This window comes from Prosopis cineraria, unplaced genomic scaffold (assembly GCF_029017545.1).
Source record: "Prosopis cineraria cultivar Desert tree isolate PC_DT_omini unplaced genomic scaffold, ASM2901754v1 PC7, whole genome shotgun sequence".
Lineage (NCBI taxonomy): Eukaryota > Viridiplantae > Streptophyta > Magnoliopsida > Fabales > Fabaceae > Prosopis > Prosopis cineraria.
The window spans coordinates 3,705,690-3,777,778 of record NW_026555338.1 but is presented as its reverse complement, the minus strand read 5'-3'; positions in this window follow the sequence as shown (position 1 = coordinate 3,777,778).

Sequence of the window (72,089 nt, the reverse complement as noted above, 5' to 3'; positions counted from 1 at the left end):
ACATACTAGACCTTTCAAAGAAGCATCCGTATAAACCCTATAAGGCAACCACGGATCAGGAATAATCAACACCAATGTCGAGGTTAACTTCTCCTTAAGCTTCATAAAGTCAACTTTACAGTTTTCATCCTAAATGAAAGGTTGATCCTTCCTCTTTAACTGAGTTAAAGGATAGCAATCTATGAAAAACCTTGAATAAATCTTTGATAATATCCAACAAGACCCAAAAAACTTCACACCTTAGTTATTAAACTTGACCGTTCCCATTGCAATACTACATCCACTTAGTGAAGATCTACTAAAATCCCCTCAGCTGACACCATATATTTGAGAAATCGCACTTCTTGCAGCTAAAATTCACATTTACTCAGCTTGGCATACAAGTGGTTATCTCTCAAAATCCTTAGCACACTCCTCAAATGCCTCGTGTGCTCTTCCTCATCCTTAGAATACATCAATATATCATCTGAGAACACGACAACAAATTGATCTAAGAAGGGATGGAATATGTGGTTTATGTAGTTCATGAAAAACGCAAGCATATTTGTAACCTCAAATGGCATTAACAAGAACTCAAAATGACCGTATCAACTACGAATGCTATCTTAGGCACATCCTTAGCTTTCACTCATAACTGATGGTTCCCAAATCATAGGTCAATTTTAGAAAACACTAACACTCCTACCAATTGATCCAGTAAATCGTCAATCCTTGAAAGCTAGTACTTGTTCTTTATTGTCACCTTTTTTAATTATCTACAATCAATGTACAACTACAGGTTACCATCCTTCTTCTTAACAAATAGGACTGATAAACTCCATAGAAACACAGGTGTATAAAGCCCTTCTTTAACAACTCTTCGAGTTGCTTCTTAAGTTTCCCAATTCTAAAGGAGCCATTCAATATGGTGCTTTTGATATGGGCTTGCCATCAAGTACCAAATCAATAGAAAACAATACTTCCCACTTTGATGGCAAACCCAAAATCTCATTCACAAATACCTCAGGAAACTCCTCCACAACTTGAATTTTATTAACATTACTGCTACTACTGTCTTCCATTGCGAAGAAAACTGCATAGGCCTGATAACCTTCAAAGACCAACCTTTCTACTTGTACTATTGGCTGACTGGCAGTTGTTGTGGAAATAACAGTAGGCATCACATGAACCAATAGTAATACCATCTTTCTGGCGCAATCCAAAGTGGCATTATTCCTCACCAACCAGTCCATCCTAATGATCATATCCAATCCTTACATAAGGATCAGGATCAGATCTACTGCAGAAGTCCTGCCTTCAAAGCATAACTCCACCCTTTCACATACCTTACTAGTTTTGTCCAGTAACCCAGATGGCATAAACACCTTAATTATATAAGGCAACTTATGCACAGGCCATTCTAACTTCTTCACACAATCATATGATATAAAGGAATGAGTAGCTCCAGAATCAAATAAAGTATCAACCTCTTGCTTGCAAATAGAAATTGTACCTGTGAACAAATTTGGTGCTGTTTAAGCCTCCTCCTGGGAAATTGTGTATACTCATTCCAGCATTGTTGATCGCTGCTCAAAAGCTCCTTCTCGACTCTTTAGATAATTCATTGCCAAATGATCTATATCATTGTAGATATAACACACCCATCACCTTCCACCATGAGTCCTCCCACAAATTGCACATACTGGTGAGCGTGCAACACTCGCATAAGACATAAGGGTAGTAGCAGTCTGACTCAACTACTGGGGAGCTCTATAATCTCTTGTTCTACCAATCCTCCTTCTTTAGCCAATAACTCCTTAGGACTACAATCCTCTACTGAAAACCCTTCTTCTTGAAGATCCAGAACCACTAGTACGAGAACTGATCCTCTTCGTTATTCCTCTAGTCAGGCCTAATAGAGTAGAAAACCATCCATTATTATCTCTTCTCTTCTCAAAATTTGCTTCTCGACCCCATCTTGTAGCTATACAAAGTCTATTATGTAATGTCCACATTGACATTACCAAAATTCACCACACAATCACAACAAATAATCATAATTAGGAGTAAGGATTGCTCATAAGCTCAAATTATATATATAAAGGTTAAAACTAATGATTTTTTAAAAAATTGTGAAATATTTAGGATCCCATAAAAATCCTTCAAATTTGTAGTTTAAGCTCAAACTTAATGATCTATAAAGGTATTGGAAGCATGGAAAAGTTTTGGAAAGCAAAATACTTGAAAAAAAGGCCAAAAATGTCATTTTTGAGTATTTTGGTCTATACGTCGCGACTCATGGTCTATGCGCCATGGCATGTGGCACAGAAAGATAAATTTGGCTGCTGTACCATGTGCTGTGGCTTGCGCGCAATGTGCCATGGCACACGTGTCTATGATAGCAAAATGCTGTCATGACAGCTTTTAGGACGAACTTCAAACGTGCACCATTTTGGCATTCGATGTCTGATTAGAGTGATTCAAGTGCCCACGCAAAGCTTATTTAATAAGAAAACTAATAGTACAAGTTTCATTACGAACCGACATCGTATGAGAATTTTACTTACTCGGATGCAAAAGTCAGTTTTTAAAGCAATTTTCAAGCATCCAAGTACCCAAAACTCAAAATTTATACCATTAACCCATTTTGAGGCTTGAACTAAGTCCAATGGACCAAAATAAACTTAATTAAGCATTCAAACACACAAAAACATATCAAACACAAAATTTGACCACTTAATGCCCATTTCACTTGTAACATTCTCACTCCACCAAACACACTTAACAAATAGAGCTCATGGTAATCGAGGGGTTAGCTCCGAAGAGTGATTACCAAGTTTGATTTTAAAAGAAAAGAATCCTAAGTTTTCTAAATAGAAAAGAGTTAAAAATTGATCAAAACCTTTCATATCAGAGTAAAAATAAGTTTTAAAAGCATGGGATACCTCAAAGGAGTGAAAGAAGTCAAAAACAGTCGAAAATAAATTTTGTACTGAAATACAGAGTAATGTGCCATGGTGGACGCACCCTATGCCGTGGCGTGTTACTCTCTGTGCCATGCACCACGGCGTGTTGCACGAAATTCCACTAGTTCTGCTATTATTTAACAGCAGAATTGGGGGAACTTTTGACTCTCCCCGATTCTCCGTTCGACGTCTAAATGATATGATCTAGGTATTTACGGAAAGCTCTTTTCCAGTACTAACTAATGGCACATGTTTTACTTTCAAAACAAATCACACCAGGAAGTTGGACACCCAAACACAAATTAACCACTTTTCAACACTTTTATACAAAATGGGTGTCCCAAACCCTCAACAAGTACCGAAAACTTTTTCTAACACTTGGACCATGTCCAATAGATCTAGGACTACTAGTACAACACGTCACAAGAATTGAAACATCAATATAACAAAAATTCATTCCTCAACCCCAATTTACCAAAAACAAAGGGAGAGGTAAATTAGCAATGCATTTCACTCAAATCATTCAAAACATACTCAAATCTTCATTTCTATACTTACATTAGTATTTTGGCCCTATAAACATATATATATATATATATCAACTTACACAAAAGCTAAGGGGTCAAAATAAAATTTTAACATTTTCAACAACCCAAAATAGTACAAGTGAGGTAATATGCATCCTAGAATTGGCAAGCCAAATACTATTACATTATTAAAGCTCAATTTGAGGCATACAATAGGAATATGCTAATTCCCTGCCTCTTTAGTCTTCTCCTTCTCAACACCAGAGCTAGAGCCTGAAGAGTATTAAATAAGAGGGGTGAGTCTAGCCACTTAGTGACCAAGGTTAACCCTACCTTATGCAGTTATATATCAATTATAAAGCAAAAACATATACAAGGAGATCAAATTTATAAAACATGTCTCCATATATCATATTTTATCATTTATCACTCTATAGCTTTTTTACTTACATAACTAGTTGTATTGTCTCCAAATTCTCAGATATGTGACAAGACCCATTCTCTTGTGACTTGCCACCACTTAGCACATGTGACACGTCATATATTTACTTAGGTAATGATCAACTAACCTTATATCCTCTTTATTTCTTCATATTAAAACCATGGGCTATAACACTGATTAGGGCTCCGTCCATGTGACTGAACTACCCAAGCTTACCAATCGTGAGGTATGACCCGGCCAAAGATCACAGGGCTCACTCTCAGACCATGGCTTCTCCTATTCTCGAATCCTTAGGTGTCTCATACCCTAGGTTATTCTCCTTATTGAACCGATGGAGAAAGCTAAGTTCTAGTGGGACAAGGCTATAGCCCCCATGCACTGGAAGGTAGCCTAATTACCAAATGGATTTTCTCTACTCCCAAACCCTTAGGCGAACTCCCACCGCTGATCATGCCATAATCATTACTCACTTGAGTTCACTTTTTCGCTTTCATTTACTCACTATTACAACAACCACATTGGGCTCACAACCTTACGCTACCCAAATATGCATTCTCATCATTTCTCAAAATTTATTTCCTTACTAACACACAAATATCTCTACTCATCATTGCATTCATTTTTCAAAATATAAGCATTTTTATAGTAAAATCCTTTGACTTTGCATTTTGCATTTCAAGCCAAAATAGCATTATGCTCAATCAAATTTTCATACACTCATTGAAAACTAATATATGTAATTTTACATAAAAATCAATCTCATGCATGTAACATGTACCATTCATATTCAAAAATCAATCAATACTCAATTAACATACAACTACCATAAACTCATAAATGTGGAAGAAAGGGGAAGATTAATGAGTATGATACTTACCTTAGGTGTTTGTAGCCTTCAAAATACTCTTAAAGTAGTCCCCAAGCAAACCTTAGCAGAGCTTTAGCATGCCTCTTCTTTCTCTCTTTTCTCTTCTTTTTTTTCTGTCTCATTTTGCGTATGATAAAGTGCATACAATGGCCATGCATCGCGGTAGATGCACAACGTGTTGCGGTGCATGCCACAGAGAGGTCCTCCCTTGCTTTGAGATGGCTGTGCACTGCGGCGGATGATTTACTCGCTACGGCGTGTGGCACAACAACTTTAACTCTTATTTTTCTTCTTCTTTCAATGCCCAAGTGGTCCGCCTTGATACTGGACCCACAACTAGGGCTAAAATAGCATCAAACATGATTATTAGACCTCTCTGGCCATACACCACTTCAATTTACTTAATTACCCTATTTAGGTTTAATTAATTAGGGAATTAAGACTCAGGATGTTACATCACCCAATATAGCCAAAATACAAAATCAACACCACATGCACTATTTGGCCTCTATTGCCACATAATACACCACATATACATTGTCACTATATATATAAAATAGTTCTTGCACTTGTATTAGTATTTTAGCCTATCACCACAAAAATTGCCACATATTCACATCATATACAATATTTGGCTAAAATATAAAATAATATAGTATGACACAAGTGCAACCAATCAAAATGATATCTATTCCTAGTTGGCAACATATAATATCATATCACAAGTTTATGTACACCACTCAAACTAAAATCGGGCATTACTATTCATAATGTAGTAAATCTGCTAGTCCTTACTCGATTCCTTCCCCTGCTCAAACTCAGCAATAGAACCTATAAAATGATAATCATGAGGTGAGATAAAAATCATATCACAAGTCTATGTACACCACTCAAACCAAAATCAGGCATTACTATTCATAATGTAGTAAATCTGTTAGTCCTTGGCCAATTCTTTCCCCTGCTCAAACTTAGCGGTAGAACCTGTAAAATGATAACCATGGGGTGAGATAAAAATCATATCACAAGTTTATGTACACCACTCAAACTAAAAGCAGGCATTACTACTCATGATGTAGTAAATCTGCTAATCCTTACCCAATTCCTTCCCTTGCTCCAACTCAGTGGTAGAACCTATAAAATGATAACCACGGGATGAGATAAAAATCTCAATAACTAAGATAATTTGTATTATTGATTAACATGCCAAGTTATAAACAAGCCTTAAAATAAGCATAATAAACACACCATATAAAATCACTACAAGTTACATACATGATCACTAACCATCCGGTCCTCCAATACTCTTGACCAAACCGGTAGACCATTTTATAAAAATAAACCATATTTATGGTCCCCAAGCTCACCATCCATAGTAGGACTACCCAGCAAAGGTGTCCTAAACCACTTCTGGACTACTAGTTCCCCCTATTACAAGTAATTGGGGTGTCGTTACTCTAACACCGCACCTTTTTTCGGGTACTAAGGAGGAATATGAGCTGCACCTAGTATCCTGAGGTACTAGCAGTGCCATATGAACTTAATCTTTACTAACTCCACTAGTGTAACCTCCCACCCACTAATATGCCACATTTCACTACATATCTCCACTTGACCATGTATAAACCACTTTCTAAATCAATATAATGAATATTACCACTTACTTCAAAAACATGATATTTTACAAATCAATACTCCACTCATTTTCTAAAATAGTTAACTTTTACAAAATTCATACATATATACATAACAAATCACGTAAGAACAACTTGAAAATAACTTATACATGATAATAAATAATGCAAATTATCTAATTACCTCAACCTTTTTATTACTAAAAGGTTTACCCATGGTACTAAATCTCTTCTTGTATCAAGGCAAGTTTTCCCACCCCACAATCTACATCAACAAGTACTATATATTGATTTTCAATTAACACAAGCACTATTAGTTATCCATAACATCCCAATTCTCCCACTTCTCACTCCTATTCTCAACAAATAGGCTCGTCAAGATTACAATTTTCTCATATAATGCCTTTTAAGTCTCCTTTTAACTCTATCACAACGTAACACTTGACATCTCAACTTGTCACATCTCAAAACCCTATGATCAAGCTAGGGCATGATTCAATTTTCACCAAACAACAATTTAACTTCATATTACCACTTATCCAAGGTTAAGAAACTTAAATCAATCCTTTAGAGTCAATAGAAACCTTTAAAACATAGTCTCATAGCTTAATCCATTTAGAGTAAATTCTCCCACTTCCAAATCCCATGGAAAATGAGATGAAAAGATAGAGGAGAAAGATAGGAAACTTACTCAAGAGTTTGAAGGCCTAATTTATCTTTAAAATCCTCCCAAAATGATGCCCTAGTAGTAACCAAAGCTTTCCCTTTCGTGTTCTAGGTCTCCCCCCACAAAAACTATCTTTTTTTTGATAATTTTCAAAATTTTAACTTATCTGTTGTGCTATGCGCCGCAGTGCATGCCACACAAGTTGTGGCTCATGACGCAGCGAGCAAGATGTCAATTTTGCCCCCCAATGCCACCTGACTTGATTCGACTTTTATCCTAACTCAATTTAGAGCCAAATATGACTCAAAAAAGCCAATTAGCAACACAAAAACATAATTAAATTAATTAATCATCTTTTTAACTAATTTACCCCTTAATTAGTCAATTTTTCTAGATTTGAAGTTTTTGAATGTTACATATTGCATATTTCTTCATAAGTAGGTTCTCCCAACAAGGCTATTTGCTTTTTATATCTAGACGCATCTTCTCAATCAACCTCCTAGCCTTCCACTTGCTGTCATCCCTCTCATATAGATAAGTAACAAATTTGGAGAATTGATTGAATTTCTTCATAAATGATTCCTCATCCATATCCCCTTATTGAAAGGCATAAAATTGAGTCTTCCTTTTCATCTCGGAATGCTGTGGGGGAAATGATAGTCAAAGACTTTCTACTTAAATTGCTCTCAACTAGCCAACTACCATCAAAAGGCCTCATAGAATGCCACTAATGCTTGGCATCTTCTATCAGCTGTACAGTGGCTAATATTACTTTTTGCTTAGAAGTATATGGAGTAACTTCAAAGATCATTTCTATTCTCTTAATCTAGTTCTCCACATCTCTTTCTTTCATACTACTATTGAAAGTAGGCGGATTCAACTACAAGAAAGTCATCCGAACCCTTTCTATAGGAATCTCCTAATCTTCCCCATTGGTCATTGGCCTACTCTTTGAGGCATGGGAGGTCATTAGCCTACTCAATTGTATTTTTGGATATTGCTTAGGCTCTACTCTTACTTCAGCCTCAAGGCTTATTTCTTGTTTTGGCCTCGGCTCCTCGTGACTCCTATTATGGTTCAAGGCATCACGGTTAGCTAGACTTCGCTGAATGTCTAACATCACTTCTAACATTCTTGCCATTATTGGGTCTTTTCCTTAGGGTTGCTCCAATAGGACCTTTAAATTTTGCTCATCTTGAGCATTCTGACCTCATGTATGTTGTGGACATCTACCACATCCCCTTATGAACACTATAGTGCTACCATAGCTCTATGTGCCTTTCTCTCTACTTAAGGAGCAAAGTTAGATGTTGGAGGCTGGAAAAGAGTAATAAATAGATAAAAGTTTCCAACTAATTTGATGCAATGCATAAAGGGATCAAAACCAAAGAAAACTGATACCAAACTACAAAGTCCTTTGTATAAGTTCAAATTTATCGATCTACACGCACAATACCAAACAATAACAATACAATATTAGAGTAATAGCCCTTTATTTGTTTTCAAAATACGGGATCTCAACTTCTTTAAAAAGCATATTCAAATAAGAGGGCTAATAAAAGCATAACATAAACACACGATTCTAGAAAAACGCAATTTTTCTAAAAAGGGGCCATGTGCCATGGCTCACACCACCATATGCCGTGGCATGTGGTACAGAGCCATGAGCTCGCCTTCTCTGTGCTATGCACCGTGGCTTGACACAAGATGTACTGCGGTGTAGACAGTTCACCTAATTAAACTTTTGTCGGGTGTCAATTCCACATCCGATGTCTAATTGGAGTGATTCAAGTGCCCACATGAAGCTTTTAACATATTCTATCTAATGAGACAAGTTTGGACACAATCCAATGATTTGATTTAAAATTAAACATCTGGGTGTAAAAAGTCACTATTTCTTTCAAAACTCACACCCTAAGTATTTAATTCTCATTCCTTATCCCATTATACCACTTTAGGCCTTAAACCAAGTCCAAGAGGACTATGTACACCAATTAACACAATATATCAATATATCTCATCAAATACTCATTTTGAACTCTCAACATATTATACACTCATGGGCCTATATGAGCACAACACAAACAATCACATTCACACATTAACTTGTTCCACTTTCAACCATTCAATTGTCACATATGGAGCTAAGCCTCTACATATGGTTGGGAATCATAAATATACTTGACTCACAGAAATGGGGCCAAGCCTTACTAATTGGTCAAATTTCTCATAAATACACAATTTCATCATATCAATTGACAAATAATACAAGTAAAACAAGTTACATGACATAATATAAACTTACTTTGATAGCATCTAAGCCTACCCACATATCCACCACTGTGGTGCACTCGATGAGATGTAACTCAAAGTATACAAGCAAGTTCTAACAACATAATCACATAGACACATTTACATACATTTAGGCATCCTAGTTGGCAACTTAAATCTCTGACAACATATTTATACATTCCTTACAAAATGAGGTAGTCATACCACTACTATAAAGGCTACTCTTTCCTTGCCTCCTTTCCTGACCTTCTTGTACTCTCTTCACCTGTATTCAAAAGTAACGGAGTGAGACATATGTCCTAGTAACTTGGATAAACCTCAATTATTATTAGTAAGCAAAATCAAAAACAAGACATAAAGCAACATTCCCCAATAAAACAATATATACATGCGGGGTGAACTTAATACCACATGACAATTCACGGGGCAAACTTCTGCCACACACCAATTTCACATCTGGCATCCAATTGGAGTGATCCAAAAGCCCACATGAAGCTTATAACATATTATATCTAATAGAATAAGTTTGGACCTGATCTAATGGTCTGATCTAAAAGTAAACATCCAAGTGTAAAAAGCTACTTTTTCTTTCAAAACTTGCACTATAAGTGTTCAATTCTCATTCCTTGTCCCCTTAGACCACTTCATGCCTTGAACTAAGTCTAAAAGGACCACATACACTTGATTAACACATCAAATCACATATATCACATCAATTACTCAATTTGACCTCTCAATGCCACATTACACAATTATGGACTTATATAAGGCATAAACATATAAGCATATAGACACATATATTTGTTCCACTTTCAATCATTTGACTTCTTCATATGGGGCAAGACCTCTCTATATGGTCGGGAATCACATATATACTTGGCTTTCACAAATGGGGCCAAACCTTACCATTTTGTCAAGTTCACACATATACACATAGTTTTTCATAATCAATTCGCATTCAACAAGTAGAATAAGCTATACAATAACATACATTTACTTGATTGACATTTAGGCCTTCCTATGTACCACTACCATGGTATACTCGGCAAGATGCAGCATCATATACACAAGCAAGTTTTTAACCACAAATCATATATACATATTCATATTCACATACAATTATGCATCCTAGTTAGCAACTCAAATTTCTAACATCTTTATACATTCATTATACACAATAGTAGTCATACAACTACTAAGTAAGGATACTCTTTCCTTACATATTTTTCTAGCCTTCTCGTGCTCTCTTTACCTGTATACAAAGGTAATTGAGTGAGACATACATCCCGGTAACTTGGATAGACCCTAAATACTAGTTAGCAAGTAAAAACATAAACAAGAGATAAAGTAGCATGTATTTCAATAAAAATAGTATAATATGCATCTACATAAATGCATACTCATCCATCCCTCATGCTAATGCTCATGCACTCCTGATTCTCTCTAACGGAGCAAGTCTATGATCGAACTAGGACTTCTAGCCTTACATGAAATAGGGCCCACCAAGCTCCTATCTCAGGTTAGGTATCCTCATCGTGTATAGGTAGTCTCTTGAGTCCTACCTAGTAGAGCATTCTTAACCCTTGGATTGTTAAGACTTCCTAACCTAATACATAGTAGGACTATGACCCCCTACCCTAGTCTAGGGTATACTAGTAGATCATTATCTTAGGTCCGTCATGGCAGAGTCAAGCTTTATGCTTAAGACCTTCAGGACTTCTTAACCTTACATAGAGTAAGGCCACGACCTCCTACCCTAGTCTAGGGTATACTGGCGGATGCAATGCACATGTCTATGCATATGTCTCATCTCATACATTACTCATCCACCGCCATGCATATTCCTTTCACTACTCTATCAGTTCACAAATCACAATGCATATAGTTATATAAAATACTTGTAAATAGTTTCATAAATAAATAAGTATAAGGGTTATTCCAGTTACCTTTTACCCTTACTACTAAGGGTTACCATCTGCACAGTTAACTCTCAAAGGTGTAGATTCCCACGAGCAATTATTTAATGCTCAATCTATATAAAAAACATTCCTTAATCAATTTCCCATCATTTAGCATAGACACAAATTTTTCTAAGTCAAATTCCTTAATACACAAGTAACTCAATAAGGGCCTTTTGAATTCACATAATCCATCCTCTATGGTCATTGGCCCTATAGACTATCCAAATGACCTATACATCCTCCTAACTCATTCATTTACTAATTTTTCCTTTTTAACCTAATTCTTTAGGCTAATTTGAGCCTAAATCCTTAAAGTTCAACCATTTAACTTCAAACTAGTCCCAAAACCTTAGTTTCACATTAGAAAGCCCTTTTTAAACATTTCCCTTAGATTATAACTCCTTAAAACTTCTTGATTCAATTTCTCTACTAATCAAATTTAGAGAAAATAAGGTAGATATGTAGTATAGGGTTGTACGATACTTAGCTGACAAGTCACTGGCTGAAGCAAATTTTTAATTATCGGATAATGCTTGCCCTAGTAGAGTTAAACCCTCTTCTCCTCTCCAACTGTGTTTTCTCTTCCTTTCTTTCTAATTTCACGAGTTGAAACTTAGCCTTTAAGCAAATTTTGTGTAATGCACCGCAGCATATGCAATGCTTGCCACAACACATAGCATGGTGAGGCATATCTACTTATGCTCACACACTTTGTCCTAAATTGCCATTCTACAATTCAATCCTATTAACACAACAATCAATCAATATCATATACTGATCCAACTCCTAAAACCATAATAAATTCACTAATTACTACTTTATCCTTGATTAGCAACTAGTTTCTTGGATTGAAATTCAGGATGTTACAAGTATTTTTCAAATCTTCCTTTTTATAAACATAAAGTAGACAATCTACACATTGAGTTTCATTTTCCAAAATATTTACTTTCTTTTTCAAAGCCTCATTTTTAGTTTTAAGAGATATATTTTTCTTTTCAGAAATAGCAAGCTTCTTTTTGGTTCGAGTAAGATTTTTCATAAGCAGAAAAGATTCAGTGTACAATTCCTCAAAAGAAATCTTCAATTCTTCAAAAGTAAATTCAAATTCAAAATCTGAGTCAGAGTCATTTACCTAATCAGTATTGCTCTTTGCCATTAAACATAGATTTTCTTCTTCTTTAGCAAATTCCTCATCACTATGACCTAATATTGAAGAAAGATAAGCTTTAAACTTCTTCTTGTCATATTTATATCTTTTACTCTCTTGTTTTAGGGGATAATTAGCTTTGATAGGGCCTGGCTTTTTGTACTTAAGCAGATAATCTCCTTGTCTTTCTTCTTTGAGAATTTTTTATTGAACTTCTTCTTCCTAAAGAATTTGCTAAATTTCTTGATAAACATGGCCATTTCTTCATTAGAGTCTTCACTATCACTAGTTTTAGAATTAAAATTTCCTTGTGATATTTTTAGTGCCAGTGATTTCTACTTGTTCTCAACATCTTCCTTCAGCATTGATAATCTTCCTTCGTGTTTAGCAAGGCTTCTAAATAATGCTGCCACTAATCTTATAGAATCACTTTTGCTTCCTCAATGGCAGTGATTTTCAATTGTCATTCAGTAGGAAGTCCTCTCATGATTTTTATGACTTGCTCCTTTTATGTGCAAGTCTTTCCAAGAGCTCTAAGCTCATTCAAGCTTTCTTGATGCTTTGTTCAAGCTTCATCTTGAAAAGCTCATACTCTTGAGTCACTGGACTCATTTTATTTTCTTTAACTCCTTATGTGCTTTCATGTGCTATCTCAAGAGCATCCAACATTTCTTTCGCTATCTCAAGATTATTGACATGAAAGTATTTTTGTTGATTCAAAGCACTTGTTATGATTAGTTTTGCCTTAGAGTTCAATAGCACTAGCTTCTCTTCCTTTTCAGTGAATTCACTTCTTATTTTTCTTACTTGTTGTCCTTCCACAATTTTCATAAGAACATAAAGACCATTCTCAATAATCTCTCATAGGTTAAGATCTGATGCCTCAAAGAACAATCTCATTTTGCTCTTCCAGAAGGTGTAGTTTTTACCATTGAACCCTAAAGGCCTATTGATCCCAGTACCTTCAAGAAGTACACTATTACCAAAACCAGCCATAAGATCCTCTTAGACTATTAAGTCCTTGATTAAGAGCCCAAGCTGTGATACCAAATGTTGGATAGGCTAGCACTCAAGAGAGGGGTGAATTGGGTCACACTAATCTTTTTTGTGTAGAAATTAGAAGTGAGAAGATAGATACAAGGAATGAAGGGATTTGACATAAGTGATTTATCCTGGTCCAATCCAACTCTTGGCCGATGTCTAGTCCTTAAGATCACACTTGAGATTTTTAATTAAGCTCACACACTTAAGTGGGTGCTTGCAACCTCTACAATTTCCAAGACTTAACTTGTCTTGGTTCAATCAACAAATTACAAATCCTTAAAAAACACATTTTTAAGATTTTAGATGAAGTGATGAACTTTCAAAGAAAAACTCTCTTAAGAGTAGATGGATTATAATTGAAAGCTTAGAAACATATGAGAGCTTTTTCACAAACTTTATCAAGAATGATAAATGAATGCTAAACTTTAATGCACAATTGAAAACTTTTTAGAATTCTTCTTAGTTTAGAAATAAGTTGTGGTTCTATTTTTTAATTGAGATGTCTATTTATAAATTTCTCAAAACACATTGCTTGTCTTAGTGAGATGTCCTACTAGCCTTGGTGAGTCCCTCTCCCTCTTGCCTCAGTAAGTTAACTCCTTTGCTTAAGCGAGTGTCACAATTTAGCCCTACTTAATTCAGGTTGAAACCTAAGGTCGTTACCCTATCTTAGGGATACTCTGACCCTAAATCAACTCCCTTAACACTCAGACTTATGTTTATCACTTAGGTCTCCTTTATGGGGATGTTATAGATTCCACCTCTCATTTCAAGCCTCCTTGATTTGGTTGTACTTCTCTAACCTTGACTTTTCCTTTGTTTATTAGACTTATTTGATGATTGAGTAAAATTCAAGTGTGAGGGAGGTCAAACTATTAGGAAAAGGTATAATTTTATTACTTTTAGTTTGTTTGTTTCATAAACATTACATTGCTTTATTTTATTAAACCCTTCATCAAAGTCTTAATGAAAGTCATGACTTCTATCTTCTCAGCCATACACTTCTTTTTAGGGCATTTGCACAAATTTTTTTCACTTGCACTTGTTTCATTTATTCATTTTGAGCTCACATTATCATATCCTGAGTCTAGGAATATATTAAGCACAATTCATGATTTAAGCATATGGGAAGAGATAAAAATATTGTAGTTTTGTTTTCTTTTGATTTTCAAAAAGTTTTGAATAAAAATATTGTTTTGTTTTTGTTGAAGCTGCTTTAATGATAGATTCATTTTGTTGAATCCTTGAAACTTGATTTGAAAATTGCTTTAGAGTTTGAATAGTTGAGAAATGAACTTGACCTTTACCTTTAGTAAATGGATATGAGTAACAATTCACCCTTGAACTTGTTTCTTTTCTTATTCAAGGCTATATCTTGCACTCGCTATTTGGAAGTGATATAGGCATTCATAAAAATTGAGCTCGAGATCAAAAGGCCAACCCTTGATACACTTTATCCTTTGCTTACCCCTTTGAGCTTTTTGATTATTTCTTTCAATGTTGCTTATACCCTTATTTCCAAGAAATTCATGTTACTCTATTCTATTTCTTAAGATACTTGTCATGTTTTAGATTCAAAAAGGTGAATTTCTATTAAGTCTTATCCTATTCTTTATGAAAGGAGCAAGGGTTACAACAAAAGAAAGTTAGAGCAACCTCGAAATAAAAGAAAAGAAAGAAAGAGAAAAACAAAAGAAAGCAAAAGCAAAAGCAAAACAAAAGAAATGTTGAGAAAAAGAAAGAGAGAAACAAAGTTACAAGAAAAGAAAAGAAAAGAAAATATGAAGAGAAGAGAAAAGCAACAGAAAGAATAGAAAGATTTGAAAGGAAGAAAGAAAATAAAGAGAATGAAAAAAAAGTTGCTTAGCTATATAACACCCTTTGTTTCCTAATGCTTATGAATTTGTTGTGATGATTTTCACCAAATTTGAACTACTTTATGCCTTGTATATTGAGAGATATTTTCAACTTGGAGATCATTTTTATTCCTATCTCTTGTTTTCTCACATACATTTCTAGTTTATTCATTCTTAAGCCACACTACAACCCAATTAAAGACCTCTCAATTCATAATGCAAGTGCTATCTAGTGGTATAGATATGAAAAAGTTAAAAGCCTATGGTAGGGTGATTGTTAAGTGAACTTGAGTGAAATTTATAAACCTTAAACACTTAAGAGTTGAGTTTAGACACTCTATCCTTTGAGAGGTTAATCATTGAAGTAAACTTTTGGTGAAGGCATGCTTTGTGAAGTACAAATTTCTATCTCTCTCTCTCTCTCTCTCTCATTTGATTTGTTAAGTGAAAAGGTGAAGATTTATTGACTCTTGAGTTAGCAATTTTAAACATTTTTTTGTTTTTACTTGTTTAAGTATGTTGTGGGATTCATTTTCATTTTTATTTTGCCTAAAGTGAAAAAGGTAAGTATGGAAAAATTGATTAGACACATTATTTACACATATTTATTTGCTTATTAGGACCATTTTAGACATATTAAGAATCTCCATATGCATCCATATCACATTCTTAGTGCAAATTTACCTAAGTATTGAATTACATGCATTAGCTCACCAAATTAAGGTTAAGCTAGAGATTTATTTCCTTTAATGAACTAAGATGATTGGTCAAATTAGTTTTTATTAATTCATTCTAGGTTCAAAGTTATTAGGAAAATACAACATTTTAAGGTTGTCTCTGTAAGGGTTTTCAATTAACTTTTGATTTTAGTTCAAGTGTGTGCTTGTCTACACTTGTGTCTTGTGTGGCTTTTATATTCATTTTTCCTATATCAATTTAATACCTTAGATGAATTAAATATTTCCTATATTAGTCTAATTAAATAAATGTCACATTATAATTATTTCATTTAATTGTGGCTTAGGTGAATTAATGTGACAAATGAAGACATAATTCAAAGCAATCAAAATGAGATTTTAAAAGGAAAAAGAGGCATGACTTGTGCAAAATTAAGGAGGTCCAAATTAAGTTTGGAATGGTGCATTGTATGGGATCAAATCTACAATGAAATTATCACCAATTTTCCCTCCAAAACACTAAGTAGTTCAACCACTTGAGGGAGTAGTTGAAGACCACAACCACTTTGCAAGTTTCCATCACTTTTCTCTCATTTTCTCTTAGCTAATTTTGTGTTCAAGCCTCTCCATTCAAATCTCTTAGTTATATTCCCACATCCAAACATTTTATCTCACTTTCTCATTTGTTCTTCAACTTTCCCATCCAATCAATCACCCACATCTCTCTCATTTCTCATCTAAATCACATGAAATCACACAAAATCACACTCATTCTTCTCCTTTTCTCTAATCTCATCTAAACCCTTGCATTCAATCAATGATTAAAGGCTTATATCATCATTGGAAGGAGATGAAGAGGTATGGCTCTTACTTGGAAGCTTTGAAGATAATGATTCTTGGCTAGATTTCTTAAGGGATCCTAGAGGCAAGATAGATGGAGGATGAATCATTGGGCTTCACATGGCTAATACTTTCTATTCTCTTAGTTTCTCTCATTTGATTTGATATTTAACACCTTAGTCTAGGGTTATTCTACCATTGGTTTGTAATTTTAGTCGGAAATTCATCTTGATGTAATGACAGATACTTGTTTAGTTGACTATATTCTTTTGAAATACTTGGTTTAATTAGTCCATCATTAGAATAGTATAGAGTCTTGAGTTTTTCTATTGATGATTCTCTTACTTTGCTCTTATATAGCCGTATGAGTAAAGTTAAGACATTAGAGAGAGCTTTTCATAGTCTTAGGGTTCACTCTAACCTTGATGTGCCACAGTTTCATAAGGGTTTGTTAACCTAAACACTTGGTCAATCTAAAATCAAATTAGGAAAATAATCTAAGGACATTAGTTGATAACTTAGGGAATTGAACTAGTTAGATCAAGTTTCTTAAGATAGTCTTCTTTATACAAAATTACCATATGGCCAAGAGGAGATTTCACACACAATAGCCATAAAGAGTGAGAAAGATAATGATTCTTCTACTATCTAAACTCTAGGGTTCCACTTCATTAAAGCATAAACACTTTACTCACTCATTAGTCTAGGGGTTAGCATTTTAGTTCATTAGTGGTAGCTAACCTCTTCAAACTTCATGATAATTTGTCTACTTAAATAGCTTCATAATTAAATTGAGACACTCATTAAGAAGATGATCTAAGGTTGACCCTATATTGTATTAGGGTTACAACTAGTATTATTTTGATATGTGTGCAATTAGCCTCATCATAAGTCCATTTTGAAAAATGAAACAATAAAATATATAGATCTATCTATTTAGAATTCAAAATATTATTTAGTCATGATACAATTATATAATATCTTCCTATATGTCCGCATTCTCTCTCATTTATCTTATTTAGTTAGTTATTCATTAAATAAAATCTATAAATTAGGATTTTTAATAAAATACAAGAAAATATTATATAATTCTAATCAATTTAAATATAAATTTTAAAATTAGTATTCAAATCGATATGTTTATCCTAATCAATTAAAATTTTTTAACAACTTTCAATTTTTTATTTATATTATTTAATTATGTTCTTTAGAGATTAATTTACAGTGTTTTTAAATTTTATTTTTATTATGATGAATTTTTTTAGTATAAAATTTATTATTTTTTAATCTTTATTTTCAAATGTATTTTCAATTTAATTTGTCTTATTTTATTTTTAAACATGATTTTTTTAAATTATAGTTTTATTTTTTAAAAAAATATTTTTTTACTATATTTTTTAAATAATGTGTTGAATCTTGGTTTTGATGATTATAAAAATAGATAAGATTATTCTTTTAGATAAGAGTCCATGGCTAATTTAAGAAAAATTAAGTAGCTATGTGTAAAATTCTCTGACTTTCCTGGTCCTTTGTTATTTTTCTCTCCTTGAAATAATTATTTGAATTATTTCTTGTCCTTAAATTAGTTTAGCTCAAATTAATCTTGTTTGAATCTATTACTTAACTAATTCTTGGACGTACCAGTATATGTAATTCCTATCAGTATGTCTTCATCCCACTAATATAACTCATTCCTACCCAAATGTCTTAGGCATTTGTGTGCTTGTCATTTCTATCGATATGTATAGACTTCTTACTGTATGATTGTTTCCAACCCAAATATATCACTTCTACTGGAATGTCTTAGCCTTTCTTCTCTATATGATTTATACCAATATATCCCTATTCCTATCGGTATGTTATACTTTTACCTAAAGATCCATCCCAAATGTCCCACCTATTCTATAACATGGTTTTCCTATCGATATGCTTATAACCTACCCAAATGTCTATTTCCTACCCAAATATTTTTAGAGCTACCAGTATATGTCTTCTAGAGTTAACATCTTTTTTGTAAGTCCTTCTGGTATGACTCTCTCCTTCCTATATTTATCTTTTTCTCTCTCTCTCTCTAAACATTTATACACATATCCAGATATTCCCTCTCCTATCAATATATCTTTGAAGAATTCTCTAATGTTTTTCCTTCTAAAACAGAGTAATTTTGAAGCTCACTCATTCTCAATCTTTTTCTACTTCCAAATGTTGTGTTTACACATTTATCTACCTTGAAGATTAAATGATTCTTCAACCTTTGATTAATGCTTTCTACCAGTGTAACCTTGCTTTACTGGTATTACTCTCTTTTACCTTTTGTTAGAGCATTTAATGCATATAGCCATTACTTTTCTTAAGGCAAAAAAAAAATGCAAACCTGCCAAAAAACAATGTTTTATTGCCTTAAACTATGAAAATCTCAAAGGAAACAAGGATGAAGTATTCAACAAACAACAAATACATGAGTCTAATAAATCTATTTCAAGAATCAACTATAAATAGGACTAATTATGAAGTGAAAAGAGAAGAAGTTAATTGAGCCAACTACTCGCATTTACTCTTTAATAACTTTTTGTTATTACATTTAATATTTTGAGTGCTTCATTGATTGTATATTTATTCTGAAAGAGATTTTTATTATAACAGTGATTCATTATTCAATTTATATACTCTATTCTTTTCTATATTTCTCATTTGAAATAGAGTAATTTAAGCTCGAGGAGCTTAAAGGAATTTGTAGTTTTCTTTGTAAGAGGGTGAGATTCAAACTTAGTAAGAAATCTAGGTTGTACTACGGCAACCAAGAGCTTGGTTTAATCTTGTGAATAGTGAAAAATTTCAAGGATGCCTTGGGAACTAGATGTAGGCTTAAGTGGATAAAGCTGAACTAGGATAAACTCTCTATGCTAAGTTTCTTTCCTCCTTACTCAGTTTTATTTTGTGAAATCATTCCTTCCTTATACTTATATCTATCAAAATTGTTTTAATTTTTAATTAGACCAATTCACTGCCTTTTGGGTAGATTTTACATACCTATGGCACTATCGCTCCTTCTCAGATCCTTGTTAGCTCAATATATAATTCACAGTAATCTACACAATTAAGCTTTATCAATCAATTATCAAATTGACCAAAAGCACTAATCGTCATAATTAAGCACCCAAACACTTTTACTTATCCACCCTAGGTCCTTATCATCCTACAAAATCCTCTTATTGCTTCTAATAGCCCTAATGTAACATTCTAATTTAATTTTTAGAGCTAATTAGAGTTAATAGAAATTATAAAGAATATGTATATATATTGGGTGGGTCCCATGTCAATTATCCCATCTTTATCTTTTTTTTTCTTCTCTTTAGCTCTGCTGCCTCTTTTTCTGTTTTTTTTTGTCTTACATTTTTTTACTCTTACATATATGTGTATGAATATATATGTATATGTATATGTGTCTATAATTTCTTTACTTCTTCATTCTTCTCCAACAAGTCATAAAAGGGAGGGAGGTAGGGAGAGAGAGAGGAGAGTAGAGGCAGTACCTCATGGGGTTTAGGAAATTTTGAGGTAAGATTTCATACTCAAACTATTTCCATTCTGAAAATTCTTTTCATAAATATTTTTCCTACTCACTTAGAGATTTCTGACGATAGTAATATTTTGATAAATAGAGCAAATTTTAATATTAGGGCTTAAAGTAAGTATTGACTTTTAATAATGGGAACTACAAAATAGTAGAGATAAAGTAGTACTTAAATTATATATGTTTAAATTGGTTCTATTGATTGATTTGAGATTCAAAATAAAGATTTTAGTAATAAAATTTGTGATTTCTTATGTATAAGATATGTATATTGATTAAATCATGTTTTTGAGATTTAGATAAATTAATTTAACTTAGTTTTGGATTTTAATAGGAGGGATTTGGATTGGAAGGATATGGTTATAAATTTGATAATTTTAAAGGTTAATTTTTTAGGTATTGGGTGATTATGGGATTGAAATGATCATTTTTAAGGTTTAGAAAGGGTGAATAAATGTTAAAATTTTTATAGAGTATTTACATTGTTGTAAGAGATCGAAAATTTGAATTTAGGAGAGTTTGAGATTTAGATTAATTGGATGTAATTGAGATAAAACTAAGTTGAAAATAATGGAATTGAATTTGAAAAATTGAGAAGTTTAGTTAAATTTTATATTTAATGAATAAATTATAATATATTATGGTGTTTATATCATTTAATGTTATAGATTTATTTGTTATTGTGGCTAAGGAGCTTCCTATATGTTTGAGTTAGTTATAGCTTAGAAAAGAGGTAATATTGGAATATTTTTTCATATACTGAGATATATTATTATATATATAAATATATATATATATATATATATGAATTCTTGTGTGATTTTATTATGAAATGTAACATTTGTTTTGTGTGATACAAAAGAAGTAATAAGGATGGCTGGTAATGTGATTGTTTATTTAGGAGTAATGATTGACTACTAATGCCAGGTGGTCTGACTCCTTTTTAAGTAGTTGGCCTCTCTCTTGCAATTCTCAATGTCTTTGACATCTTGGGGTAATGGACACCTCTTTTTTAAGGAGAATAGTCCTATTCTGATGGTAATGTTCCTTTGGCCAAGTATAACCTCCTTTTAGGCTCAAGCTAGCGGTAATAAGAGAGTTGAGAGTCATAAGAGTAAGGTTGGGTAATGTATCACTGTTGTTTTAACTTAATATTGATTTAGAAATTGTTATACGATTGTGAATCATGCATTCCTTATTTTGAGTACTATTTATGAAAGTATTGTAAAATACATATGTATAATTATAGACATGTTGTGAACTAGTTTCAAAAAGTATGTTGGTATATGTTAGAATATCCAACTATTACTAAGATATTTGATTTCTCATGTTACATCTTACTAATTTTCAGGTGAGAAGTCGGGTGAAGCTATGAGGAAGGCACTAAAGAAGTAATGCTTGCCTTGTGGTTTTCTTTTTATTTGGTAATTATAGTTGCCATAACCGAGGAGCTCGATATAATTTTTTTTTGGATACTTGTTGTAGGTTATTTGACTAGAATTGCTTAATCCTTTTGTTTGAGTTAGATGACTTTTGAGTATGCCGATCTAGATAGTGATTTTCTATTGAGTCAAGCCCATTTATTTTGGATTGTACATAGTAATGGTATTATTTTTTAAAAAAAAAGTTTTTTGCAAGACTGATGATATCTATAAACTATTGTTGAACGCTAGGCTTATTGCAAATTATTCAATGGGCTTCATCTGCCCTAAGGCTAATGGTGGTTATTTTTTAAATATTGTGAAAATTCATGATAAAAATTGGGTTCATTAAATTTTTTTTATCAAATATATTTGTTTTATGGCTTGATAACATCTTAAAATTATCACTTAATAGTCATGGCAACTATATAACATGTGCACTTCCCTATTTATTAGGACTTGGTTGGATTATACTAACTATAGTATATTTATTAAACATGATTCTTGTTATGATATTTGACAGAGGAGGGGAGAAATGGTTGTGACCATCAAAGAAGATGATATTCCTAAACCACACCCAAATAATGATAATGGGAAACTTTTAAAGGAACAAAGGATTCTCTTATAAGATCATCAAGTTAGAAGGAATTAAGATGAAATTGGGAACTTAAGGGATAGGGATAGTTGTGAGATCACTCTATAAGAGTGACAGGAAGATCTTGATAGGGATGAAGGACAAAGTGAGCACCATTCTGGTGGAATTCCTAAAAATGCAGTAGCAAGTAATAGTGGAAATCCTTCCCACAAGCTCTTACTATCACAATTCATGAAGGTTGGGAGAGTTTTATAAAATTTAACCTACCTATTTTTGAAAGGAAGCATAATTCAGCAGAGGCTGAAGAGTAGATATACCTGTTAGAAACTATTTTAAGGTTGTAGTTTGTCCTTTTGAATAAAGAGTGATGATGCAAAGTAGTTTTGCAAAAGGCAGCCAATAAATGGTGGGATGGCATTCATCCAACTAAGTATAGGGTTGTGGCTTGGGAGGAGTTTAAGGAGCAGTTCTTCAAGCACTACTTTCCAACTACTTTGAGGGCTGAAAAAGAAGCCAAGTTCTATCCCTTATAGCAGGAAATATGAACGAGGAACATTTTATAGCTCATTTCAATGAGATGGTATAGTATATAAATGGGGTACATGATTCTCAGGAAAGTGACTATGCTGCTGAAGAAGGCACGACTAGACTTGAGGACTGCTTTAGCTCCTCTAAAGATTTACATTATGGAGGAGATATGTACTATACTAGGTATAGTGGCCTAAAGGAAGAGAGAGCAAGAGATAGCTTAGAGAAAAGAGACATCTTTCAGGCCTAATTAGTTCATGAGGTTTATAGGCAAAATTGGTAACAGTAGCGGGCACTCTGGTAGCTCCAGTAGTAGATTGAAGTTTACCTTAAAAGGGATATATAGTGGATGATAGAGAAGCGGGTATGGTGATGGATAAGGTATGTAACATCTAATGTTTGTAATCTAGAATTTAATACTAATTAAAGGAAAAATTAGTTAAAAAATGATTAGTTTGTTTAATCATGTTTCTAGGTTAATAATTAGCTCTTTGGATTATATTTTGCTTTAAATTAAGCTAGGATGGAAGTTAGATCAAATTAGGTTGGATCAGGGGAGAAAAAGTAAGCTTTTGCTCTCTATATCATGAGCCATGACTTGCGTGCCATAAGCTACAGCGCACAACACAACACAGATGGCATAAAACATGAAAATCATTATAAAAAGGCAATTTTGATAGAGGAAAACCTAGAATTCAAAGGAGAAGGATTTAACCTCTACTTGGGCTTCAATTTAGGGTATTTTGGAAGCTAATTTAGATCTTTAAACCCTTAGGTAAGTTTACTACTTCTCTCATCTACCTTTTCATCTCATTTTCATGGGATTTAGGAAGTAGGTAAATTTGCTTTAAATTGATAAGGCTATGATCTATGTTTTAAAGATTCCATGTGACTTTAAAATCTTGAGTTAAGTTTCTTAACCTTGGATAAGTAGTAATATGAAGCTTATGTGTCATTTTGAATAAGTTGGATCAAGCCCTAGCTAAAGTATGGGGTTTAAAAGTGTGATAAGTTGAGATATCAAATGACATATTGTGATAGAGTTAGAGGGAAGGTTAAGGGGATTGTATGAACTATTTGTAATCTTGACTAGCTTCTGTATTGAGAATAGGAGTGAGAAGTGGGAGAATTGGGGTGATATATATAGTTAGTAGTGTTTTTGTTAATTGAAAATTAACATATAGTACTGATTGTTATAGATTGAGGTGTAGGGAACCTTGCTATGACCCAAGAAGAGATTTATTACCACAGGTAACCTTTTTTGTAATAAAAATGTTGAGGTAATTAGATAATTTACATTATTTATTATCTTGTAAAAGTTATTTGCAAGTTGATTTTATATGATTGGTTACATACATACATACATACATACATACATACATACATATATTGTAAAAGCTAAGTATTTTAGAAAGTGTAAAGTAGTGAATCGTGAAACTTTGAGCTTGTGAAATAAGTGATTAAGGTGTGCATTATACTTGTTTAAAAGTTTGATATGCATGGTCTAATGGAGATATGTACTAAAATGCGATATTTTAGAGGGTGGGAGGTCACCTCAGTAGAGTTAGTAGAGAAAAAGTCCATATGGCATTGCTGGTACCTCAAGATGTCAGTTGCAACTTATATTTCTTCTTAGTGCCCGAAAGGGTACGGCGTTGGAGAATTAGTCTCTTGAGTACCCAAAAGGATGCAAAGTTGGAGACTATGATCCTTATCATCCATAGGAAGCTATGTTAGAGTAAATACACTCTAATTACTCATAATATGGGAACTTGTAGTCTAGAAGTAGTTTGAGATGCCTTGGCTAGGTAGTCCTACCATAGATAGTGAGCTTGGGAATCGGACACATGGTTTGATTTTGTGAAATAGTCTACCAGTCCAGTTGACAGTATTGGAGGATCAAATGAATAGTGGTCATGCATTTTAATAGTAGTGATTTGTACATTGTGTTCTTGCTATGCACTTTTAAAGCTTAATTATAACATGGCATGTAATTGATAATGTAAATTATCTTATTTACTGAGATTTTTATCTCACCCTATGGTTACTATTTTTATAGGTTCTACTATCAATTTCGGCAAAGGAAGGAATCGGGCAAGGATTAGCTGAGTAGCGACACATATTGTAATGCCCAATTTTATTTTGAATTGTGTACATAAACTTAAAGATATGATATTATATGTTTCCAACTAGGAATGCTTAACATTTTGTTGGCTGTACTTGCATTATATCATGTTATATTGTATTTTAGCCCTATGTTGTACATGTGATGATTTTTATAGTGAAAGGCTAAAATACTAGTACAAGTACAAGAAATGTTGTATATATATAGGATGATGTAAACTTAGTGAGTTATGTGGCAATAAAAAGGCCAAATAGTGTGTGTTTGTGATTTTGTGATTTTTGCCATATTGGATGAAATTGGCATTAAGTGACTAAATTTTATATTTGATGTGTTATCATGTATTTAAATGGTCAATTAGGTGTGTATTGTTCTATTGGACTTTTTCAAGCCTTAAAATGGGTTAATGGTATAAGTTTTGAGTTTTGGATGCTTGGATGCTTTTAAACTATTCTAAAATATGACTTTTTGCATTTGAGTGCTTTAAATTCTCATACAATGTCGGATTGTAATGAAGCTTATACCATTAGTTAACTTATTGGATGAGATTCACGTGGATGCTTGAATCACTTTAACCGGACATCAGATGCAAAAAAGGGCCATGACCAAAGTTCTTCTTAAAAAGCTATCATGACAACATTTTGTTGTCATGATAGTGAAACGTGCACCGTAGCATCTTGTGCACAAGCCGTAGCACATGATGCAAAAGTCAAATTGACCTCTCTGTATGACACATCGCAGTGCATGGAGTGGTGATTATTAATAATATCAAGGCAGACATTATAGGATGGTAGTCAAAATAAAGGCTAGAGCTTGTAAAGAGGTTTAACAACCCCTACAGTTAGCACTGCCAATAGTCAAAAGTGTGCTTTATGTATTGGGTGGTTCTATCATGGTCAGGGCTTCATTTATTTCAAGTGTGAAAAGCTAAACCACATCTCTTGATAATGTAAAGAGGTTTCCAGGGGACCTAGAAAAGCCAGATCTACTATTCCTGGGCAAGTCTTTGTTATGTCTTAGAAAGAGGTTAATGCCTACTTGAACCTAATTCAAGGTAATTTAAAAATTAATAGGCATGACTTTATTGCTTTGTTTGATTTTGGGATAACCCATTCTTTTGTGTCCTATGATTTTGTGGAAAAATTTAACTTAAATATGTATGATCTTCCTTATAATGTGAGAGTTTCTGCACCATTTGGTACTGTTGTTGTGACATCAGAATCTTGTTTGAATTGTATGGTGGAGTTTGAGAATAGAACTTCTACTATGGATTTGATTTGTTTTCCCCTAAAGGGTATTGATTTGATTGTTGGAATGTATTGGCTTTTGATGAATAATGCCATTTTGGATTGTAAAAAGAAAATAGTGTCCCTGCCTGTATTCACTACTTCAGTAGTTACATCTAGTAGACCCAAATTATTATCAGTTGCTTAGGCAAATAGGTGTATTAGAAAAGGGTATCAGGCATTTGCTATTTTCTTTTCCATTAATATGGATGACAAAGAAGGGTTGGAGTTAATTGATGTGGTACAGGACTTCTCAGATGTTTTTCATAAGGATATAATTGGCTTGCCACTGGAATGAGAAGTAGAGTTCTTTATTGATTGGCACATAAGATAGAGCCTATCTGTAAGGCTCCTTATCGAATGTCACCCTTGGAGTTGGATAAGTTGAAAAAGAAAATTGAGGAGTTGATAAAGAAAGGATTCATCAGACTGAGCATGTTAAGAGCGTATGTCATTTACACTCCAAAATAGCTAAGTTAACACTAATATAGTACTAGTGACAACCTAGGTCATTCTTCACTAAGGAGGCTAACTAAAGTTAATTAAGACTAACTAGTGGACTAAAATAACCAAGGATTGATTGATTTTAGCTAATTAAGCTAAGTAGATAGATGTAATTAAAAACCTAATTAACTAGTAAAATGGAAATGGGAGTGTTTAAATCTAAAGTGGAGTTCTAGGAGTTATGGGATGATAGATTCAGAGTCAATTCCTCTATTGCCCAAAAGTGCCAATTATCACAATTAAACACTTATTTGCTACCAAATCCACATTTCACACTCAATTATGCACATTACCACTAATCATCCCTTATTTCAAGCTTTAACATTGTCTAGCAATTTTTCTCTCACTACTCTCTCTCTAGATTAGGGCAATTATTGCCTAAAGCTTCAAAACTTTATCGTTTCGACTTTAACTAGTTACAAAGCACTAGTTTAACTCTAGAGAACCTTTTTATTACTATTGGGTAAGAAATCAACTCCTTAAAACTCCTAAATTCACTTTCTCATTAGTTAAGTCTAAGAGAATATAGGGTAGATTCGGAGGTTAAGGTAGTACGTGACTTATCTAATAAGTAATAAGTCAGAAACATCGTCCTTACTCCTGATTTTGGTTGGCCTAACACAGCCTTAGCTCTTCTCCACACTAGAACTCTCCTTCCACATTTCTCCTTTCTATTTTTTGAGCTGGACACGTCTCTATTAATCTGATTTTTGCTCCATATGCCACGGCGCATTTGCCAGCCACTGTAGCGTGTGGCACAGTGAAGAAAATCCTCACTATGCTCACATGCTCTGCTTCAAGACCCCTCTCTTCTACTCATGTCTGTTTATATAACATCCTAATGAGTCAATATATCACTTTACTACTCCGAAGTCTAATCCCTACATTAAATTACCGATTCATCCCTAATCATTCATTAACACAAGATTAGAAATTCAGGATGTTACACCATCCTTGAATGGCTCAAATCTTGGCAGGGTCTATCATGAGCTTCTTGTTTGGCAAAAGAACATTTTTCTAACTTAATGTAGAGCTCATGATCAAAAAGTACCTAGAAGACTTTCTTTAAGTGTTGAGCATGTTCTTTAAGGGCATTGCTATACACTACAATGTCATCCAAGTACACCACCATGAACTAATTCAAGTAAGGATGGAACAACTTGTTTATCAGCGTGTAGAACATTACTGGGGCATTCGTTAGTCTAAAGGGCATGACAAGAATTCGAATGTTCCATATCTTGTTATGCAGGTTGTCTTTGGTTCGTCACCTATAGTGATGTATACCTAATAGTACCTTGATCGTAGATCAAGCTTAGAGGAGTACCTGGCCTTTCCAAACTGATCAAACAAATCAGTGATCAAAGATATTAGGTACTTGTTCTTAATAGTGATCTTGTTTAAGGCCCTCTAGTCAATGCATATCCATAGTGATCCATCATTCTTCTTCTGGAAGAGAACTGGAGTACCATATAGGGCCTTAAATGGTTGGATTAAACCTGGACCATCTAGATTTATCTAGACAGTCTAGATTTGCTCCTGGGTGTAGAGGAGCAAAAATGTGGAGGAGCAAAGCCAACTCCCACAAAATGGAACATCTAAACTAAAAGAAAGCCTATCTAGCAATAAGAATGCTTAAGAATACCCCCTGCACAAAATGACTTACATGTTCTTGTTAATTAATATGAAAAATTAAAACTAGCATCATCCACAATATCTTTAAAGAGATATTAGTGTCAGGTCAACATTTCCATTTTTCTATTCTTTTTTATACAAAAGCATGGCTATATATCCCCATAGATGCATGCTAGCTAATAACTACACTAGTAGCTAGAGCTTATCTTCACTCATGCAAGATGCAACTCTTTCTATGCCTTAATTATTTTATGGTTTCTTAATGGTGGTGTCTCAGTTGACTAGGAAGTAAGACGTATACAAATCATACATATCTTTTCATGTATATATATGCTCGCATTATTGGTTGACTTGTGTGAATTATTTCAAACATATAGGATTAGTATAGTGAAATTTTGTATGTTCTCAAGACAGGGAAAGAGAGAGATTCCCCAAGTTTGAAATGTGGCAATTGAGTTTATAGTTGTAGGGAGGCCTACGCTACTTGCCCACTATCATATCCTAAGAAATATAAAAGTTACCATGAACACAATTGAAGAGGCAATAGATATCAATGATATTGATCATTCTTTCAGCTCAGTCAAGTGAAATATATATATATATATATATATATATATTTTTTAAAAAATAAACACACTAGAAGGTAACAGCATGAACAGAGATAAGGGTTAATCAATACCTGTGATGTGAATGGAGCCTAAATCCCATATCTAATGATGAAGAGCCCAAATCTAACATGTGAAGACAAAGTTTGGGTAGCTAAGGAGCATCTTCTTAGAGGAACCTCAGTGACGGTGCTCCTTTATGGACTAACCTCAATAACTTCCTCAAATTTTGGCAACAGCACTACTCGAATTTTACAGACGGAGGCTTAGCTCACAAGAGAGAAGAGAGAGAAAATAGAAAGGGGAGAGAGAGATGAGAAGGGAGATTAAGGAGAGAGAGATGAGAGTTAGGCATGGGGGATCAAGAGAGAGAGGGGGATGGATAGGGATGATGAGAGTTGGATGATGGATGGAAGATAGCAATCATTATAAAATAGAGATTCGAAGCATGGTATATCAAATCATCAAGACTTAATATTATTATTAGCAATAGGGGTGATAGGGCGGTTGGTGGTATTTAGAAAAATAAAATGGGAGAATCACACTAAAGGCCTTAAAAGCACACATTATTGTACTTTAGGCTTGAAAAAGTCTAATATTGCACTGCAGGCCTTAGGGCCCTTATTGCAATTTTTATTGAGACCAAAAGTACATTTTTTCCTTTTGTTTGATTTGAATTCAGAAAACCTACACAAGATAATGCACAACACAACATCTACTATACACAAGACAATGCTCACATATGCTCAGCTAAAAGTCCATGCCTTTCTAGTATTTCAGTAGCCTAGGCTCAACAAAATAGACATGTTATGAAGATCATGCACAACACAACATCCACTATATACAAGACAATGCTCACATATGCTTAACTGAAAGTCCAAGCCTTTCTAGTATTTCAATAGCCCAGGCTTAACAAAATGAACAAGTTAGGTAGACTATGCACAATGCAACATTCACTATGCACAAGACAATGCTCACACATGCTCAATTGAAAGCCCATGCCTTTCCAGTATTAAGAAGGACAATTACATCAAACATGAATAATTTCATGTTGGTACTGACCTAGCTATTAAAACAAGTACCCACATGAAATTTCACATAATTTTAAGTCTGATATATACAAAAAGTTAGCAATTATGTGCAAAACATATAACAGTCACTTCTCTATATACAAACAAAAGATATCTGTGATTCCCAATTACTTAAAAAATATTACTTAGAAATTCTTTCATATACATAATTATAGTTGCTTATGTACACTAAAAAAGTACAATGTGACTACTTATCATGCTAGGTTAAGATTCTTACATGTCTTATGACTGTGTCCGGCCTCTCCTCATATTAAACAATAATAAATCTTCTTATTTTGAAATTGAGACTCTATCTTCCTCGTTTGTGGCCTCCCAAGAGGATCACTGGTTAAAGGTGGTTGCAAGAAAGTTTGTGATAAGTTATCTGTCAATGTTTCTGTATCAATAAGCTAGGCTTAACAAAATGCACAAGTAGGCAAACAATATACAACACAATATCCACTATGCATAACACAAGGTTAATATATTCTCAACTGAAAGTCCATACGATTTCAATTTATCAGTAGGCTAAGTTTAACAAAATGCTTGATTTAGGCAAACAATGCATACCACAAAATCCACTATACACAACACAAGGTTCATATATTCTCAACTAAAAGTCTATGTGATTCTAGTTTATCGGTAGGCTAGGCTTAAGAAAATGCTCAATTTAGGAAAATAATGTACAACATTATGCATAACACAAGGTTCATATATTCTCAATTGAAAGTCATGTTGTTTTGAACTATCACAGATTGCAGGTTCAAAACAAGGAGCACACTAGATCTTCATTAATGACAGTTATTTCTTTTAAACGCACATATTACTAGACATTTGATAATGATGAGCGTGTGAAATGAAATAGTATTTGCTATGTCTACGAGCACGTGCTTCTTTTAGAGATGGCTAAGTGCTAAATAGTCTTATTTTTTCATGATAAATGCGCAGAACCTACAACAATATTTTGTTTAGCTAAATTGTCACAGCAGGCGTGAAAAACATGATATGGACAATAAACAAGGCCTACAAGATTTTTAAACAAGAGCAGCCAAAATATCTTTCGTTAGCTAAAACTACCCCTGAATTAAAGCTTGTAGAGCTGTGTGGTTTCACGTTCATTGTGCATAGATGAAACACATATGGATATGTTGTTCGACTAAAACTAAAGAATACAATCTCATCAATAAAGCATGTCTGCTTCCAAAAACTAGAATATGCAAACTACTTCAAGCTAATATAGAGCAAAGATTTATTGTCTATTAGCATAGAGCAAAAGTTGAAAGAGGAAAAACTAAGTGTTAGCATTACCTTCTGGTGATGTGTGAAGCAAGGGAAAATGAGGGAGAGAACCAATGAGAATGCACGATAGGGGAGGAATAAGGAAGAAGAGGAGAGGGAGATCCTAACTAGCATAGTCCTCCTCCAACGGCAGTAAGGGGTTAAATTCCACAGGTCACCCCTCACAACAGCGATCAACAACAACTCAATGCAAGAAAAGAGAGGAAAAATTGTGATATATGGTTCATATATCAACGGCTAGGACTTCTACACTCATTCACGTTGGCGATAGTCAACAATGGCAGAGCGACGACTAAAGAAACGAGAAAGAAGAGATAGGATCCGTTGCTTCAAGTTTTTATGCATATTTTCTGAATTCAAATCAAACATAAGACAAAATCATACTTTTGGCCTCAAGAAAATTTACAATAAGGGCCACAAGGCTCGAAGTATAATATCAAATTTTTTAAAGCTCAATTTAATAATGTGTATTTTTAGGATCCTTAATGTAATTTCTCCTAAAATAAAACAAAGGCCTTACTATGCCAAGTGGCTCTGTGGCACTCCATGATCAATCCATCTTCATTAATGATGCATCCCAAATGCCCTGTCCTTGAAAATGAGCCCCCTTGTTTGCTTTCTCGGGTTGCTCCTTTGTTTAATCTCTCACTCAAACCTCACAAGTTGTAGTCAAAGGTAGTGACATTTTTAATTCTTAAATTGACCACGAGACCCTCCCAAAGTTTACATCACAATTCAATGAAGGCAATGTCAACGATTCAACTTTAAATAAATGCACTCCCACTTGTAAGATGACAACGAGACAACATAGGCTAGCCTTTAGTTCATTGGCAATGATTATTTTAAATACGCCATGAGCCATCAGAATCTTTCTTCAAATCAATGTAGTTCTAAAGGTTTAAAAAAAAATAATGTAGCTAGCTTCCACCCTGCTTATATGAAGCATTATAAATGGATAAGGATTAGCATAGCATACTGTTACAGCATACTAGCATAGGCATACAGACAAGAAAAGAGTTCTTTTATTTTTAATCGAAAGAAAGTTTTATATGTCAACCAATCATAACTTATATTTTGTATAATTTTTTTAAAGGAGTTTGCAAAACTAAAATAAAGTGAATGCCTATAATATCATAAAAATAATATCATATGCAACCATCAACATTAAAAGTGTAATTGTATATATTATCACAATTTAATTTGATTAATTATTCAAAATAAAAAAATTGATATATATTTCATACCTGCGTCTCTTCTCCCTTTGTTTTTTTCATTATCAAAACAAACAAAAAAATTTAAGTGTTTGATTTTGAATTTAAAATCCAAATCTATTGATACAAATACCATCTGAAATTAATTTAACTATTCAAATTTCAATAATAATTTTGTAAAATATAAAAAGCATCCAACTCTATTTAGTTATTTCAAATTTACAATGCTCTCTCCACTGTAACTGCCTACATGATATAAATTAATAAATAAATTCAAAATATTTAAAAATTATCATCTAACATACTCCACTCTTTCCATTTAAAAATATGAGACATTTTTTGAGAGATTAAATATTACAAAATATAAAATATTTTTAAAATTTAAAGTATAATTAATGGGTTTTATTCAAAAATTCCCTTAAAAAATATATTATTTTATATTTCTTTTTAAATGAAATTTCTTATTAAATAAACATAAATATAAAAAGATAACGTTAGTTAAAAGATAATTAATTTATTTATTACAAAATAAAACTTAGTTAGAATGTCTCATCTATTTAAACAAAGGGAATAGGACTCAACTCTTCAATACTTCAATGAAATATATTTTCACTATTTTTTTAAAAAAAGGACATCATATATGGACACATCAATGTTTTTAGAACCGGACTAAATATTGAGCTGGAAAGGTCAATGGTTCACGGTTTGCATGGTTCAATCGGGTTGGATCAATGGTCAAAATAGGTGATCTAATAATACGTATATAATAATCTAAATATAAGAAATAAATATGAAATTGCTACTTAATTTAAAAAAATCAAATATTTTAAATTTATCATGACTTAACAAGCCACATGATACAGCATAACATCAAATAATTAAAAAACTTGGTCATTTCCTAAAAAAATTCAATAAAAAATAAAAAAAATATTTTTTTTAAACAGTCCAATTCTTGAAAATTGAATCCGATTCCCGATTTGATTATAGTTCTCGATTTGACTGCTAGTCTGAAATAATCCAACCCAACTCAACTTTCAAAATAGTTTTTATATATTAATCAAATTAAAATCTGGACTTGTTGATTGTAGGATCGGTCAGACCGTCCTATCTAATTTAATTTTAAAATCACTAGGACATATAATGAGAAAGGTGATTATAGCAGTAAAGAAGAGATAGAAAAGTGGAGAAGAGATGGAGTAGATGGAATTTTGGTAGTACATATTTGCACGGAGTGAGACGAAAAGAGATACCCTAAGCTACAACTATAAGGCTAGGCTCTTTTTTATTTTGTTTTTTCACCCATGACTTCATCTTAATTAACCACTAAGAGCCAAGTTAATGTATCTTTTTGGTTGACAGATGCTCAGCTAGCAAGTTTGGATAGATATATACAACTCTTAACAACACGTTTGTTGATTGTTAGCCAAGGCCATTTTTTTTTGGAGAATTACAAGTAGGTCCCATATAAGGAAATTAATTACTGTAAAGTTCATTGATAATTGAACTAAACTGCATTGACAACTGGTTGTGTTGTCAATGCAGTTTAATCCAGTTGTCAATGGACCTTATAGTAATTAATTCCCTTGTGTGGGACTTTAACATCATTCTCCCTTTTTTTTTAACTGACGGATATTTCATAGGAATGGCAAACAATGCCATACTTTATGGAGGATATTTCAGGAAAAAAATAGTGTGACAATTTATTCACAATATTAAACTTTAGTGGTATACATGTTTTTTTAGGGTGATACTTTAAATTTTTGAGTGCTGCATAATTTAAAAATATATAGGAATATGTGTAACATCCTAAATTTTTAGCTTAAAAGCTCAAGAATATGCCAAAATTCAATAAGCTATCAAGCCCAAGCAATCAAAAGTCCTTAAAAGTATCTTGAAAAGAAAGAATGGTTCATAGGGACCAAATGGTAAATTTAAAGTTTTTCTTGAACAAAAGCGTAATATTTTTACAGACTTTAAGGAAGTATTCAAAACTAAGAAATGAGCAAGTTAAAGTCCAGAAATATTCAGAATAGGTTGAAAAAAATAAATAAGGTCTGACAAAGCAACAGAGATATCTAAGATTAGTTTTGAAGAATAATTAGTAAAGTTGTCGAACTAAATAGAGGTAGTGTTATTTAACAACTTTATTTTTATGTCCTAAGTCTTCTAGAGAAGAATCAAAGTTAGATTCTAAGGATCACATTAGATTCAAAAAGGGCTCAATGAAATCGCAATTAGATCTCAAGATCGTAGTTAAATCTCATGGTCATAATGGACCTAGTAGAAAGTTACTGTGCCACAGCATATGCGACAATTCTCTAAGAAGACAATGGTATAGGATGAGTTTAAAATACCAAGACCTCTTAAATTTGGCTAACTATTATAGAGAAAGTATCTTTGATTTTTTCTTAGATAGCTCAACTACTAACTAGGCTAAGAAAGGAAAGGGAAGAAAAACGAGTAAGAATAATAGTTTATTCAGAGCCAAATAGTACCTATTAATGTTTAAAGTTAATCATATGTAATTAAATATAATGAGAGTATGAATAAGTACCTAGATTTAAAAATAAACAAGAGTCAACATTAACCCTGAAGAAAAACGCTCAATTGGAGTTAAAGTATAATTTCTAAGAGTTTTGGGTCTTTAAGTGTAATTACAAAACAATTATCCAAAATTCATGAAGAATTAAAGAAAATCAGTTTATAAAAAGGAATAAATATTTGGATGAGTTATGCCAATTTTATTGGTTAGGAATTACTCAAAAAAATTACTTTACAATTTAAATTACATTAGGCTAAGATAATACCAATTTTTGCCATGTCTAAAAGTTAATTTTAGCAAGAGCCAATTTTGAGCCCATTTAGAGGGAGTATGACGTGAATTTGGATCTGAAATGAAAGGAAAAGTAAGGCTTTTAAATGGTCCAAAATTGATTAAAATATTAGTTAGAATAAAATGAAAAATTGGATATTTTGAAATCCAAATATTATCAAAATTAGTTCAATCTTCCACTAAAGCACCATCACACCCATTTCTTCTTCCTCACTTCATCATTTTGGTCGGAGAGAGAAGAGAAAGAAATGGCACACTTATTCCTTGGATTTGCATGAGAGGTTTAGAGAGAGAAAAGGAAAATCAACCAAAATCACCATCAACACCACGTTTCTATCTCAAAGTCTCTCTACAAAAGCCGTTCCTCTCATTAAGAGAAACATTTTTATGGTTTTAATTTTTCACGAGGATGAATTTGGAGATGGCATAGATGGAGGAAGTAGTGAAGAAGCAAGAATAAGTTAGTGCATTGAGAAGAGGTATGGAAGAGCTTCTTTTTGAACTATTTTTCATAATTTTCGTTTGAGTTTTCATGATTATGAGATGCTGCTTTGTTTGTCCAAAGATAATAAGGGTTGATATTTTGATGATTAAATGATAGGAAAGGGCTTAGAAATGGTCATAGAGATGTTACATATTGATTATTAATAAATGGTAGCTTGATTTCAAGTTTGATGTAATTTTTGGATGGCCAATTTTCAAGGAGAAACGCAGCCCAATTTTTCAAAGAATTAAGCAATGATTAGTTAAGCATTAAGTTTATGAAATATGATTTAGAACCTAGCATTGAGACACATACATATGAAGCATGGAAATAGCTTGGAAGAAACCATAATCTAAGGTCTCGAAGACCCATAGTTACTGTCAAGGATCATTCAAAGAGAAGGAGTTAAAATTGATCAAATTTGAGTTTAAAATGAGTTCTTTATGAAAAAGTGAGTGGGAAAATGTTGGTACAATAATTTTATGTCAAAGGAAAAATAAAGTGAAAAAATTAAGATAATGAAAGTAAGAATAAAAAAAAGAGAGTAAGTTGTCATTTATTAACAATGTGATAATTGGCTCTAACAATCGTCATAAATATTTTATGGAAAACATTTAGGGTCAATGAGTGTCATGTAAAAGGAATTAGAGGTTTGGTCATGAGGGATCAAATGAAAGTAAGGAAAACAGAGAAAAAATAGTAAAGTCAAAAGGTAGTAAACTTACCCTTCATTGCATGCTTGGTATTTATGCTTGTATGATAATATGTATGATTAGTTTCTTTGATTCTATGAATCATGAATGAATGTTTGAATCTCTATTTTTAAGTGTTCCATGGTCCAATGTATAATGTATGAGCATGTAACTTGTTAATATGTTAGTTATGAAGTCATAAAATGCAAGTATATGTTATGTATGAAACTTTTGCCTTGTATCTTTGAATGGCATTGTTTACTACTGAGATTCTCTCGAATCTCACCCCCATTAACTAACCATGTTAGGTTATAAGCCTCCAAAGGACTAACTAGAGCAAGAAATAAAGGTAAGTAGATTAGGAAAAATAATTTTTCCTATGGCATTACTTTGATAGAAATGAGAAATGTATAAATAAGCCCATAAGCTATGTAAATTTATGATGAGGCTTTGGTATGTATAAGTGATATGTGTTGATATATGATGGCCAATTTAGAGTCCTAAATTAGTCTTGAAATCATGACTTTAATATGCATGATTGGAATTGTCCAGCTTAGGATCTTTTCAGAGGAGGGTTACTGTTTTATTATTTAACGTATAACAACCCATATCCATTGCTCATGATAATTTTTATGATGAAACTAGACACAGAGATTTCTAAAAAGTCCTAAACCAAATCATTTGGACATGTATGACTTGAGTTATGAATTTTTCAAGTTATGGCACAGATTCTATCAAGAAACAGAGCAGATTTGAAAAAATGAATAAACTGTGCCATTTGAAGCCAAAAAGGTTTTAAAACGTATTTTTATCACTTGAACAACTTTAATATCTTTCAAGAGAATTTTAGAGCATCTTTATATGAATTTTTTGATCTAGTTACGAATTTTTAAAGTTTAGCAAAAATTCTAGAGTCACTAGATAAGCTATAACTCGGTGAATAATTTGTAAATTTTAATTTACGAGCTTTAATTTTTATTTTTCCTGAACCATATCGCTCTTAGTTGCATAAGGAAAGTTTTAAAAATTAGGATTTGACAATATGCCAAAAATGGGAAAAAAGTGAAGGGAAGACAAGAATGGAAAAATTATGTCGTACTTTAGTGGTGAAATTATGATATGAAAATGATGAATTAATTGAGTGTTGAATTTGAATTGTGGTTAAAGGAGATGAGGAGACGTGTTTCTCCATCAGAATTGGCTCAAAGAATAATTCAAAAAAGAAATTAAAATTAAAAGAAAGTCTCACGTTATGTGCACGTGTCTTTATGGGGCACTTTTTTATTGATTAAGTGATAATTTTTACGTTAATATGAATATTCTTATGTTTTGTATTTAAAAAATTTAATGTACCTCATCTATTAGCCATTCGCATGCCACCTTGTGTCCTGATCAATTGATATAAGTTTAAATACACATGTGTCACTTATATCACATAATAAATAAAATTAATTAAATAAATACATACCACATAATAATTCATATTTTAACTCATGAAATTAATTATTTAAATAAAAATAAATAATAAATTATAATTCAAGTGCAGTCATTCATTTAAAAAATAAAAAAGCATTTTGCGGGACTAAAATTTACTGCAGTCATTTTTAAAGAGTAAGTGCATGGCACGGGGGAGCTCAGTGTTTCATGTTTGAATGAGGAAATGTAAAGATCGCTGAGCAATAGGTAGGGTTATTTCTTCCAACCAGGCAGTGACGGGAGGAGTTTGGTTTTGGTGCTCAGTCACGGTTTGAGATTTAAACTATTTAAATTTTAATTTAAATAAATAATATATATCAATTATTAAAATTTTAATATTAAATTAAATTTAAATCATCTAAATTAGAATGGATGATTCAGAATGGATGATTCATATCTCATCACTGTAACGAGCACTACACCCAAATTGGGTCCATGAGGGAGGGGGCGAGAAATAAAGACGGATGTGGTGGATCAAATGTGTGGTCCCGTATAGTTAAACTCTCTCCAGGATCCTGTCCTCCATAAACCGTATTTCTTCTCTTTTTCTCTTCATATTCAAAAACACCTTCAAATAATATTCTCTTTATTCAAAAATATAAAATATTTTTAAGAAGTTAAATATTTAAAAATATAAAATATTTTTAATTTTTTTAGGGTATAATCATTTTTTTTTCAAAAGTACCTTTATTAATAGTAATTTTATATTTATTATAAGATGTTTAATAGAGATAAATATAGAAAGATAAGATTAGTTTAAAAGTAGGTAGCTATTTTATTAAGGGATAATATTCAATTAAAAATACTTTATATTTTTAAACATAGGGAGTAATAAATTTGCAATTTTTTCTTACCATCACGAAATCCACCACCATTAATTTGCAGTATTTCTCTTTTAATTTTTTAACTATTCAAATTTTAATAATAATTTTGTAAAATATAAAAATCATCCAACTCTGTTTAGTTATTTCAAATTTACATTGTTCTCTACATTATAATGGCCTACATGATATTAATTAATAAATGAATTCAAAATACTTAAAAATTATCTTCTAACATACTTCACTTCTTTCATTTAAAAATATAAAATATTTTTTAAAATATTAAATGTTAAAAAATATAAAATATTTTTAATATTTTAAAATATATTTTTTTGTTAAAAAAATGTAAGATATTTTTAATTAAATCTCACTCCCAATAAAATAGTTACTTATTTTCAAACGAACACTATCTTTACTTTTATTAAATATCCTATAATAAGTATAAATTTATTCATTAATAGAGGTACTTTTGAAAAAAGAGTAATAATAAATACTTTAAAAAATTAAAAATATCTTACATATTTTAACATCCAAATCTTTAAAAAATGTCTTATATTTTTAAACAGAGGGAGTAATTAATGTGCTTTTTTTTTTCAAAAATTCACTTAATAAATGCATCATTTTATATTTCTTTTTAAGTGAAATTTCTTATTAAATAAAGATAAATATAAAAATAAAAAATTAGTTAGAAGATAATTAATTTATTTATTAAAAATAAAATTTAATTAACAATGTCTTATCTATTTAAATAAATAAATATGGCTCAACTTTTCAACACTTCAATGACTCTTATTTTTGCTTTTTTTTAAAAAAAAAAACTTTCATATATGAACACATAACGAGAAAGGTGATTGTAGTAGTAAAGAAGAGATAGAAAAGAGAAAAAAAAGGTGGAGTAAAGTGGAGTGAATTTTGTCCGTCGGTGTATATAAGGAGGGAGATGAAACGGCATGCCTTAAGCTATAACTAAAAGGCTAAGATCTTTTTATTTTATTTTGGATTAAAGATTAAAAATATCTCTAAAATACACATAAAAAATTTTAAATGATCCTAAATTTAATTATAGGTTATTTATATTCTTTAATTTTAAAAATTTTTTGTTTCGTTAACCTAGTGTTAACTTACCGCTTTGTGGGTCTAGCATATAAATTTTTTAATATTTTTATTATAAAATATTTCTTGTAGGCCCACATTATTTTTTTTAATGAATTAAAAGTCAATTTTATCTTTAAAGTATACATGTGAAGTCACAAATGATCTTAAACTCAACTTGAGATTAATTTTATCCTTCAACCGCTAAAATTTTTAAATTTATTACCTTGTCATTTTTTCCATTTATTTTCTCTATTAATGAGGTTCTTTTTAAAATTTTTTAATATTTTTATTATAAAATATTTAAGTGAGTCCCACAATTTTTTTAAGATTTTTCTCCATCTCTCCCCTCTCTCCTCTCTTCCTCCCTTTCCTTTAGTCGTTTGAATCAAGATTGTGTATCATCTAATAAATTGAGTCTTTATGCAAAAACTCTTCAATTTGGGAGTAACATTCCCATTGTTCATTTAGGATTTCACTCTCAACAAGCATATGTTGCATCTCTAGTCATAGATTGAGTTCTGAGTTCATGTTGCTCTCAACTGAGGAGCTTCTGTACAAGGACTCAGTTTGTTAGATGATACACGAATTTAATTCAAACGACTGAAGGAGAGGGGGGAGAGAGGAGAGATGGAGAAAAATATTTAAAAATAATTGGTGGGACCTACTTAAATATTTTATAATAAAAATATTAAAAAATTTTAAAATGGCCCCATTAATAAAGCAATGATAAATTTTAAAATCTTAGTGGTTTGGGGATAAAATTGATTTCAAGTTAAGTTTATGGTCATTTGTGACCTTTTATATATACTTCAGTGATAAAATTGATCCTTAACTCATTAAAAAAAATAATATGGGGTCCACAAGCAATCTTTTATAATAAAAAATTAAAAAATTCATATGCAAGACTAATATAATGATAAGTTAATATTAAGATAATGAAGTAATGATTTTTTAAAGTTGAAGAGTGAATGATTCATAATTAAATTTAAAATTATTTATATTCTTTCATGCATATTTTAAGAATATTTGCGACTCTTAATCATTTTATTTTTGACACACGACTTCTTCTTAATTAACAACTTTAAATAAATGCGCACTCCCACTTGTGACATGACACGAGACAACATAGGCCTGCCTTTAGCTCATAGGCAATGGCCATATTAAATTCCCTGAGTCATCGTCATCTTTCTTCAAATTAATATAGTTTTAAAAGGTCAAAAAAAAAAAAATTAATGCAGCTAGCCTCTGCCCTGCCTATATGAAGCATTATAAATGGACAAGAATTAGCATAGGCATACTGTTACAATACATGCATATAAACAAGACAAGTCGTTTATTTTATTTTCAATCGAAAGAAAGTTTTATTTGTCGACCAACAAGTTATATTTTGTGTAAATTCATCAAAGGAGTCTTCTTACTCAAATAAACTGCATGTCAATGATATCACAGAAATAATATAATATACAACCGTCAACATCAAAATTGTAATTGTACATATTATCGCAACTGAATTTAATTTAATTAATTATTTAAAATGAAAAAACTTGATATATATTTTATAGTATAATTAATGTGATCCTTTTTTTAAAAAATTTCCTTAATAAATACATCATTTTATATTTTTTTAAATAAAATTTTTTATTAAATAAAAATAAATATAAAAAGATAACGTTAGTTAGAAGATAATTAATTTATTTAATAAAAAATAAAATTTAGTTAAAAATATCTTATCTATCTAAACAAAAGAAGTAGGACTCAACTTTTTATATTTTTGCTATTTTTTTTTTTTTAAAAAGAACCTCATATGGGGACACATGATAAGGAAGGTAAATGTAGTAGTAAAAAAAAGATAGAAAAGTGAAGAAATGGTGGGTTAAAGTCGAGTGAATTTTAACGGTATGTGTTCGCAAGGAGTGAAATAAAAGGGGATGCCCTAAGCTATAATTACAAAGCTAGATCATTGCATTGGTAATGTGTCATAACAACATACATGCAAGTGAGGTTGAGGCACGAAGCGCGCAATTTTTTTTTTGTTTTTTTAACCAAGAAGCATATACAATTGAAAGGATGCCCATTTAAAAGTGTGAAGAAACAGTGAGTGACACGTTTAAACATATATGCGTACCTACTTTGACGAGAAATTAGAATATTAGAATAGATTGTTATTTACAATTTTTGAAATCTACGGTTACGTTATATTAAACCAACAAACATGGGTTTTATTTTTTTATTTGTAGATTGATGCATTTAAATTGTCGTGTCTTGTTGGAGAAATGAGAATATGTGGTTAAATTTGAGACAGTGAGCTGATGATATTTGGATCGAGGGGTTAGACGGAGATGCATGTGGTGGGCTATACTCTTCGTTGAGAGTATTCCACATGGAAGAGGTTGTTTATAATATTAGCTTTCACTGGTAATTGCTCCCACATCTCCTCCTATGCCTTCAAGAACAAAGCAATTTTATCCAAGCATTCCATGAGTGCCAAATGAATTATGTAGAAAAATATCATTGCCAACTGATGTGTCTCCACTCGCCTCTATTATCTCTTTCGCATTCAATCTAGTGCCAAGAATTCCTTGCTGACATGCGAAGAATGGTCTGTATACCAACATGAATGTTCAAGGTGAAAGGGAATCCGACAAAACAGAACAAAACATTATAGAAAAAGACAATTTTCACAAATTAACTTTATTGAAAAACGAAAGCAATCAACAATGGCCCCACACAGTATATAGTGGATAGGAATGTACAACAGAAGATTAAATTTTTAAAATTTCTATCCTGATATAGATTGAACGAATTCATTTAAGTTAAAGTGGATAGAAGAATTATATTTTAATTCTTCAAATTTGGTACATATTCTCTTCAAGAGTTTGGATCTTAGGAGCTGATAATGTATATTTGCTCCCTCTATCGGTATTCACACGAATAACTTTTTAACTCGGACAGCATGTTAGCGCTCCCAACATCCGTTCTTCTTTGAACATTAGTTTTCTTTCTATAAGGTGTTTTATGACTCTCAAAGTGTTTTTACCGTCAGAACCTTTATAATTCTCTCTTCTTTCATAAAGGATTTCCCTATTTATATATAGTATGTGGATCAGGTTTTCGGCTTCCACTTAAAAGCCCACAAAAATTTAATTAAATTTATCTCATAAATTTAATCCATGATATCATATCTAATTAAAATTTATTTATAATTCAAATTATAAAACTGACATGATATTCTCTCATATTATGTTAGTTATTAAATTTAATCTATCATAAAAAAATTAAATTTAAAACTAACATAACATAACATAATATAATATAATATAATATAATATACACATAATATATATATATATATATTATATACATATATATTTCGAAAACATATATATATATATATATATATATATTAGAATTAGAACTAGAAAAATTGTTGAAAAAGGAAGAAAATGAGGGAAGAGAAGAATTAGAAAAAATAAAACAAGAATATAAACATTTGATAAATAATAATTATGATGAAGCCTTTATAAATATACAAAATTTACAATTAATAATTCATGAACAACAATATGGAATGCCTCAAAACTTTAGACCACCAAAATTTAGATGATCCATTATATAATAATAGAAATATAAAATCAAGTAGAATATCAGAAGAATCAAGAGATGAAAGAATCATAAAATCATATGAAAAGGAAGAATATTATGAAACTGATTTTATAAAACCAAATAAAACAGATTATAATAATATACCTTTTATAGCTACTTTTAATATTCTAAAAAATAATGAATTTACACCAATACCTTTAGCACAATATAAAAATAAATAAATATTAAATTTAAGAATATGGTTAGACTTAGATTGTAACTTAGATAACAATAAAATAATAGAATAATGGGGTAAAGCAACATTAATAGAAAAAAATGTAGACATACAGATTGCAACTATGTTAATAGAAGCAATATTTTTAGGAAATGTATAAAATTGGTGGAGAAGTAAATCTCAAGAATTTAGAAAAAAATTTAGAAAAGTAGAAAAGAGTTATGGAAATAGAAGAGAATATTATGCTATGATTATAGAAAAATATCAAAAAATATTATTAAATGAATTTGGAGGAATAACAATAGATATATATGAAATAAGTAAACAAAAGGATGCAGTAAAAATATTACATGAAATAGAATTATGTTCATTAGAATCAAAGTATTTAAATGCTTTTATATATGAATATAAAAAATATTACTATGAAACAAGATTAGGAGACTTAAAAGAAGAAAGATTTTATTTAAATTTATTTTATAAAAAAATACCAAAATTATTATCAGATACAATATTAGAAGACTATTATAATACTTATCAGATGACTTCAGATGGATATGAAATAATAAATGATTTAAAACAAGGACCAATAAATGTATTAAATATAGTAGATAATATAAGAAGAGAATTATTTTTAAGAAAATATATAGCTGATAAATGTAGAACTGCATGGAGAAATATAAAATATTAGAAAATAAATAAAATAATTATAAGATGTGGAGAAGTAATGAAAGGACATAAATGAGGATGTAGACCAGAAAAATATGAAAGAAAAGAAATAAAAGAAAATTAAAAATAAAATTTAGAAAATATCCAAAAGAAAAATATTATAGAAAATATAAACCAAGGACATTCTTTAAAAGAAAAAAAAATAAGAATAAGTTATAATAAAAAAATTAAGAAATGTAAATGTTATAATTGTAGAGAATTGGGACATATATCACCTAATTGTCCAAGTAAAAAAGAAAAGAAAATTATGAAAATAATGGAAGAAGCTTACAAAGAAAATTTAGAACCTATAGGATATGATGAGGAATTATTTAAAATAGAAAATGAATTAAATAATTCAGATACAAAAATTTATTAACTAAAAATAATTAGTAAAACTGAAATTGAAAATAGTGAACTTGAAGAAGAAATGAGTTTTATGTATATGATGAATATGTTAGAAGAATATGAACCTAAAAGTAGTAATCAAAATGAATATGATAAATATGAAGAAGTTGTAAGTGCAGAAGAAGGAATAGTTCAAAAAAGGATGACTTTTAATCAAAAATAATATGAGAAGATAAGAGATACAAAATCAAATTTAAAACTCAGAGAATTAAAAGATGAAAGTTTTATGAACAAAGTAGGAAAACTTGTAAAGTCTAAAAATAAAAAAAATATTCTTGTGTAGTATTAGAAAAGAAACACCTTATAGAATCAACATTAATAGAAGGAGTATTAAGAATACCTTTAATAAGTAAAGCCTAAATAGATGCTGAAATTAATAAATTACCATTTAAAGATGAAGTAATAAAAATATATATTGCAGGAGTACAATTATTAGTAAAAGCTTATTTTCAAGAAGGAAGAAATTCACCAATCGAATTATTGATAACTGATAGAAGAATAATAAGTAGTGTAGAATGTAGTATTTTAAGAATATTAACTAGAAACTTAATACATCAAAAACTAAAATTTACTATAAACACTAATTTCTGTATATCCAGAGCTGATGAAAATATGAATAAAGTATTGTTAATTTATCATAAATTAGAAGGAATAAAATTATATATTATATTATATATATTTAATTTTATATATCACATACATATATCATATATATATTTCGAATATATATATATAATTATATTTTGAATTTTATATTTCATATAAATATAAATATATATAAATATATATATTTATCAAATAAATATTTAAATATATATATATAATTCATTCACCCTATATTATATTCATTGAATCTAGACATATTCTAGATTCAATGAATTTGGACATTATCACTCGAGTTAGGCTATTCTTGTGTGCGACCCTGTAGGCTTATATGAAATTAGTAGTAGGTTAATTATGCTATTAGTCCACAAGTTATAAGTGGCCTCCAACAAGACATTGCAACTAGCCAATTCACATGGGAATCAATGATTTGATGTAACCTATCGTGCAACTGTATCACATCTCTTTTGTCACATGATATTTCGGTCAAGTATGAGACATGAAATTGTCATTCCCTATCACCTGACCATTACTTTCTCGATCTCTAAGTGGATTGACAGTAGCAATAAGAAAACCTTTTTCATTATAGTATGGCTATACATTTTCTCAATCTTACTCATTGAGGGGCCCAGTAATATTTCTCATTTAATGTGAGGGACAAATTCCATTTTGATCACTCATATTCCTCTACATGAATATCACTAAGTTCAATCATAGCCTTTATGATCACCCGATCAAAGGTGACTTTTGACTAAGTCAAAGTTCAGTGGTCATCATGTAGGAATCCATGATGATCTTAGGTCAAAAGATTTAGTGATATAGTTACATATGAGATAAGCTTATGACTTGTACCATGCAACTTTCTCATAGCGGGTTGGTTTAACACTCTGTACTCTTTTAAATGCCTATGACTTTGATTTGTATCTCTATAATTAATCAAAGTTATACTAATCTTGTTTTACCTATGATCCCTTATAGATGATCGACTAGGGATATTTAGGACAATCACTATAATTTGTCCAAGGATGCACTGATCATATTGAACATACAATTAATATGATAACAAAAGAGAAATTCATTAAATAACAATGTGCATAGTACAATGATTGACCTTAGGGCATAATTTTCAACAATATATTGCTCAAAACCTTAAAAGTTTATGGATTTTTTTGCACATGCAATAATAGTTCGTGACTTTATCATCTATTAACGATCATAACTTTTTTCAAAAATTTCCTTAATAAATGCATTATTTTATATTTCTTTTTAAGTGAAATTTCTTAGTAAATAAAGGTAAATATTAAAAGATGACGTTAGTTAGAAAATAATTAATTTATTTATCAAAAAATAAAATTTAATTAAGAATGCCTTATCTATTTAAATAAAGGGAATATAACTCAACTTTTTTACACTTCAATGACTCATATTTTCACTATTTTTTTTAAAAAAGAGCCTTATATATGGACACATAATAAGGAAGGTGATTGTAGTAGCAAAGAAGAGATAGAAAGGTGAAGAAGAGGTGGAGTAAAGTAGAGTGAATTTTTGTAGTATGTGTTTGCAAGGAGTGAGAAGAAAGTAGATACCCTAAGCTACAACTACAAGGCTAGGATCATTGCATTTATAACATCCTGATTTTTTAATCTTGTCATTAGTTATTAATCAAGGGTGAATTGGTAATTGATGAATGATTAGAAGTAAGGATGATTGCTTGATGATTGTGTCCTTGGGATGTTAAATGAATCGATACAGGTGGAAAAATCATGTTTTGGGTTGAAGTGTGTGTACGTAGTCCTCACTATGCCATGTACCATGACACAAGCTGCATAAGCTGTGGTGCATGGATTAGAAAGTGATTTCTTAAGTTGTGAATTAGGGTGAGTTTCATAAGGAAAAATCAAGAAAACACAAAAAGAGAGAGGAAAGCAAGACTTTGGCTACTAGAGCAATTGATTTTAGAGCATTGGAAGAGACTTTCGATTAGTAACTTATTAGGTAAGTTTCACATAACACTTACCTCCAATTCTACTACAATTTCGTTAGATATGAGTTATAGAGAAATTGAATCCAGAACATTTTAAGGGTTTATTTCTTACCCTATATTAATAAATAGGTTCTCGGGAGTTAAATTAGAGCTTTGTACCTAGTTTGGAGTTGAATGATAGAGTTTTATATGTATAGGCTCACTTTAGCCACAAAGCTAAGAGAAAATAAGGGTGGAAATAGAGTAGAAGCAAAATGGGATTGTTAGGAATGATTGAAAGTGGTAATTGAGCAGTAATGAACTTAGGTTGGCTAATAGGTTGGCTAAGTGGAAAGGATTGAATGGCTAAATATAGCTATAAGTAACAAATTAGTGTTTTTGGTTAATTGGATCAATTGACTAATTGAACTAAATATGTGTAGATTGGCATATTTAAAGTATAAAGTGATAAGAGAATGTGGTAAAGATGAATTAGCGGTTACGAAAGTACCATGGGTAACTTTTTTAGTGATAAAAAAGTTGAGGTAACCGAATAATTTTCTCTGCTTGACTATTTAATGTAACTGTGCGTAAGTATGATATTTATTGCATGAAACTGTTTTCATCTGAGCATGTTTTGTGCTATTGCATGGTTATGGCATGAAAATGAACTTTGATTAAATAAAAAAGCAAAAATTGTGTAATTATATGTATGTATGTATGTATGTACATATGTATGTATGTATATATGTATGTATATGTGTATGGTGGTGATTGGGAACCTATAATTGGTTTAGAAAGCATGATCATAGGGGTGGGAGTTCACCCATGTGGAAATGTAGAGAAAGACCACATGGTATTATTTTCCTTAGTGTCTGACGAGGTATAGTGTCGGAAAATTGTATCTCTTTAGTACCTTTCAAGGTAAGGTATTGGAGATTAACTCCTTAGTGCCTATTGAAGTGCGATGGTAGAGACTATCTCCTTATTATCGATATGATGTGGTGTTGGAGTCAATGACACCTCATTATATGTATTGGGGGAAACCATAGTTTGAAAATGAGATAGAATACCTTTAGTCAGGTAATTTTACCACTGAAGGTGAACTCAAGGCCAATGAGAATGTATATTAGTCTAAGGCAAGCTTATGGTTTCAAGTTGGGTTGATTTAGAGGTTCAGTTAGCAATTCATTCTATATGCTAGAAAGTTGTGAAAAGTAGTGAATATGGTTGTGAAAGAAGTGAGCTGTTACTTATTGATATGATTTAAAGAAAAACATGTGTTATATGCTATGTTTACCTGTATATTATACTATACTTACTTATGGTTGCATATGATAGTCAACAGTAGAGAGTTATTTTGTTATTGAGATTTTTATCTCACCTCCTATGGTTACATTTTACAAGATAGAGTAGTGATTAAGACAAGGAAAAAAAGTCTAGACCAGTATAATGGTGCTGTGATTGAGGAAATTCTTGAGTTTGTGTAATTAACTAAGATTTGTTGTGAATATTATGTGTATATAAGTTGCCATCGAATTTGCATGCATGTTTTGAATAGTTTTAAATTGTGATTTGTGAAAAATTGTAGTGATTTTTGTGAATCTTAGCCCATGTATAAAAAATATGTGATAAAATGATTAACTGGGCTAAGATTATAGTTATGAATATGTGGTAAATGTGTAAAGTTGTGATATTGTGGTGAATTCGTGGTGAAAATGGCCAAATGGATTAGTTTATGTTAAGTAGGCTGTTGAATGGCCAAATTGTTATATATGTGTGTGTGTGTGATATAAAATGTGGTCAATCAAGTCTATTAGATCCTTTTGCACTTAGTTCAAGGCCTAAAATGGTCTAATGAGATAATAGGGTCAATTTGAGCACTTAGGTGTGTTAAATTTTTAGAAAAAGTGATTTTGTACACCTGGGTAACCAAATTTTGATTGGACTGTTAGATTGTGTCCAAACCCATCTCATTAGTTAGCTTATGAGTTAAGTTTCGTGTAGCCACTTGAATCACTTCAATTGGACGTCATATGTGGAAATAGTGCATGCCGGAAGTTTGCTATTTGTGCTAGAAAATGACAACAAAAGAATCAGGCTTGTGTGCTGTAGCACATGGCATGCCATGACGTGACACATGGTATAGGAAAGATCAGGGCGTGTGGCTCTATGCCACATGCTGCAACACATGTGTTGCATGCCATGGTGTAAGGTCTCCTTTACTTAACCACGTAATGCTCTAAATCAAGGTAATTAAGGTTTAATCCTCAAAGGATTACCAAATTATAAAATTTCATAAAAAGGGAATTTCTCAAATTCTTTTTTTTAAAGGAATCCTAAATTCAACATTTTGAATCTCAAACATTATTTAAAGCTCAAATCAGAGTTTTGAAAGTAATACAAAAGCTTAGAAATCAATTAAGACTCAAAACAATGAGTTTTAAGACTCAAAACATTTATTTGTGCAAAAAGTGACACACGCGCTGTAGCTCGTGACATATGCACTGCGGCTCTTCTTCTCTGTGCCATGCCCCATGGTGTATTGTACGAATTTGATAGCATCAGTACTGTTATTGACAACATAAGGAGTGAACTTTTGACATGTCCCAAATCTCCATCTGACATCCAATTGAGGTGGTTTCGGTATCTACACGGAGGTTTCTCCTAGCTCTAGCTAATTGCACTAGTTTCACACTTAAATTTTTTTCTATAAAAAGTTGGATACCAAAACCCATTTTGACCATTTTTTACAAAATTTCTCAAATAGGTTTCTCAACTCAACAACACATGCCAAATAGCTCACACCGACCATCCAACCGCACTCAATAGACTCTAATGGACATATGCAATGCACCATACACAATTAAAAACACATTTATTGTAAAACCACCACTCAACCTCGATTTTCTCAAAACAAAAAGGGGGAGCAAAGTTGCACAAATACATCAATTTCATCCCAAATCTTTCAAAATATATATGTTTCTACTTGCACAAGTATTTTGGCTCTATCCACAGGTTTACAACCAAAACTTATTAACCCAGGGCACAAAATGCACAGGTTATACACAAATCATGCAAGTAATGCATAAACAATATCAAATGGTTTTAGTTGGCAATTACATTAACATATACACATGGAAACAACAAAAAGAGCCATAAAGAAGATTACTCCATAATCCTAGGCCTTTGTGTGTTTCCCTGATTTGGATTTGATGAGCTAGGTTCTGTAAATATTAAGAATTGAGGGATGAGTACAATCATTCAGTAGCTAATTTTCACCTAATCTATACAATTGCATATCAATTGTAAGTAGATGCAATTAGGCAAATACACATATATCACATACAACAATTGGCCACAGTTCACAAAATTAACAACCATGTGACTGGGTTCATAACACATAATATCATGATATTTCACAAAGCACAATACAGGGTCACAATAATACCAACCATATACACCTAACACGTGCCATACCACAAAACTAATAACATATGGCCAGTCTTATATGTATGATGATATGCCAACCTTATACCTTCCTGTTACTTTCGACATGAAACTAGTGGCTATCATGTGGCTATGTCCTTCACGGACTAACCCAACCTACCACTTGTGAGGAGCTACTGGGCCAAGGTGAACTCACTCACTTATGTAATCCATTTTTCCCTATACTAATAACCATAGGTGTCGTACCCCTAATCTAGCCTCCTCATGAACCGGTAGAGACTAATTAGGTTCAAGTCCCTTATAGAATAAGTGGGACAGTCCTGAATCAACTATAGGACAATGGCTACCTCCCTATTCAAATGGTCGGTGCTAAGGCAATTTCTCAATTCCAACAATCACTACCAGTACCACGTGGATTTAAACTAATCTACTCGTCTCTCTAGGTGAACTCCTGCCAATTATCATACTTTGCACATTTATTACAAAATATGCATTTCAAGAATCAATCCATGACAAATTATCTCATATTTAGTCACTCCACACATTCAACATATCACATATCACAATTCTTTATGTTTACAACAACATGCCATAAGTAAATTTATAAATTACAAGTGGGTGGCATAATAAATGTTTTTCCTTTCCAAAATCATTTCATAATTAAACACATTGCTGACATGCATCATTTATTTAAATCATCAATCACATTTCACAAACACAATTAACATTCAACTATAAAAGTTAGGTTTCCCTCGATTACCTCAAACCTTTGAGAAGTCAAAGTTTTACCCCTCACAATATCAACTTCTAAAGCTTCAACAAGCTCGAATGGTGTGAAATGAACTACACTACAATGATAGCACAAGATTACCATCATTGCCTAAATCTTGAAAATTTATCAACATATAACTCCACTCACACTATTCTATCAGCCTAAAATTCACTACCTATTCATACCAAATGGGCTCTTTAGATTCCATTAATGCATATTATCATTAATAACACTTCAAACCATCATTAATGAACACAACTTCTCCTAACTACCACATTTATGTATATTTTCAAATATTAAATGCTCCTATGGACAAATCACTTCCAAAATCATCAATGTGGTGTTCTAATACCTTAAACAACTCCCATTATACCCATTTTAACTAATGAAATCAGACTTATACCTTATGGACTGAATTTTAACCTTCTAACTCAAACCCTACTATAAGTCATCATAAATGAGGGAGAGAAAGGAAGAAGAAGGCTTATATTACTTACCTTGGGTGTTTAAGAGCTTCAATCTATTACCAATATGCTCTAACAACAAACCCTAATAAAGCCAAAGTCGTGCTATTTGGTTTCTCCTTCCTCTTTTCTATTTCTCTCGCATTGATATGAATATGATATATCAAATTTTTGGCTGTGCGCTATGGCGCACGCTACCCTCTGCCATGGCTTATAGCATAGAGGAGTCCTTTACATTCAAATCTATCTTTGTGTCCGTGGCAGACTGACCATGCACTATAGTATATGGCACAGAGAGCACATCTTCACTTTTTCTTCCTCTTTCCTTGCTAGGGTAGCCCGCCATCAATCCGAACCCATTTCTAGGGCTGAAATCACCACAATTATTACACCAATTAGACCCCTCTGGCCATACACTTTATTAACTCACTAATCAAAATAATTGGGTTGACTAATCATGGTTAATTTTCTTGGATGTTACACATAGCACATGGCCTATAATTTGATCTAATTTCTTTATTAAGAGGCATGCAATATTTGATATCAATACTATTATTGTTTTTCATTGCGTATGGCTTTGATATGGTATGATTGTGGTGATTTTACAAAACAAGTCTTGGGCCTAGGCTTTTTAAACTAATATTTGATTACTGTTTGACCTAAGTTAAAGTGGTAATTTTACAAAATAAGTTTTGGGCCTAGGCTTTTCAAACTAATATTTGATTATTGTTTGACTTGAGTTAAAGTGGTAATTGAGTTAATCCTTTCCTATATCTGGCAGATATGAGGAAGGCTTAGAGCATTGGTAATCATAAAGTGTAATAGCAACATACATACAAGTAAGGTTTGAGGTAGATATAAAGGTAAGAGGTAGTAGAGTTTAAGGATATATAGTATCCTTCCCCTACCTTATAAAGAACACCTTACCCTCCCATTATTTCAAGCAAACATTTGAAAATGGCCAACTCATACTTTTCCTAACACGAAATCTCTCATTAAATTAATCAAATTACTAGTTTAAAGGATAATAGTTAAAATTATAATTGAATCCAAATCAAATTAATCATAAATAAAATATTTATTAAATTAGTTAAAATTTTGTTTAATAATTTACTGGTTCAATTGAGTTGGTTGACCCATATTTACCTACTATGAAGCTTTGCAAGTGGTTGATGGTCACACATGTTTTTTTTTTGTTTATTCTAAAGAATGACACATACAGGTTAAAAATATTATTTACAATTAAGGATATTAAATTTTTAGAAAAGGACAATGGTATATAATTAGAATTAAAATTTTCATGACTTAAGTTTTTTCTATACTCATTTTTGATATTTTTTAGTATTTAATTTTTTAAATTTTTAATAATCATTTTAAGTATTTTCAACAGTCATCTTTCATCGGACTCCATCTATTAAATTCTATTTCTAAAACCTATCCTAATAGATTAAGCAACCTATCAAATTTAATATAAAAAATTATTTCTATATTTTCTTTTCTTTTCAATTTTTCATAGTATACATTCATTTTCCCATAACTTGTCTAAATGAAAATATATTGATTTTTTTCCCTTCCTCTGTCCTTTCATTTCAAGCCCTTCTAGACATTTTCCCATGAAGACATATAATTTGACTATTGCATCATTTGGTAATAGGGAAATCAATTACTAAAATAGTACTTTTTTATAGGCTATTCTTTGTTACGTATTCAAATCAAGAATGAAAGCAACAGAATTGTATTTTTTAAGTTACAAATTGGGATGAATATGCACTCATATTATCAGTTTTCCTCTTGCATCATTGCAAAGAAACAAGATTTGAATATTTACCAATTGAACCGATTTTTATTTATATAATTATGTTGTTTCCTATCTTTCTTTCCACAATAAGAAATTGTAAAATAACAAAAAGCAAGAAAAGGTGGAATTGTATTCAACATAACCAAAATGATATCTCTGTAATTCAAACTCAGTGCTTACAATGTTAGCTACTATCAATAACAAAACAAGCTTTTACAACAACTATTACATTTTTATCATATATAACTTAAAAAAGGCATCATATACATTTGTTAGTTCATATAATCGCATTAAGTAAAATAGTTATGTCTTGAAAGTGGATTGTAACATATTTTTTGATGCAAATATTGTTCATAATTCAAATAAAAAAATTAATTCCCATATGACAAAAGCTAGACATACACTTTAGCATTAATATATCTTAAAAAAGTCACAGTTGGCAACAACTGAATTAATGTACTTTTTTTAATTTTTATAATAATTATGATTTATTTCCCTCCCCTATAGCATAGGCATACCACTATAACAACCATTTTGATTTATGCATTACAAATCAATTATACCTAACTAAAATTAATATTATTTTTCATCATGAATCATACTTTTAATTTTTTTTTCAATTTTGATCAAAATAATCTTATTAATCAATTATATACCATATAAGATAATCAATTTTTTTCATAATCAATTATACCCAACAAAAATTCAAATACACTTCTTATATGCATGAGAGTAACACACAACAAATAAGAAGTTGTCACTTATATTTTAATTTGTAATAGTAACAAGTGATATATTTAATAATATTTGTTAGGGATAAATTTTCCACCCCTTGGAAAAAGTTAATAATAAAATTATTTTTAATTTTTTTAAAAAATTTTCTCATATTATGAAAAGTAGGGTATGAGTATGAAAAACTAACATATTCATCCATCTTAATTTATAAGTTAATTTTAAATGAGATTATGTACATCAATAAAGTTAATTAAATATAGTTTTTAATTTCTTTTTCAAAACAAAAAAGTAAAACTTCAAAAATACTCTTCACTTGATAATCTATTGAGAAAATTAGCTCAATGGCCTAAAAAAAATACAACTCCTATAAATTATGGATGAGGTTTTTAAATATTTGAAATATGGCCCATTCATAAAATCAATTAGATGTGTTTTTATTTTTTTATCCTTAGAATAAATTTATTATTAAAATAAAATATATCTGATTTAATTAATCTCTAATTTATTGGATCTTTCATTTTTATCATCAAAAATCATATTGTGCATGCTCCCTATCTGATTTATCATCTCTGAATATTTTCTTCATTTCATTTTTTGATCTAATTTTCCTGAATCATCATATTCATCTCTTGTACAGTGCTTTTCTTCATCAAAATTTTTGATATGATTTTCCTAGATTATCATTTTGGATAATAGTGTCGATTTCTCCGCTCAGAAACACCATTCCATTATGGTGTTGTTGGAGGAGTTAATTGTGAGACTATCCCACAACTCTTGAGATGATAAATGAATTCTTGGCTCAAATATTCACCTCCTCGATCAGATCAAAGAGTTTTAATAGTCTTGTCAAGTTGGTTTTGTACTTCATTTTGGAATATTTTAAACATTTCAAAAGATTCAGATTTATGTTTCATTAGGTAGATATATCCATATCTACTGTAGTCATCAATAAAGGTAATAAAGTACAAATAACCCCTTCTGGCAACTATGCTTATTGGTCTACATACATCTATATGTATGAGTTCCAGTAAGTCATTAGCCCTCTCACCATGCCTAGTAAAAGGTGCTTTTGTCATCTTTCCCAATAAACAAGATTTGCAAGTGTCATAAGATTCAAAATCAAATGAGTTAAGAAGCCCATCTTGATGGAGCTTAGAAATGCATTTCTCATTTATATGGCCAAGACGACAATGCCATATGTAGGTTGGATTCAAATCATTTAATTTGATCCTTTTGGTAGTTACGTTATAGATGTCTTCATTACTAGGATGTTCTAGATCTAAAAGATAATGACCAAAATACAAATCACCATTAGCATAAAAAAATGTCATTTTGATAAATAGAACATTTACCATTCCCAATAATGGAAGTAAAACCTTCCTTATCCAAAATAAGAAAGAGAAACAATGTTGCTACTCAAAGCAGGAACATAATAGCAATTGTTTAAAACTAATGAAAGCCTATTAGGTAAGAGTAATTCATAAGTGCTTACGGCGAAAGCAGCAACTCTTGCTCTATTTCTAACTCGTAGGTCCACTTCGCCCTTCATCAACTTTCCACTATTTATGAGACCCTGCACATTTGTATAAATGTGAGAACCACATGCAGTATCTAATACCCATGCAGAAGAAGTAGAAAGGTGAATGTCTATAACATAAATAATGAAGGAGTAGCCCTGCTATCCTTCTTCTTTTTTAGATCTTTCTAGTAGAGCTTGTAGTTTCTCTTCCAATGACCCAGTTCATTGCAAAAGAAGCAAACTCCCTCCTTTGGAGGCTTTGCCTTCTTGGCTGGAGGCTTGATTTTGGGCTTGTTTGACTCTTTGGTCTTACCATCAGAGCTTTTACCCTTTCCCTTTCCCTTGCCCTTGCCCTTGCCTTTCTTTTTCATACCCTTTCCTTTTTGAACCATCAAAACAATGCCAAGCTTTTTCTTAATGTTTTGCTCAGCAATTTTAAGCATCCTATGTAGTTCAGAAATAGATTTCTCTATGTCATTAATATTATAGTTCATAACAAACTGGTCATAACTTTCCAAGATTGAGTTCAAGATCAAATCTGTAACTAACTCCTGGCTTAAGGGAAACTGGAGCCTTTCAAGGTGATCAATATAGCTCTTCATCTTTAAAAAATGAGTGCTAACTGATGTACCCTCAGCCATCTTGCAGGAATGTAAGGCCTTTGTGGTCTTATACCTCTCTTGCTTTGCCTGCTGTTGGAACATTTCCTTAAGATGTACAATCATCTCATAAGCCTCCATGTGTTCCAAATCTCTTTGAAGTTTTAGAACTATGGTAGTTAGCATTAGGCATCCTACATCCACCGAGTCATTGGTGTGCTTTGTGTAAGCATCCTTTTGTGCTCTTGAAGTGTTGGCCGCAGGCTCCTTAGGAATGGATTTATCCAAGACATAAGCCTTTCTTTCCAGCTTGAGAACAATTCTCAAGTTCTTAAACTAGTCAAGAAAGTTCATCCCATTGAGTTTGTCTTTCTCAAGGACTGATCACAATGATAGTGTAGCAGTGTTACTAGTCGACATGATTCTACAATAAAATACACAAAGTCAATTTTATATCTCCCACTAAAACTAACAAGCCTTAAATTGGATTAGTAGGCTAAGACTCATATTTCACTTAAATTTAAGTCCACTTTGGTAAGACGCTTAAAATTAAGTTATTTAGGTAGGTAACTCATTTATCAATTACATTACATGTCACTCTTAGATCTTTATGGGATTCAATCATTATATGATCCGGCATGTTCAATCCCATTTAATGCCTTAAGATCTAAAACTATTTTGATAATCTCAATTAAGTCAAAAAATAATAAATCTTTGTGAGTAGCACCATTACTCATGCTTGTCTCAAGACAACCTAAATGTATCCACTTTGGTGGATCCTACATTTGAGTGATCTAGATTTTGACAAGTATTCATTAATTGACAGCATTATAACTTAATATTTTGATTAGAGGGTTTGATTTATTAATTTAATAAATGTGTAAAGTAAAAGCAGTTGTATCTCATACAAAATTATACATATTATGATCTAATCAAAAGTATAATTAAACGTGACACAATATGGCTCACCTAACCTATGTCCATCCCAAGCCAACGAAAGGACCTCTCTAAGAAGATAAATTACATCAAGAAACCTCACTTATTCATATGAGGGGATTGAGATGAGAAGAGAATGTACATTTAGAGTTTATAGAGAGAGGCATGACACGCAAGTTGTATTTAAAATTGACAACCCTTGTAAAACTAGAGCCATATGTGTCAGCATATCCAAACAACTTCAAGGTAAAGAAAACACAACAATTAAACAATTCATATATAATGAAAGGCTATAAATTGTGAATTAGGTTGTGCTACATAGAGTTAGTCACAGCGGTCCCGCTAGCCGGTTAGCAGGCGAGGTCAAGAGGCAGCGCCCCTTGCTGAGGGGGCGTAGGGGGTAACGCCCCCCGAAGCTTTCGAAAAGCTTATTCTCTTTGAATGAGTTGTTGCCTTAAACCCTTTGGATTCATCAATCATATTGATAATCCAGCCTAAACTATTTGAGAATGCAAATGAACAATAATGACATTGAGAACGCACATCATATGGACGAACATTAGTCATATTGAGAACGCACATCATATAGCTAAATATTAATCATATTAATTTATTTAAATTCATATAAAATTGAATATACATAAAACAAGTTTATAGAAATATATGTTTTGAAAATATCACATGAAAAACATATATATATATATATATATATAGATTACTCCACATAAAACACTATTCCCATGACCTAAAGAATCAACAATTATTTTTATGAAAAACATGCCATGTGCCGCGGCTTACTCCACATCTACAGTATGTGGCATAAAGCAACATACCTTGGATTTGTGTCATGCATGGTGGCTTACACACCATGTGTTGCGGTGCATGTATCAGATTCTATTGTCATGGCAAATTTTTAATACGAACTTTTATCGCATGTCATTTTCACATCTGATGTTTAATTAGAGTGATTCAAGTGCCTATATGAAACTTATAGCATAGTCTATCTAATGAGACAAGTTTAGACATGATCCGATAATCTAATCTTAAATTGTACACCTAGTTGCAAAAAGCTACTTTTCATTTAAAAATTAGCACCGTATTCAATTCTTATTCCTTATCCTATTAGGCCACTTTGGGTCTTGAATCAAGTCCAAAAGGACCATTTATACTTAATTGACACATCATATGACATATATCATATCATAATCACAATTTAACTTCTCAATACCATATTATACACTTGTGATCTTATATGAGGCACATACATAACCATATAAACACAAACTCACTTGTTTCATTTTCAACCACCTAACTTTCCTATATAGGGCTAAGCCTCATCATATAGTTGGGAATCACAATTCACTTGACTTACACACAAATAGGGCTAAGCCTCACCATTTAGCCAAGTTTCACATATATGCACATTCTCACATAACAAATTCACATTCATTACTAATGAAACAAGTTACACAATAGCACATACTTGCTTGGATATTGTCTAGGCCTACCCTATGTATTCACTATTATGATACACTCAATGAGATGTATTACAAAATATACAAGTAAGTTCTCAAACAACATAATCATATACACATTCACATATACTTATGCATCATAGTTGGCAACCCAAATATTTACCAATATTATGACACATTCATTACAGTAAGGGTAGTCATACCACTACCAAAAAGAAGCTAATTCTTTCTCACTTCCTTTCTCAGCCTTCTTGCACTCTCTTCACATGTATACAAAGGTAAAGAAGTGAGACATATGTCCCAGTAACTTGAATAAACCCTAAATATAATTAGTAAGTAAAATCATAAACAAGAGATAAAGTAGCATCAGTTCTAATAAAATAGTATATATAAGCATATGCACAATACCATATTCAATTATCCACTATGATTATGAACTCTTGGTTCCTAATAGTAAAGAAAGCTCAACATTTAAACTAGGACTTTTAGCCTTACACAAAATAAGGCCTACCAAACCATTGTCTCAAATCAGATATCATTCATATGGATGGTCTCCTGAGTCCCTACTAGCAGAGAGCACTTAATGCTTAAATCGTCAGAACTTTCTAGCCTTTCACAAAGTAGGGCTACGACCCCCTACCCTAGTTTAGGGTACGCTTGTGGATAATTTCCTAGGTCTTTTTTAGTAGAGCAAGCTCTATGCTTAAGACCTTCAGGACTTTCTAGCTTTACACAAAGTAGCGCAGCAACCCCCTATCTTAGTCTAGGGTATACTTGCAGATATAAAGGCACATGCCTCTTGACATACATTGCAGGCATCACTCACACACACACATGCATAGTTCTTTCACAATACTTCTACTCTATCTGTTTAGAAAACACAATGCATACAATTAATATAAAATACTTATAAATCATTTTACAAGCTAACAAATAAAAGGGTTACTCCAGTTACATTTTACTCTTATTACCAAGGGTTATCATTTTTGTTAAATTTCTTAATTGTTTGTCAATTTTCATGAGCAATCCTTAGATGTTCAATCTACACAACAACATCCGTTACTCAATTTCTAACATTTACCTAAGGCATTAACTTGGCTAAGCCAAATCCCTCAACATATGAATTAGTTCAACTAACTATTTTGAGTTCACACAACCCATTCTCTATAGTAATTTGCCCCTTAGGCTACCCGAATGACTAAGACATCCCTCTTTCTCATTTATTTATCAACTTTCCCATTTTCAACCTAATAACTTAAGTTAATTTAAGCCTATATCATTAAGGTTCAACCATTAAACTTTAGACCAATTGTAGTTCTATACCCAAGAGCCCTTTTTGAAAACCTTTTCCTTAAATTTTAACCCCTTATTCCTTCCTAATTCAATTTCTCTACCAATTAAACTTATGAAACTTACCTGGCAAGCTATTGGTTGGAGCAAACTCCTAAACTCCTGGTAATTGATGCCTTAGCAAAGATGGACCCTTCTCAACCCTTAGGTGTGTTTTTCCCTTCCTTTCTCTTTTGATTTTGTGAAGTGAGCACGTCAGCTTTATCTAAATTCCATGCCATGCATTGCGGTGCATGCAACATATGCCACAGTATGTGGCATAGTGAGACAACTCTTACTGCTGCTCATGTGTTTCATTCCAGTTTGTCATTCCACCATTCAATCCTATTAGGATACCAAACAAACAACAAAAAATACCAATCCATTACCCCTAATTAGCAACTAGTTTTGTGGATTGAAATTCAAAATGTTACAATGTACTTTCTTTTTCATTAAGGATCTTCAAGCCACATTCCACTCCCTATTGGGGTTTTGAGTAGTTCAAGAAATTCATTCTGATCAAGTTGAACTTGAGAGTTGAAAATTCTTTGGTTGCATGAATTAAGAGTTTTCTTCCAATCTATTTATTGCCATAAGAATTTTATCCTCACTTTTGGATGTCCACCACTTCATTTTTTCTTGTTCTTTCACCAATTGATATTGCCTTAAATCAAAACAATCATCCATAATATGCATAAAAGAGTTGCAAAAAGTATAAAGTGGTTCATTATATTGTGGAGTGAAGTGAGAAAAAGAATCTCTATGATACCCTTAGAATGATGGTGCAAAATCATTTCTCATGGAAGGAGAAAAATTAATAGGCATAGATGAATAAGAATTAAATCCATCATGTTCACCAAACTAAGCTATTTTTCTATGTTTTAAAACACCAAATTAAATTTAAAGGAATCTCAAAAGAAAAATTCAGAAATCAAAATCACAACAACACACAAGATGCAAATGAAAACATAGCACAATTGTTTTCAAATTTTTCAAGCACTCAGTTGAAAGAATTAGCAAAAATAGAAAACATAGAAAATGAAGCTAAATACCAAATAAAATTTAGAAAAAAATCATGAAAATTGGATAATTAGAGAGTTAGAAATGCTCATTAAATGCTCTATCCAGATTTTTAGAGGTTCTGGCATTGGCACTTTAGAGTCAATGATCTTATTGACCCTGTAAGCTTCTAAAACCCTTTCAAACATGTTAATGGAAAAAATAAGGAAAATGGAAAACACAAAAAACCAAGGAGAGAAAATGAAGAAAAGTTTGAGATAAGAATTAAGGAATTTGGACAAGCAAAGAGAGAGATAAGCTTACTCAAATTGAGCTAAGGAATTCATACTCCTCTAGCAAGGCTTCCTGGACCTTTTTGTCTTGTAAAATTTGTACAAAGCACTTAACACGTCCAACAATTGTGAAACTAGTCTTGAATGAAAGCTAAGATGTGTAGCTTTCCAAGGAATCATGTTTCATATCCAAACTCCACCTGAGTCATTGCCAATTCAATTTTGAATTCGAGTGAAGAATTCTAGAGACAAAGGCAGTGTTGAGTCTTGTCCAAATTGTGTCTAGCTCATCCCTTGCTCTGAAACTCGATTAATAAAAGTGAAAATTCAAGGAAAAACAAATTAAAATGATGATAAATGAAATGACATGGTTGGCTATGTTGCTTTCTAGTAATGGTGCCATTGAAAGGTCCTAAGTCATGTCAAGCTTCTCAAAGAAACTAAGGTATAGTAGTAGGAGCATCCTAGATCATTTTATCCTCAAGGAGAAAGCATTTTGCAGCCAAATCAATCCAATGATCATGACAAATTATAATTTCAAAATTGAATTGAAGAGTTTAAAAGAAAATTTAGGTGTTTATATTTGATTCTAATGTGAAACAAATAGAGAGAAAACGTGAAAAAATCAACTAAGTATCAAGGTAGCTTCTTTAGGTTAGATTCCACCACTTCCATCCTTGTTCTTCCTCCCCTAGTTTTAGATTCAATTGCCTTCTTCAATTGGTGTGTGAAGGTGTCTAAATAACCATCAAGACTAGGTGATAGTGATTAGAACCTAGTAACCACTTAGAATCCAATGCATAGACCACCTAAGATAGATACAACAATATGTGATTCAATCCTTGAAACCAGTCCTAGCTCTTGCCTTAATCATATTTAATACCTCAAACCAATCAAGATTATGATATTAACTAGAATTTAAGACCTAAACAATAGCTAATACATATCCAAATAGCAAGAGATTGAAATGAAATTATGTATTTATTTATCAAAACCTTAAGACATAAACACAAACATTTAGAGTGCATAATTAGTTCAATAATTAAATGCACATCATCTCCTCTTTAGAACATGAATTTCAACCATAATGATTAATCTAAGATTTAGAATCAATCATTAAGAGCATAACAACAACATTAACAATAAGCCTTTATCCCACTAAATGGGGTTGGCTACATGGATTGCAAGACATCATTGTGCTTTATCATTTACCAAGCTTTTAGGAATATTATTAATTAAGAGATCACGTTCAACAACTTCTAAGAGTATTCTCTTATGCCTTCCTTTACCCCCCATGAATTATAGAATTAAAGAAGGACAAGGGAAGAATTCAAAGAAATTGAAAGTAAGAGAAAATGTTTAGGAAAACTTAAGATATGGCTTCATCTTCTTTAAAAAGCTTTGAGATTCTAGCCTCTTGAAGTTAATTCTGCTTGAATCCAAGCTTGAGTCCTCCTTGAGATGGCTTCCATATCTTTAATACTTACTTGAGATGAAGGAATGTGACAAGGAAAGTGTGGGAAAATGGAGGAAAATAAGAGAAAATTAGGATGAAGTGGTGCTACAAATTTTAGAAAAGTGAGAGAGAATAGGTGTGAAATGTAATGTGTAAAAATGGGTCATTGAGTGTGTGCACGACCCAAAACCCTAGATTCAGCTTGTGATGGTGTAAAATGAGTAGAATATGATGAGTTTTAGGAAATCAAAGACATAAAATATCTAAAACTACTTAACAAACTTAATTATGAGGTTTAAGAATGAATGTGACTATCATTCAAGCTAGGTATACTTGGATGCACATATAACTCTTATAAGATGCTCCACACTTGATTAGAACTCACTAAAAATTTCTAAAAAGATGAATAAAGGGTGATTAAGGAACATTTAGTCTAAATCCTATATGCTTAGAGTCATAGGAAGCTTATTGATTCAACTCTTGTGCATGTGGGTGCTTGAATCACTTTAATCAGATATCAGATATAGAATTGGTGCACGGTGAAAGTTTGCCCTACAAACTATCATGTGACAGCAAAAGTTGCTATCATATATGCCACAGTGCATTGTGTGTCATGTCGTGGCACGGCACATGGCACAGAGAAGAAAGAGCCCGTAGTTCTATACCATATGCCATGATGCATGATGGTATGAGCCGTGGCACATGCCCCTTTCTTAAAAAAATAATTGTACTTTACTTGAGTTTGAATTTTATGTTTATGCTTTCATTAGCCCTCTTATTTGAATATACTTTTAAGAAAGTCAAGATCTCATGTTTTGAAAACAAATAAAGGGTTATTACTCTAATTTTGTATTATTGCTGTTTAATGACTTTGTGTTTGGGAATGGTAAAGTACGAATTAATTAAGAGATTTACACTTGATACAAAATCGCACACTCTAAGTAAGCTTCAAAGATATGCATGCCTCTGCCTTAGTAGTTCTTTAAGAATATATCTAAAACTTGAATCTTTGTACTGTAAAACTTCATGATCAGTTCTTGTTTTGCAACTAACTCTTTCTATATGCTTGGTTCTTCCATGAAATACTAGATTTTTGTCATTGCAATAGTTGATTTGTTATAACAAAATAACTTATTCCTTTTTCTTTCTTCTATTGCAAATCACACAACATATTTCTTAGCCAAACACATTGACTTGCTGCTGCAAAAACTAATATATATTTTACCTCTTCTGTTGACAATGCTATAGTAGCTTATTTCTTAGACATCTATGTAATTGCTTTTGACCTTATACAGGAAACATTTCCAGAAGTTCTTTTCCTATCATCTAGTAAGCTTGTCTAATCACTGTCACTAAACCTACTTAGCTTGAAATGACCTGAATGAGTATACCAAATTCCATTGCTTAATGTTCTATCGATGTACATTAAAATTCTTTTTACTATATAATAATGTTGCATTGATGGATTATACATGAACCTTAATATAACACCTATCGAAAAAGATATATCTAGCCTCGTGTGAGTTAGGTATATCAAACCACCAACTAGATTTCTGTATGACTTGTCATTTTCTCTTGCATCTCCATCTTCTTACTGTAGTTTCTGCTTCAAATTCATCGGAGTAGCCTTTGTCGTGCAATTTAACATATTGCAACTTTTCAACAACTTTGTTACATATTTCTTTTGACAAAAAATATTCTAGCTTTGTCTTGCACAATTTTAAGCCCAAAACATAACACAACAGACCTAAATCTATCATTTCAAACTTACTCACCATGATGGCTTTAAATTCTTCTACGAATGTCAAATTTGAGCCTATATCAATTATATAATCTACATACACACAAACTACAACAAGGTCAATACCTTACTTCCTTATATAAAGAGTAGGCTCATTTTTACTTTTTACAAATCCATTTTGCTGAAAGTATGCATCAATGTTGCTATACCAAGCCCTCAAAGCTTGTTTTAGGCCATAAAGTGCCTTTTTTAGCTTGTAGACTTTCTCCTCCTTTCCATGAACCTCAAAAACTTCAAGTTGAACAATATAGGCTTCTTCTTCAAGATCTCCATTGAGAAATGCAAACTTGACATCAAGCTAATACACCTTCCATTTAAGTTAGGCTACTAGTGCAAGAAATAATCTTATTTTTTCAAATCGTGCTACTAGTGAAAAGGTTTCTTCAAAATCCACTCCTTGCTATTAAGAGTATCCTTTTGTCACCAATCAAGCTTTGTATCTCTAAACACTTCTATCTGTATGAAGCTTTGTCTTATAGACCCACGTGAGTTCTATAACATTCTTCTCTTCTAATAAATCTATCAGCTCTCGTGTTAAGTTCTTTTCTATGGCTGCAAGTTCTTCTTTCATTGCTTGAACCCAAACCTCTTTTTTTGCTGCCTCTTGAAAAGTTATAGGATCTGAAGCTAACATTGCAAACTCATCATTTTCATAAATCTTCCTTAAGCATTTGAATCTTGGTGGTGTTTCTTATGATGACTCACTAATTATTAATGGTGTAGTTGTAAAAGTGATAGGGGTCTATGGATTAACCAAGACTGAGCTTGATTCTTCAATTAATGGCATTTGGAGTGGACACATATTTCTGTTTGTGTTTCTACCACTCCAATTCTAGCTTGCATCTTCATCAGATACTACATTTCTACTAACAATTATCTTTCCATCATCAGGGCCATGCATTTTATATGCCTTAGAATCATAACAATAGCTAATAAAAACAAATTTATGTGACTTTCTATCAAGCTTTTGATGATTTTGGGAATTTACTAAGACATAAGCAATGCAACTAAAGACCTTTAAGTGACTTACAATAGCCCTTTCCATGCTTTATATGGAGTATAGTCTTATACAACCTTTATTGGGGAGAGATTTAGTGAATATACTATTATTGCTATGGCCTCTTCCTAATAGAAATCTAGTACTATTTTTCCTTTCAACAAACTTCTCGCCATTTCCACCACCATTTTGTTCTTGCATTCCACCAAACCATTCTATTTTGGAGTGTATGGTGCTGTTAATTCATGTTGTATCCCATTCTCTTCACAAAAGTGATTGAATTCTTATGAAAGAAATTCACCACCTTTATCTGATATTTAGCAGTTTAATGCTAGATCTACTTTGATTTTTAACTATGGCTTTGAATTTTACAAAATTCTCAAAAGTTTCTGCTTTAGATTTTTAAAAATAAACCCAACTCATCCTACTAAAGTCATTAGTAAAAAGAAGAAAGTTGTAACTGCCACCAATGATTTTGTGTTCATAAGGCCAAACAAATCAGAATGAACAAGCTCAAGATATTCTTTTGCTCTCCAAGCTTTTCCAATAGGAAAAGATTTTTTACTTTGTTTTCTATATACATAATCTTCACATATATCTAGCTCAAAAATTTTTGGCAAGCCATAAACCGCACCTTTTTTCTCCAACAATTGTAACTTATTGATATGTAAGTGCCCATAATGCAAATGCCACAGCTTGGACACATCTTTCTCTCTAGCCACAAGAGCATCATGGGTATAATAAATTATGACATCCTAATTTTTTAATTTAGGAATTATTAGTAGTTTTAAGGGTATTTTGGTCAAATTAGATGAAATATTAATTAATGATGTTTATAGGAGGCTAATATAGTTTTTGGATCCTTAGGCAGCCTCAGAAGAAGGCTAGGTTGAAGTTCGAGCAGGCTATGGCACAAAGAGAAGTTTAAGTTATGGTGGGGCTCTATGAGCCATACACCGCGGCAGACATGTCAATACGCCACAGTGCAAATACAAAATATGCATTTTATTAGTTGCGAATCAGACCTAAAATTAAAAAGGAGAAAGGGAGAAATTGAAGGGATCGATGGAGGAGGAGCTTGTGGCTATTAGGGCTCGACTTTAGGAGAGATTTAGAGGCATTTAGACTTTGAATCATCATTGGGTAAGCTTATAACATCCAGAGTTTTAATTCCCTAGTAATTAAATTTAATTAGGGTAATTAAGTAAATCAAAGTGGTGTATGGCTAGAGAGGTCTAATAACTATATTTGATGATATTTCAGCCCTAGTTGTGGGTCCGATATTGAGGTGGGCCACTTGAGCATCAAAAGGAGGAGAAAAAGAAGAGTTGAAGTTGTTGTGCCACACGCTGCGGCGCACAACCATCTCTGAGCAAGAGAGGACCTCTTTGTGCCATGTGCCGTGGCTCGTTGTGCGTCCGCCACGGCACATGGCCATTTTTTGCACTTTATCAGACATGAATTAGGATAGAAATAGAGAAAAGAGAGAAGGAAGAGGCAGGCCATAGCTCTGCTAGGGTTTGCTTGGGATCGCTTTAAGAGTATTTTGAAGGCTACAAACACCTAAGCTTGGTCACCTATTGGAGTGGAAATCCAAACTTGGAAGCAATTGATTGAGGGGTAAACCTTTGACCTCTCAAAGGTTTGAGGTAACCGAGGTAAAACTTTACCTTGGGTAGTTGTATGTTAATTAATTGTTGAGTACGAATGGTGAATGTTACATGCATAAGATTAATTTTTATGAAAAACGATATAGATGTTTCATTGAGTGCATGGAAAGGCTATTTTTGACTTGTAAGTACAATATGCAAGGTCAAGAGAGAGTTTTAACTATGAATATTGTTGTTGTTATTGAAAGATGTATATGATGAGGTATAGAGGTAGTTGTTTGTTAATGAAAAATAGATTTTTGAGAAAAAGGTGAGAATACATACTTGGGTAGCACATGGTGATGAGCCCAATGTGGTTGTGATAAAAGTGAGTAAATGAAAGCGAAAAAGTAAACTCAAGTGAGTAATGATTATAGCATGTTCAGCGGCAGGAGTTCGCCTAGGGATTTGGAAGTAGAAAAATCCATATGGTAATTAGGCTGCCTTCCGGTGCACGAGGGCTATAGCCTTATCCCATTGTTTGTCGAGGGACTGTCCCATAGTTTGTCGAGGGACTAGAACCTAGCTATCTTTACTAGTTCAATGAGGAGAATAGCCTAGGGTATGAGACACCCCAGGGATTCGAGAATAGGGAAAGCTATGGTTTGAGAGTGAGTTTTGTGATCTTTAGCCAAGTCATACCTCACGATTGGTGAGCTTGGGTAGTCCAGTCACACGGACAAAGCCTTAATCAGTGTTATAGCCCATGGTTTCGGTCTGAGGAAATAAGGAGGATATAAGGTTAGTCGATCACTGCCTAAGTAAATATATGATGTGTCACACGTGCTAAGTGGTGGCAGGTCGTAAGAGTATAAGTCTTGTCACATATCTGAGAATATGGCAACAATGCACTTAGTTATGTAAGAAAAGAAGCTATAGAATGAATAATGATAAAATATGGTATATGGGGATATGTTTTTTATAAATTTGATCTCCTTGTGCATGCATTTGTTTATAATTAATATATAATTGCATAAGGTAGGTTTAACCTTGGTTACTGAGTGGCTAGACTCACCCCTCTTATTTAATACTTTTCAGGCTCTAGCTCTAGCGTTGATAGGGAGAAGACTAAAGAGGCGGGGAATTAGTACATTCCTTCTTGTATGCCTCTAGATTAGCTTTAATTGTGTAATAGTATATAACTTGCCAATTCTAGGATGCATATTACCTCACTTGTACTATTTTGGTTGTTGAAAATGTTAGAATTGTATTTTGGGCCCTTAGTCTTTGCGTATGTTATCACATATATGTTTATAAGGCCGAAATACTAGTGCAAGTGTAGAATTGAAGATTTGAGTATGTTTTGAATGATTTGAGTTAAATATAATGCTAATTGACCTCCCCCTTTGTTTTTGGTAAATTGGAGTTGAGGAGTGAATTTTAGTTATATTGATGTTTTGAGGCTTGTGATGTGTTGTACTGGTAGACCTAGGTCCATTAGATATGGTCCTGGTGTTAGGAAAAGCTTTTGGCACTTGTTGAGGGTTTTGGACACCCATTTTGTATAAAAGTGTTGAAAAGTGGTTAAATTGTGTTTGGGTATCCCAACTTCATAGTGTGATGTGTTTTAGAAGTGAAACCCATGCCAATAGTTAGTACAGGAAAAGAGCTTTTCGTAAACACCTAGATCTCATCATTCAAACATCGTACAGATAATCGGGGCGAGCCAAAAGTTCCTCGATTCTACTATCAAATTAACAATAGAACCAGTAGATTTTCATGCAATATGCCATGGTGCATAGCACCTAAGCCATGGTGCATGGCACAAGGAGCAACATACCATAGCTTAAAGAGCGCCTGCCATGGCGCATTGCTCTGTATTTCAGCACATGATTTGTTTTCAGCTTCTTTCACTCCTCTAAGGTATCCCATGCTTCCAAAACTTATTTTTACTCTAATATGGAAGATTTTTGTTGATGTTATCTTGTTTCTATTTAGAAAAAACTTGGGATCCCTTATTTTTGAATTAAAAACTTAGTAATCACTCTTTAGAGATAATCCCACAATTACTAAGAGCTTTATTTGTTAAGTATGGTTAGTGGTGTGAGGATATTATAAACTTGGTATCAGTTTCTCTAGTTTTGAGAACTGGTCTATGGTTTTTGTGATTGAGTTCAAATTTGTTGTACATTGCATATAGAGAATTGGCAATATCCTATTACACTTGTTATTTCTCTCACTGAGCTAGTACTAACTCCTTTTTTCCTTATTGGGATTGCTTCCATCCTTAGGAGGAGAGAATATGGTGCAAACAAGAGCGACAAATGTAGAAAATGCACTAGAAAATGTGCAAAGACCGAAACAAGAACTGGTGAACCAAGAGCAACAACCAGGACCTCAACAGGGTAATAAAGACAATGCCCTAGATGAAGTAAGGCATATGATGATGGACATCTAAAGGAGAATGGATGGTTATGATGAGATCCTCAGAAGAAGACCTGGGGAGAGCAGCAGGACAATTGAGAGAGTTGGGGTTGACTAAGAGGAAGCCCGAGATGATGTGCACGCTGAAGTTTATGGATATAGAGACGAAGAGTAATATAAGGAAAGTATACCTGAAAGGCTAGTGTGACTAGTGAGGCCTAGGACAAGTGAGTCAGAAGGTTATATTGATATGGCTTTGAAGCGATTCACAAGGTTGAATCCTCCTTCCTTTGAGGGTTCTATAGAGGATTGAGCAGTTGAGAAGTGGATCGACAAGCTTGAGACCATCTTCTTGGTCATAACCTATACGATTGAGCAGAGGGTTCTTTTAGCCACTTTTATGCTTGAGGACGCAGCAAAGCAAGGGTGGGAAAGTATAAGGCCAGTGGATGGCTCACAGTTGACTTTGATAGAGTTCAAGAGGCGGTTCTTCACCCACTACTTCCCAGCCTTATTTCGAGCGAAGAAAGAGGCAGAATTTCACAAACTCCAGCGGGGAAATATGAATGAGGAGGAATTTATAGTGAAGTTCAATGAGCTATCAAAGTACTCCACCTACCTAAGTCATCATTATGATGAGTATTAGAAGGCCGAGCAGTTTCTTGATAAGATGAGGCTTGAATTTAGCCAGCAGTTAGCTGCCTTTGATATTACTTCTTTTGAGGTTGTGTGCAACAAGTTCAGAGCTATAACCAGAAGGAGTAGAGTGGTAAAGGAGAAGAGAGATAGTCAAGGGAGATTCTTTTCCTACATAGGCCCTATGGGCAGAGTGAGTAAGAAGTTGGGTTTTAGCCCGAGCATGTTTGGGAGGTACAGTATTGGAGGAAGCAAGAAGAAGAGCTTCTAGAAGGGGTCCCAATCTAAAGGATCCAACCAGAGGAGTAATGCCTCGAGGAGTATAGGCAGGATAAGAAATCAGACTTCCTAGCAGGGATCTACGGCTCCATCCGTTATGATGCCAGCTAGAACTCCGCAGTGCAACACATGCGGGAAACATCACCAAGGGTAGTGTTGGGTTTGTTTCAAATACAACAAGATGGGACACATAGCCAAGTTTTGACCAGAGAACATACTTGCTCCTGATTAGAGATTCGCTATCCCAAGACGAGTTTTCACTATGACTAGAGAGGAGGCTGAGGCTTTACCAAAGCTGATTTGAGGTATAATCTCGCTTTGTGGTCACCAGATAGATGCTTTGTTTGATTCTGGTCCTACATACTCTTTTATATCTGATGATTGTGCTAAGAGACTAAACTTGCATGTGCTTGAAATGCCATTCGCCATGAATGTGTCTACATCGGCTGGTGCATCTGTGAGCACCAGTTGAGCTTGTTTGAAACTAGAATTAAAGTTTGGTGATAGAATTTCTATGATTGACTTAATCTGCTATAGAATTTCTATGATTGACTTAATTTGCTTACCTTTGAGTGGTATTGATGTGATAGTAGCGATAGATTGGTTATCTGTCAATAGCACGGCACTTGACTGTAATAGAAAGACAATCTCCTTACCAGTTTACACAGCGACAACTATTAACCCTGAACATGTCAAATTACTGGTAGTAGTGGATTGTAAGACTCCCAAGTTCTTGACAGCCTTATAAGTAGAGAAGTTAATGAAAGATGGGTGTTAGGCTTTCATGATCTATTATTTTACACATGAAGTGTATGATGGAGGAATTGACATAATTGGTGTGGTGAATGAGTTTCCAAAGGTGTTTGATGACTAAATGTCAGGATTGCCACCTGAAAG